This window comes from Vigna umbellata, chromosome 1 (assembly GCF_029865625.1).
Source record: "Vigna umbellata cultivar VRB3 chromosome 1, Vumbellata_1.0, whole genome shotgun sequence".
Classification (NCBI taxonomy): Eukaryota; Viridiplantae; Streptophyta; class Magnoliopsida; order Fabales; family Fabaceae; genus Vigna; species Vigna umbellata.
In genome coordinates this window covers 1,698,246-1,770,334 of record NC_142165.1, presented here as the reverse complement: position 1 = coordinate 1,770,334, position 72,089 = coordinate 1,698,246, and the positions used below count along the sequence as shown (strand labels likewise).

At 38.9% G+C, this 72,089-nt stretch overlaps 2 protein-coding genes and 1 long non-coding RNA gene across 5 annotated transcripts; 1 reads left to right on the top strand and 2 right to left on the bottom strand.

Moving 5' to 3' along the window:
* The first annotated feature begins 7,235 nt into the window (after positions 1 to 7,235).
* On the top strand, positions 7,236 to 11,702 carry LOC148204381 (uncharacterized). Of its 3 annotated transcripts, none has more exons than XR_015779727.1 (3): positions 7,236 to 8,503; positions 8,839 to 9,864; positions 9,990 to 11,702. It is a non-coding gene; the product is annotated as an uncharacterized LOC148204381 (long non-coding RNA). The 3 variants fall into 3 exon arrangements; XR_015779726.1 differs by having other exon boundaries at positions 8,826 to 9,864; XR_015779725.1 differs by having other exon boundaries at positions 8,812 to 9,864.
* Positions 11,703 to 46,354: 34,652 nt separating this feature from the next.
* Positions 46,355 to 50,467, bottom strand: LOC124832175 (uncharacterized). Its single transcript, XM_088105597.1, has 6 exons — positions 50,275 to 50,467; positions 49,744 to 50,178; positions 49,068 to 49,629; positions 48,052 to 48,977; positions 47,824 to 47,952; positions 46,355 to 46,920 (listed from the first exon to the last, which is right to left on the bottom strand). The coding sequence occupies exons 1-6, from the start codon at positions 50,465 to 50,467 to the stop codon at positions 46,355 to 46,357; spliced, it is 2,811 nt and encodes a 936-aa protein (XP_087961723.1).
* An 11,482-nt stretch (positions 50,468 to 61,949) lies between these two features.
* Positions 61,950 to 66,234, bottom strand: LOC148204380 (uncharacterized). Its single transcript, XM_088091446.1, has 5 exons — positions 65,787 to 66,234; positions 65,229 to 65,625; positions 64,432 to 64,523; positions 62,819 to 62,869; positions 61,950 to 62,344 (listed from the first exon to the last, which is right to left on the bottom strand). Exons 2-5 carry the CDS (start codon positions 65,341 to 65,343, stop codon positions 62,198 to 62,200), a joined length of 405 nt encoding a protein of 134 aa, XP_087947572.1. The 5' UTR covers positions 65,344 to 65,625; positions 65,787 to 66,234; the 3' UTR covers positions 61,950 to 62,197.
* Positions 66,235 to 72,089: the final 5,855 nt, after the last annotated feature.

The window sequence follows — 72,089 nt, the reverse complement described above, 5'->3', positions numbered from 1 at the left end:
ATGTGCAAAGAGTTGAAAATTAACTCATTAAACACACAATAAGCACACAGCAAAAACATAGTGTACTCATAACCTACAGTGTCCTTAAGAGAACAAAACTGCTCTGATACCACTAATGTAACATCCCAAAATACAGTAATTACCATAAATCAGAATTAATTACATTTAACAATAAACAATTGCAGTCTTTACACTAATAACACGAGGTTCAAAAGCCGAACGGCTTGAAGTACAGAATTTAAGTACACAATGCGGAAACAATGAAGCTTTAGAACGAACGGCTTTACAAAATAATTCACTGAACGTCAAAATAAAAGCTAACAACTAAACTAAACTTCTAATACGAACGAGCATTCTAAGGCTCGGCTTTAACTTCCACTTCAATCAGGTTTTCTTCTTCAATTACGTCCTCCAGAGTGGCCTCGCCTTCTGCTCACATCCACACGGATGATCATTGCAAGACAGGACGAACATACATAGACAATAGACAACACAAGGAAAACGAAAGGGTAAGCTTATGTAATTTAATTCATACATCAACATATACATTTAACAGTTCAATCCACACAACATGTAACTTAACATATAAATCATCATAAGAAATATATAACTAGACCGACCGTCCGGACTGTATGAATCTGCGTAGCTACAGGCATCCTTGCACCCGAGTGGTGTAGTAACTGGGATACACTCAACAGCTGCCACTCGAGGTTAGTCCTATCCAAAGCACCCCTAAGGAATAGAACCTCCTGCCGTTCCCACACATGACCTACCCCCTCTACGTGAGAATGAGTACTCACGGAACATCAGGATGGACCAGCCAGCATTAGCATAACCACAGTCACACTTTACCAAATCCAATATTCAATATACATGAGTCGTTCCTCCCTGGAACGCTCGTTCAAATTCCATAATCGTATAATTACTCAAAATAAGGTTCACACTTTAAAATCTTACACTTTATCATCAATTTCATCTTTAGTTTTAAGGGTATAAAATAACGAACGTTCAGCCCTCTAAAGAACGAGGACGAACGTTAAGAAGCCGAACTGAAAGAACTAAGAAATCTGTTACGGACGTTACTTTCTATGCGGTCAGTTGAATGAACTAACTCGTTTAGATGTACACTGGTACTTAAAGAAAATTTCATTATGAAGTCCTTAGAATGGATCCATTGTAAAGAGAAGAACCAAGAATATTTAGAACTATCTTTGGATTAATTCGCATACGAAAGTCTGTTGCTAGTAAATGAACGAACGTGAGTAAAAGAAAATATTATTATAATTGAACGAACGCTATTTTATCAAATGGGTTATACAATAATACGAGCGCTTGGTATAAGACCGAGCACTACTTAGGACAAAAGCTAGGTAGATGACCAAGCACTAATTAGGACGAACGCTTAGTATAAGACCGAGAGTTCATCAGGACGAACGCTTGGTATAAGACCGAGAGTTCATCAGGACGAACGCTTGGTATAAGACCGAGAGTTCATCAGGACGAACGCTTGGTATAAGACCGAGCGTTACTAATTTTAAGTATACGGGTATAAATTTTTAATTATTCCATTTTAGAGACTCGGATATCGCTAGGCTGAAACGAACGCTCAAACATAGCATTTCACAGGAGGACGCTCGTTCTCGATCAGATTTCTTTCTGAATGAAAGAATTCCATGTTTAAGCCATTTGCTAGGAAACCAAACGGTATAAGACCGTTCGATGACGAGCGTTCATTATCAAGGTAAAGAATATCAGATTCATATTTTTCATATATTCTAGCTCAACATTTCTCATATCTTATAATTTCATATCAATCATCAATACACATACTTTATAGAATTCATATTAACAATTCATACTCCACAATAATTATCCATATTCCCATTCATGCATATCAACCATAAACATACATTACAACCAACATATACTCTATTCATTCAGTACAACAGCGATCGTTCATGCATACTCAATCAGCATACATTTCATACATTCAGTTCTGCTTGCATACAACATACAAGTATCAATTAAATTAATAAGCTTCCCTTACCTGGATCAGTAGTGAAACGTCCTAATGCAAGGGTTTGGTTCGTCCTCTTACAGCGTTCTATCCTCAGATTCACTTAATAACTTCCACTTAATCTAAACACCAAAAATCAGCAACAACTCAGACATATAACCCAAACATGCAACCAGAACTTGGTTTCGCATGAACCTAATGGACGAACGGTCAGAGACGAGAACTTACCAGCTCAGATTCTCAATCTGTTCAGTCCAAAATGACGCTCACGTCTCAGGGAACGTTTCTACGGTTCTGAAACGTGATCGGAGAAGAGATGTGTGAGTTACAGTAGAGAGAAGTTGGAGGTTTTCTAGAGAGAAGGTGGAGAAAAATGGAGTCTGAGTTCGGGAGGGAGAAGGTGCATGCAAAGAGAGTGGAGGCAGATTTATCAGAAATCATTTTTGTCTGCCCCACGTCCACACGGCCGTGTGTCCTCTTGCTGCCACCTGCACTCCTCTGACTGACTTCCAATCTTCCCTGGTGACACTTGGCGTGAGTGGCAGAGTTATGGAAGTGCGTTTTAATTGCACTGAACAGGTTTTTAATTGTATTAATTTGATTTGACAGATGGCTTACGGTTTAATTTTCTGAGGCTTTACAGTATCAGGCCAAGTTGTTCTTCTGCCTTGAACACAAACGATTTCGAAAATTTAGTCCTCAAATGCTTTCCGAGTACACACTCTTCACAAAACTTCTCAAACTTTACGCTTGGTAATCTAAGTACCACATCCTTCTTTGACAGCTTGACCGGGCCTCTAAAGTTCAAGTGGCCAAACCAGAAATGTCACACCATGGCTTTGTCCTTCACATCCAGCTTCAAGCACTTCCTCTGCAGAATGTCAACTTCAATTTAAAGATTTAGTTTTTCTTCTTCTTTACTCACGCTACGACGATTGTGCTTGTCCTTAAAGTACAGTACTCAATCCTTCATCAAATGAGTTTCCCTTCTTCATCATCTAACCCATGCTCAAAATATTACTCTTCAGCTCGAGAACATAGAAAACATCCTTTATCTCTCCAATCCATCCATCCTTCTACATGTGAGATTGTTCCACGCCCTTTTACAACACAACCTTGAAATCATCTCAAAATGGCAAGAATCCAACCTCCATCTTGGCGAGTTCATTGAAGAAGCTCTCATCTCCAGACATATGATTGCTTGATTCAGTGTCTAAATACCATACCGAGTTGTTTAAGCAGCCTAGACTAAGCTCAACTTCTTATTTCACATTTGAGCCCAGCTCGACTACCACTCTCGCCACACAGCTCAAGTTGAGCTCGACATTTGATCTTTAAATCCTCCTAGAACATAGATCCAGCTTGACACCTGATCTCCTTTTCTCCATACAAATTGAATGCAGCTTGGCATCCGATCTATAGCTCGGCCTTCGTGCTCGAGCTCGACAACTCGATATTTGAGCTCATCGTCATCATTACAATCCCTATCTCTTGCTCATCTTCTTTTTTGAGAAGATTCTTCTCCTTCTTCTTCTCAATTTGGAAAAACTTCGCTATGTGACCAGCCTTGCCACAATTGTAGCAGCTTGTCAGTCTGTACTCGTTTGCATAGTGGTCGTGCTTGCCACACTTGAAGCATTTCACTGTTGACTTAGACCGACCTCCTCGATCCCTTCCTTGACCACAGCCACGCCAATTCTGTAGCTCGGTTTGATATGTGTTGGCTTCAACGTCACCTTGATCATGTCCACCTCGTCCTCTGCCTCCAGGACCTCGACCTTGAGTGCTCCAAGTTCCCTTCAAGTCAAGCTACGCTTGTAGTGCTTGGTCAAGAGGTTCCTTCTTCTTCATTCTCCTTTCTTCGTGGGCTTCAAGTGACCTAGTAAGCTCTTCAATTGAGAGTCCAGACAAGTCCTTCAACTCTTCGATGGTGCACATGATGCTTTCGAAATCATTTGTCAATAATATCAAGATTTCCTCCATAACCCGACTGGCTAACAATGGTTCTCCATTCCTGCCAAGTTGGTTGACCACCTTTTCTAGCCGAGTTATGTACTCGTTCAATCGTTCTTTGTCCTTCATCTTCAAGTTTCCAAACTCTCTTATGAGAGTCTGTAGTTGGACATGTCTGACACGATTGTCCCCTATGTATGCAATCTCCATACTCTCTTATGCATTTTTTGAAGATGCAACTTTTGCTATCTTCTCAAAGTCTGATTTGTAAACTACTTTGTACAATAGGGTACAAAGTGGATTTTTCTTTCACTCGCGTCTTTTTCAATGTAAAAATCTGGCCCCCGTCTGCTCTTCGTCCTATACGGGTTCTTGGTACCCACCTTTCGCTACGTCTCATACGTCTTAGGATCCAAGAAGGCTCTTCATTTACAAACTCCAATTATCATAATTTGCTTTCTTTGATAATTGTGGTAGAGACATATTGTTCATGAGGTTTGTCATCTCACTCACTCACTTTTTCCTCACAATGTTTCACTCTCTCTCTCCCTGTTTTTTTGCACCACTTGGCACTCAGAGCATAGAAGTTATTTTACAACTTTGATAAATAGAAATCGCACACAAACAAATTATATGACTCTAATAATTCAATGTATGTTGAATTCACTAAATGTCGGAGGTTCTACAAATAGTCCCGAAAAGTAATAGAACTTTACGAAATAGAAATAAAAAAAAAACTGAAATGAAAACAGGCTAAGCTCCATAACCTAGCTAGGCACAAAAACTGACACAATAACCAACCAAAATAAAAGCATATTGTGATAGTAACAACAATCATAATAAGAAATAAAATAAGACTTAAAACAAAATTACAAAACCACCCTCCTAATTTAAGTTTATCTAACAATCTTCAATGCAATTGTGATAACATGTCATCAATAAAAAGATAATTTATATTATATCAGAGATTATCTTCTAAGAATATAAATTGTCACCAATAACCTATGTATTAACTTTTCTTATCAAAGAGGAAACACTTCAATCCATTCTCACTATTAGTGTTTGATATTTACTTTTTGTTCACTTTGTGACTAGTACTAGAGCATCATTTGCAGGTGGATTTAGATTTGATTTTGCAAAATTTTCTCTACTAGAACAACTCTCACACTCAAGTGATCCATATTTGGCTTAGCTCTATGTCTTGAGCATATCTGGCTTGGTCTCACGTCTTCAACATCTCTAGCTTAACATAATTGAGTATGTTTAGCTTGACCTTAGACCCAAAGCATCTAAGACTCAATTCCACACATTTAGCAACTTTAAGTCTAGAGAAATTCTAGATTAGTTACACACATTGAATATCTCTAGCTCAAATTCATGCTTTGATTATCTTTGGTTTAGCTTCAAAATTTCAAGAAGTTTAGCTTGGCTTCATGCCTAGAGAATTTTCGTCTCGTGCCTTGAGCAAACTTTTTTATTGACAAACCACTATATAATATCAACTCAAATGGTAAACATTTTGTTTATCAGGTTCAAGCATCAAGTTTCACTAATAAAGACATTTAGTTAAACCATAAATTATTCACAATATAAATATCACATTATGCTATATTAATTTAAAACGTGAACATTATGTTTACAACTGCTAGCATCAAGCTTCATTAAATATAAGGGAATTAACTCAAAAATACACATTGTATCTATTTCTATGTGAGACTGGGATAGTCAAGACTTGTATCATAATATACTAAGAGTTGTTGCTAATTTTATATATGTATGTGATGTAAGTGTGATTATAAGGTGTATTGTATGATGATTCGTTGAAAGATTATTCAGACTTTACTAAATTGGATTTACATAATAAAAAATATTATGGTAATGAGAATTAACTATCGTTTTTAACTTTGGGAAAGATAATATGAAAAAAGATCATATATTATAGGCTTAATACCCCTCATGGTCCCTATTTTCATTAGGTGTGTTCGATTTGGTCCTAGTTTTTTTTTTCTCTTCAATGTTGTCCTAAAGAATGTAATTTTGTTCAATTTAGTCTTTTTTGCAAACAACGTTTAAATCGTTAATGAGATGACATTTAACTTCTGCCATGTCGTCATTTTCTTCAACCTTCAGCCCAAAATTAGGGTTCTGCATTTTGGGGAAACCTTCCTGCGCCTGCGCCGCGAGAAGAAGGAAAACGCTGCTCGTAGTTTTGCTTCAATGGAGGATGATTTCGCGAATTGTGCGGCTCATGGTAGCATGAAGAAGACAAACCTAGTTGTGTAAGAAAGCACTCATGGTGGCCGGTGGAGGCAAGCAGCGGCGCAATTCTAGGTTTCTTTGATTTGGGATTTTTCTGGATTTCGTTGTGGCTCTCTGTAGGTTGGAGAATATGATGGCCTTGGAGCTTTGTGTGACGGTGGCAAGGATTGTCGCGTTGACAATGAAGCTCTCGATTTGGATGATTCATGGCTGATGCGCGAGAATGAAGATTCGAATGGAGTTCGAGATTAGGGTGGCTTGCGACATTATTGACGGTGAAGACTTGGTGGTTCGTGATTTGGGGGAGATCGCGACTTTGATGGTAGTGACCATGGAAGTTGCGTGTGATGGCTGCCATGGTTCTCTACAGGAGCAGCTTCATGGCGACATGATGACTTTGGACAATCTCTACGGCGGTGGTGGCGTTAGGGTTCGATGGCGGCGCTAGGCTTAGGTGACTAGAGAGAAAGTAGGGTTTCAGTTTCTGTTTGGGCTGAAGGTTGAAGAAGATGGTGACGTGGCGGAAGTTAAATGTCATCTCATTAGTCTTGTGCACACTTGGACTGTCTATCGTTAATGATTTAAACGCCGTTTGCAAAAAGGACTAAATTGAACAAAATTACATTCTTTAGGAAACCATTGAACATAAAAAAAAACTGGGACCAAATCAAACACACCTAACTAAAATAGGGACCATAAGGGGTATTAAGCCTATATTATAAATGATAATTTAGTTTGTTATATGAGTATGACTTAATTTATGAAATTTAATAGAATTAGGACAAAAATGTAAAAAAGTTTCAAAAATAAATAATGATATATCATTAGACAATTTTTTTTCATTGTAAATTTGTTAATTTAAACCCTTGGATGATCCTCGTAGTGGAATCTAAAGTGGATACTCTTGTTGAAAATGAAATTGGATCCTAAATTTTGAAAAATTGAACCAATTAAACCATTTTTGTTAAGTGGTAGAAACCATGTTAAAATGTGATTATATGATGCATAATAAATATGTTGAGGTGTATTATTTTATTATTTGAAAATAATTAAATTATGACATGTAAATTAGTAAAATAAAAAAGAAAATAGGAAGATTCTGGAACCCTAACACCCTCATCCTCCCTCACCGCCTTCCCTCGTCATCGCTTCTCCGTTCAAGCCAAGATCAGCAAAATCTTCATACCCGCCCTCAGCTTCACCATGACCGAAGGCAAAATTGTCTCCTGGATCAAATCTAAGGGCGACAAGCTCTCGAAGGGTGAAAGTGTTGTCGTCCCTGAGTCCGACAAGGCTGACATGGACGTCGAGACCTTCTACGACGACATCCTCGCCGCCATCGTCAAATCCGACGGCGAAATCGCCTCAGTAGTCGTCGCTACTCCCTATGTCATTGCTCCGGAGACTACTGCATCACCTCCTCCTCCAGCAAAGTCTGTTTCCGATGGGCCAAGGAAGACCGTGGCCATGCCTCAGGCTAACAAGGTCGCAAAGGAACAGAAGGTGAACATTGCAACGGAATACCTCCTTCTTCTAGCTTAGTTTTCCTCTTCTTTTCTCTCTTTCCTATTCAATCTTCATTCCTTTCGTTTCCCTGAATTTCCTCTCCTTTTATTTTATTTCAAGAAAGGATTTTTTTCTCCATCTTTTTTTAATATCGAGAGATATGAGGATCGTGACCGAAATATCCTTGGTAGACGGTGAAAAGGAGAAGAATGTTATAGGATATCATTGAAGAGTCAACCGAACGGTGGAAGAAGTCTGAGACTACCGAACGGTCTGTTGAAGAAGGCTACCGAATGGTCTGTGGAAGAAGGCTACCGAACGGTGGAAGAAATCTGAAGCTAACGAGCAGTCGGTGGAAGAAGGCTACCGAAAGGTCTGTGGAAGAAGACTACCGAACGGTGGAAGAAATCTAAAGCTACCGAGCGATCGGTGGAAGAAGGCTATCGAACGGTCTATCGACGAAGACTACCAGAGGTGGAAGATTTATAGAATATACTAATAGTCAGTTAATTCTGTTAGTTTACAGAATTAACTACACTCTGTAATTTTCTGCTATAATTTTCTGCTATATAAACAATGGTATTCTGTAACGTGAAGTTTTAATGAATGAAATCGGAAATTCTCACTCTTTCAAACCTATACTCTTTTATTCGAATTCCTTTCTTCTTACCTGGATTCCCTACGTCCTGGGTTCTTGTTCGAGACATTCGTCTTCCTAGAAGAACCATATCAAAGAAGAAGAAGCGATGATCCAATCGTCGATCCAAGGTACTGTAATTTGATTAACTTTTTTAATTGTTGTTGGGTGTTGGGGATTTTTCTTTCTTGCCCGGAAGACAAAACTAAATATGTTTTACTGGGTTGATTATGGGTATTGTGAACTATAAGAACATGGTTTTGTGTGTGTCAAAGTTGCTCTTGTGTGCTTGTTCTCTATATATGACAAGTCAAAGCGAAGAAGAAAACGTGTGTCGATTTATATGTTCCTGACTGTAAATGCGAAAAAAAATTAGTGTTCAGGTTTTCTATTGTGTGATTTTTGGTGTTTTTTTTTTGTTATTTGATAACATCTGAAGTGAATGAGGCCCAGGGGATGTTTCCAGATTCAGCGAAGATTGAAAAACCTACTCATGCATCCACTTCCTTCGAATCTCTCATGTAAGATCTGAAGCAAAAGATGCAAGCCAGTACAATTATGGGTTCTCTACAACAATTTGTTTGGACCAAGGGGATGGGTTTCGCCGCAAAGGGGTATGGTAATAACTACGGGTTTGTATTTGAAGTGAAGTTCCGCAATATGAAGCCATGCAAAGCTTCCCCTGTTGAAAGGAGTTTAGTCATGGGAAGATGTCGTCTCTGTTCCTGAAATTGGAGGTGATGGAAGTAGCTTCCTGGACCATGGCTTCCAGTGAAAGACATTTCATGGCTTTAGACATCTGTTCATTTGATAAATTTCATCGTACAAAATTCAAATTTTTTTTTCCTTCTCTTCATATCTATCCACAAATCCCATACCACAATTATTTCATTCTGGGTAAAATTTACATTACATATTTTACTCTCTTCTTTACACTTTTTCTCTTAGACCTTATAGCTAACTTATATTCTAAAGATTGACCATCTCTGTAAGACCCTGGAAAATAATGTACGCTGGAGTACGCGTGGCAGTTGGAGAACGAGACACCTCAACAACGTACGTGGCAGCCGCAGGAAGAAGCATTTCAACAGCAGACGCCAGGTGTCGCACTGCATGGAGCCTGGAGTGTTGAGCGCTGTGCAGTCCGCGTGTCACTCGGAGAGCGCGACAGTTCACTAACGAACGCCAGGTGTCACGACGAGAGGAGTCTAGAAAGCGTTAGTGGAATGCACGTGGCTGACGAGGAGTGGACGTTCGTTCGGCGCTGGAAACAAAACATGCGTTCTCAGAAAAACTCTTCTCTCTCTCTACACGCACACTCCTCTCAGAATTCTGGAGAATTCTTTTCTCTCCTCCTTCTCTCTACGATTTCCCCACCTTCTCTCTAAGATCACCACCGTTTCATCTCCTCCGATCACGATTCCGACACCATAGAAAGACTCCTGGTGACAAGGGCTTCAAGAAGAACCGTTCGGTTTGTGAAGCTGGACTGGTAAGTTCTCCCCATTGTCCTCTGTCGTTCGTTTTCCAAAGCATGCAACTCAGTTCTGAGTTCGTGCGTTGATTCAATTCTTCAAAATTAGTAGATCTGATAGTGTCGGGTATCACCTTGTGTAGTTTGGTTTAACGAGCGAAGGAACTGTGGTAGAGAGGTTGTGTTTCTGCATTGAGAACGTCCGGTCACATTTTAGAGGTAAGGGAAGCTTATTGATTTAATTCGTACGTTGTTGTATGTTTGCTGAAAACGAATGCATGTTGATGAATGACTGAATGTATGTATGCAGTATGAGTATGAAATGCATGATGGATGATGGTTGAGATGTATGAATATGAACATGGATAATTATGGTGTATGAAATAAATCTGTATGATGATGTTGAATGTGAATTATTAAAATGAATGTTATAAAGTATATAAATTGATATTTGATATGAAGTATAAAGTATATACTGGTATGATGGAACTTAAATTGGAAAACTTGAAATATGCACTTATGAATATGATAATGTACGTTCGTTATCGAACGGTCCTCTATCGTTCGGTTTCTAGTAAATTTGTTAAAAATGGAATTCTTTCATTTGGAAAGAACTCTGATCGAGAACGAGCGTTCTCATGTGAAAATACTATTCTGGAGTGTTCGGTTCAGAATAGGTGTACCTTAGTCTTCAAAATAAAGTAAAATATATATATCTTGCACTTTAAAAATTTGTAGCGCTCGGTCTTATACCGTGCGTTCGTTAAAAGTAGCGCTCGGTCGTATACCTAGCATTCGTCCTAATGAACTCTCAGTCTTATACTAAGCGTTCGTCTGCTCGGTCATCTACCTAGCGTTCGTCCTAAGTAGTGTTCGGTCTTATACCGAACGCTCGTCCTTACCTTTGATTTCTTAACGGACGTAAATAGCGTTCGGCCAAATACTTAGTAAATGTATATTATCGCGTTCGGTCATTGACTGGCAGTCGATTCCTTTAAACGAAAGGTTCTCAGTGTAGTTAATAACTCGTCTTGTTGTATCTTCATCCAATTGGATTCGGCCTAACATCTTGGTACTTAAAATATTCTGAATATTGATTGTACCACTCTAGAGTCAGTTCATTCAACTGATTTGAGTAGCAATGACGTTCGTCAAATAATCATGCGTCGATTCATTCTGATTGGCAACGAGTCCTTCTAAGTCTCGCTTTTAACGTTCGTCCTCTTCCTTCAGAAGACTGAACGTTCGTTATTTTGAGTATTTGAAACTAAAGATGAAAATGATAATAAAGTATGAAGTTTTAAAAGGTGAACACTATACGGAATGATTATACTATATTGGATTTTGGACGAGCGTTCCAGGGAGGAACGACTCATATATGTTGAATATGGAATTTGGTAAAGTATGATTGTGGGCATGCTAATGCTGGCTTGGTCCATCCTGATATTCCGTGATACTCATCTTCACGTAGAGGAGAGTAGTTCATGTGTGGGAATGGCAGGAGGTCCTATTCCTTAGGGGCACTTTGGATAGGGCTAACCTCGAGTGGCAACTGTTGAGTGTATCCCAGTTACTACACCACTCGGGTGCAAGGACGCCTGTAGCTACACAGATTCATACAGTCCGGACGGTCTGTCTAGTATATATATATGTTAAAAGTATATGTTGATGTATGAATTAAATTATAGGTTTAATCCTTTTCGACATCCCTATTTATGTACGAATGTCTCAATTGGGTCCTCGTTTTTTAAAGTGTATCAAAATGGTCCTTAATTTTGAAAATTGATATCAATTGAGTCCTTTCCGTTAAGTTGGCTGGACGGCGTTAAAAAAATTGATGAGTGGATGCTGAGATGACGAACGAACGCTCGTCCACCAGCGAACGAACGCTCGTTCACCAGCGAACGAACGCTCGTCCACCAGAGAACGAACGCTCGTCGACCTCTTACTGCTGGACGACCGTTCGTTCCACACTGGACGACCGTTCGTTCGGTGGTCGACGAGCGTTCGTTCGCTGATGGACGAGCGTTCGTTCGCTGGTGGACGAGCGTTCGTTCGTCATCTCAGCATCTACTCATCAATTTTTTTAACGCCGTCCAGCCAACTTAACGGAAAGGACTCAATTGATATCAATTTTCAAAATTAAGGACCATTTTGATACACTTTAGAAAACGAGGACCCATCTGAGACATTCGTACATAAATAGGGATGTCGAAAAGGATTAGACCTAAATTATATAAGCTTACCCTTTCGTTTTTCCTTGTGTTGTCTATTGTCTATGTACGTTCGTCCTGTCCTTGCAATGATCATCTGTGTGGATGTGAGCAGAAGGCGAGGCCACTCTGGAAGACGTCATTGAAGAAGAGAATCTGGTTGAGGTGGAAGTCAAAGCCGAGCCTTAGAACGCTCGTTTATATTAGGAGTTTAGATGTTAGCTTTCATTCCTTCCACAACCGGTGCAGTGTTTTCCTCCCACTAACTGAGGACATGACGAACGGTAGTGTGGTCCTCCACACTGGAAACAAGTAACGTTTCCGTGCTGCCCAGACTGTCCGGCAGGAACCAATGCTTGAGACCCGCTTGCATTAGATGGTTGATTTGGACGAGCGTAAGGGATTCTCCTCTGATTAACGTTGCCTCTTGATACGATTGGCCCCCTAACTACCTGTTGTTGCTTCTTGTGTCGTTCTGCTTCTGCCATATTCTTCTCTAATACCTTGGCTCTCTCAACCATAGCAAGAAACGACCGGATGCATAAACTGGAAATCAAGACCTTCAGATCACTCCGCAGTCCGTTCTCAAACTTCCTACACTGCCACTCTTCACTGGTGGCCATCGTATTGAAACGGACGAGATGCTTGAACTTGTTGGTATACTCCGATACAGACATTCCACCTTGTACCAACTAAAGAAATTCTACGTCCTTTGCAAAACGGACGCTGTCAGGGAAGTATTCTTCATAAAATTTGCTCCGAAACACTTCCCACATGATGGGATTTTGGGCGTCCGTCAAAATGGCTCTCATGCTCGCCCACCAGTGGCTTGCTTCTCCGGTCAGCAAGTACTCAGTGAACGCCAACCTGTTTTCATCCGGGCATCTCTTGGCGTTGTAGATTCTCTCCATGTCCCTTAGCCACTGATCTGCCTCATCAGGGAGGCACTTCCCACTGAACTTGGCGGATGGTGTTGAAGGAAGCTATCCAAGCTCCATTCAGTCTGATGAGTAGCGTTGGAAGAGGACGCTCCTGGTGTGCCTGTGGTGGCAGCGATAACTTCCATCAACTGCCTCTGGGTCGCCTCAGAGTTGGCGCGAGCGGCCTCCAAACTCTGTAGAGCAGTTGCGTTCTGCTCCATTAATGTAGTGTTTTGTTGTTGTAGTCTATCAATTACTGATTCCAACAACCTAGTGTTGTTGGGCGCATCAGGTTCATTGGACTGTGGTGGAGGAGGGAGTCTAGGTGCCATTTGTTCTCTGGAAACAGAGAAAAACGAGCGTTAGTCATGTTCAAAGAGTTAAAAAAAATAACTCATTAAACACACATTAAGCACACAGCAAAAACATGGTGTACTCATAACCTAAAGTGTCCTTAAGAGAACAAAATTGTTCTGATACCACTAATGTAACATCCCAAAATACAGTAATCACCATATAATAGAATTAATTACATTAAACAGTTAAGCAATGCAGTCTTACACTAAAATTGAGGTTCAAAAGCCGAACGGCTTAAAGTACAGAACTAAATACATAATACGGACGTATTGAAAATTCAAAACGAACGGTTTTACAAAAATCAATAACCGAACGTCAAAACTAAAAACAACTAACTATCAACTAAACAGCCGGACGCTCTATGGCTCAGCTTTAACTTCCACGTCGACCAAGTTCTCCTCTTCAATAACGTCCTCCAAAGTAGCCTCGCCTTCTGCTCACATCCACACGGATGATCATTGCAACGACAGGTGATAACAGTTGAAAAACTGTTATTTTCATGCTTAAAATTGATACTAAAAGCAACCTTTATACTTAGAAACTAGCTTGAAATCATGCTTTTCTTCATATTTTCAAAAATAAGAGAGCTGGACAGGTTTATGCTTGATTTCAGTGTTTTTGTGCAGGTTTTAAGGTGAATTTGGTGAAAGAAGTGAAGAAGGAGAGATATGGAATCATAAAAGACATAAAAAAAGTGCAAAAGGAGAAGCCGAAGTCACCGCTCAGCGGCAGTTTACCGCTGAGCGGCACTCAGGAGCTCACGGGAGGACCGCTGAGGGGCAAAATGGCCGCTAAGGGGAAGAAACGTGACACGCACTTACCGCTGAGCGACACTTTAATGGGCTTGGACCTAATTTTCTGTAATTTACGAATAATATATAAGCTTTAGGGTTTCCTAGGGTTTGTATCTTTGGCTGGAACGAAGCAAACACTCTCTCTTCCACCCCTTTGAAGGAGGATCTTGGATGCTGAGGCTTCCTCTTCACCTTTTTAGGGTTTTATCTTTCATTCTTTCATTGTAATTCATCTAGGTTCACCATGAATATGGTGAACTAAACTCTGTATGTTTGTTGGGGAATCAATGTAATCTTTTGAAGCTCTCATATATGGAATCTGTTTTTACATCTTTTAATTAAGATCTATGCTTTCTTTCATCATTAGTTAGGGTTTTTCCTCTTTGCGTAATGCTTGCATTGTTTAACTCATTCGATGCATGATTATTGGTTTTATCGATACGGGCGCGTACGGGGAAGTCTAGATTCGGGGAATTTCTCCCAATATTATATTGGTTGTCGTTAAGCTCCTGTACTTATGAACTGATCATTAGGAATGCTAGGAATTGTATGAACTCGTGATTAGGGAGAAGCCTTCTTGAAAGGTACTTTAGAGAGTGGCATTAACAATGATGATTTGAATGTTGAATTCCTAAAATATATGAGAGTGGATAAGATGAAATTGACCCCCAACAACATATTCATACATATATTTCATTGAAAGTGTTTATCTTTTGCTTTTTGCCATTGATCAAAACTTCATGCATACATATTTAATTTTCGTCTTTTGCATATAAAATCCAAATATTTCGTCTTTAAGTTTTAGCTAATCAAGAAACCACACAACTAAACTAGGCCATGAGTCCTTTGGGAAGAACGATACTTGGTCTTACCAAGTTTATTACTTGAACGATTCGGTCACACTTGCCGATTGAAAAACAAGTTTGTGACATCATATTTTGGTGTTCATAAATTTGTCCATCAACAGGACGAACGTACAAGGACAACAGACAACACAAGGAAAACGAAGGGTAAGCTTATGTAATTTAATTCATACATCAACATATAAAATAAGCATTCCAATCCACACAAACACATCGTTCAATATATAGCATCATACGAAATCTATTACTAGACAGACCGTCCGGACTGTATGAATCTGTGTAGCTACAGGCGTTCTTGCACCCGAGTGATGTAGTAACTGGGATACACTCAACAGCTGCCACTCGAGGTTAGCCCTATCCAAAGTACCCCTAAGGACTAGGACCTCCTGCCGTTCCCACACATGACCTACCCCCTCTACGTGAGGACGAGTACTCACGGAACATCAGGATGAACTGCCAGCATTAGCATAACCACAGTCATACTTTACCAAATCCAATATTTAATATAAGAGTCGTTCCTCCCTGGAACGCTTGTTCAAACTCGATAATCGTATAATCATTCCACATACTATTCCCCATTCAAAATCTTGTACTTTATTATCATTATCATCTTTAGTTTCAAAAACATAAAATAACGAACGTTCAGCCCTCTGAAGAACGAGGACGAACGATAAGAAAATGGACTAAATGAACTAAGAAATCTGTAACGGACGTTACTTTCTACGCGGGTCAGTTAAGTGAACTGACTCGTTTGGGGTTTACACTGATACTTAAAAAATTTCATTATGGAGGTCTTAGACAGGATCCAATTTATGAAAAGAATCAAGAATATGAAAGAATCAACTTTGGAGTAATTTACATACGGAAATCCGATGCCAGGAAATGACCGAACGTGAGGAAAAGGGAAATAATATTATAATTGGACGAACGTTATTTTATCAAGGTTGATTATACAAAAATACGAGCGTTTGGTATGAGACCGAACACTACTGAGGACGGACGCTTGATATAAGACTGAGCGCTACTTATGACGAACGCTTGGTATAAGACCGAGCGTTACTAATTTTAAAGTATAAGGGTATAAATGTATTATTACTTTATTTTAGATATACGGGTACCACTAGGCTGAGCCGAACGCTCAAACATAGTATTTCACAGGACGTTCGTTTTCGATCATAATTCTTTCCAAATGAAAGCATTCCTTTTTAGGCACTTTACTAGAAAACCGAACGGTATAAGACCGTACGATGACGAACGTATATTATCATAGTGAGGATTTCATATTTCAGATTTTCATCTATTTCAAGTCTCAAGTTTCAACATATCATCTCATACTTTATAACTTCATCTCAATATCAATTTACAAACATTTATATGATTCACATTAATCATTCATACTTATCAACCATCAGCATACATATCAACCATCGCATACCATATTCATTTATTATAACAACGATCGTTCATACATAATCAATCAGCATTTATCTCATACATTCCGTCAATATCGGACATTCATAAAACATACAGTATCAATTAAATCAAATAAGCTTCCCTTACACGGATTTGAGACTGAATCATTCTATACGTAAGAAGTGTGGCTCGACCAGCTAACGTTTTCCCCCTTAACAGTCACTTAACTCTTCCAATCAAATCTATCCACAAGAAAGTTGAGGTACTTAGACTACACACTAGCATGCAACCAAAACTTAGTTTTTCAGGAAACCTAAGAACGAACTACTAAGGGAGAAACTTACCAGTTTCAGCTTCTGAAACTGTTTGGTCCAACTTGTAGCTCACAGCTCAGAGAACGCTCCTACGGTTTCTGAAAGTTGATCGGAGAAGAGGGTGGTGAGTTACAGTAGAGAGAAGATGGGATTGTTCTAGAGAGAAGAAGGAGAATTCGAAAGATCAGGGTCTTTGGAGAAGATGAGTGCATGCAGAGAGTGACGCGGACTTTAGAAAAATCAGTTTTGTTTAAAAACCAACGTCCGTTCTCCTACTGACACCTGCATCCCACTTACTGATTTTCGAACCTTCCATACCCGACACCTGGCGTTAGCGTAGAGGGGTTTGAATGCGTTTTAATTACTCTGAGCAAGTGACGTGGGGTGTATTAATTATGATTTGACAGATGGTTTGCAGTGTTAAATTTCCAAGGTCTTAAATGGTCTTCACCCGTAATGCCATGGAGAAACGCATGGATGGTCCTTTTTGGTTAGTCATTCTTTGTTTTACAATAATATTTATTATCGTTATAAATAAATAAAATGTTAATAATATACATATAGATACATGTACATGTACATATATATATATATATATATATATATATAGATACATATACATATAGATACATATAGATACATATACATATACATATACATACATATATATACATATAGATATATATACATATACATACATATATATATATACACATATATATACATATACATATACATATACATATACATACATACATATACATATACATACATATACATATACATATACATATACATACATACACATACATACATACACATACATACAGATACATACATATACATACATATACATACATATACATATACATATACATATACATATACATACATATACATACATATACATACATATACATACATATACATACATATACATACATATACATACATATACATACATATACATACATATACATATATATATATATATATATATATATATATATATATATATATATATATATATATATATATATATTTCAATGTTTTTAACTTCACGTGAGTTTTTATGATGACTATATTATTTGGAATAGGTTGTATTCCATCCATTCCTTATCTTTAGAAGGATAGGTGATCATTTCTTTATGGTTAAACTTCTTATATTTCAAATTTAAGATTTTATGTTAAAAATGGTGTTAGTCTCTTCTAATATTTCAGAAATAGTCAATTTACTTTGTCTATTCTAATAAAAGATTTCTGACACCATTAAGTAGGACAAAGTTGTTACGAGGACAATTAGATGAAATCTGAACAAAAGTCTAAAGTTACCTCAAGTTGCGGTATAATCACTATGCATGTAGTTTTATGCAACTCTTAACTATTGCATTCCATTACCCTTTAGTTCTCGCTAATATGTTTTTTTTTCGACATGGTTAATTTGGCATTAAAGTGAAGTAATTGACTTTGCTAGTTGGAATTACTTAATAGTGCAAAATCAACATTTCATTTAAACAACATATAAAGATTGTTAAAAAATATCTCTTGTTAAAAAAAGACTTAAAAAATATCTCTTGTTAAATCTCTAATTTATTTGAAAAATTCAAAAAGATACGTATTTCTTATTTAATGCAATCAAGTCTTCTAGTTTTTAAAAATGTTTCAATTAAGTTTATTTTATTAGATTGTCGTTAATGTCGTGTCTATAGATGCCACATATTAGGTCCTTTTATTTTCAATTTTTTTTTATTTTTTTTTAAAATTGTCATGTGTCCTCTCTTTGTTGTGTCATGTAACAATGACATACCCTATAAATTGAATATAAAATACTATCATATAACTCTGACATGTATAACACTACTATTTTTACGTTGCATGATCATGACTTGACATGTGACAAACTTTTTAAAAAAATAAAAATAAAAAATTGAAAAATACTATAATCTAATAAGTAATATATAAGAACATGTTATTATAATCTAATAGAAACGATTTAATTGAATTTTTTTTAAAAACTAAAAAAACTTAATTACACTAAAAATAGTTATAGGTTTTTAAAATTTTTTAAATAAGGATCAACCTTGTAATTAAACCTTAAAAAGATGTAGTGAAAAGATTATGAAGAAAAAAACCTTTTTGAAATGATATACGGATGTTAAAAGTGTTAGCAAGGAGAAATAACGACGGTTGAATAAGGGCCGTAGTGGAAAGTGAAAGCAGAAAAATACTTATTTAGCTAATTTAGAGTTTTCTGCTTTCTTCGTCTACATCATAATGGCTCATTTGGCTGTTCCCCCTTAGTATTTCTCTTGGCATGACATGATTGTATATTGCACAAAAATTGACTCATTTGTTTTGTTACAATAATTCTTTTCAACAAGTTTTGTAGTAAAAATAAGAATATATAGACAGTACGGGTATCATTAACCACATTTGTTTTAATATATTTAAAATGGATTAGAAGAAAAACTCATGCATGTTTAGTTATTGTTCAAACTTAAAAAGAAAATTTAAATTTATCCACTATTATCATAACCAAAGAGAAAGTTATGAATAAATTATATAAAAACTAAGATATTCCATTTAATTAAAATCTTTAAAATAATGAGTTTGGAAATTTTTTATATTCTTGATATAATGATTATATGGTTGATTCGATTTTCTCTTTAGGAGATTGTAACATCCCAAAATACAGTAATTACTATAAATCAGAATTAATTACATTTAACAGTAAAGTAATGCAGTCTTTACACTAATAAAACGAGGCTCAAAAGCCGAACGGCTTGAATATAGAACTAAAATACACAAAGCGGAAACAGGCAAGGTTTAGAACGAACGGTTTTACAAAATAATTAACCGAACGTCAAAATAAAATGAAAGCTAACATCTAAACTCCTAATATAAACGAGCGTTCTAAGGCTCGGCTTTGACTTCCACCTCAACCAGATTCTCTTCTTCAATGACGTCTTCCAGAGTGGCCTCGCCTTCTGCTCACATCCACACGGATGATCATTGCAAGGACAGGACGAACGTACATAGACAATAGACAACACAAGGAAAAACGAAAGGGTAAGCTTATATAATTTAATTCATACATCAACATATACTTTTAACATTTCAATTCACACAACAATTAACTTAACATATAACAACATAGAAATATATATATATATACTAGACAGACCGTCCGGACTGTATGAATCTGTGTAGCTACAGGCGTCCTTGCACCCGAGTGGTGTAGTAACTGGGATACACTCAACAGCTGCCACTCGAGGTTAGCCCTATCCAAAGTACCCCTAAGGAATAGGACCTCCTGCCATTCCCACACATGAACTACTCTCCTCTACGTGAAGATGAGTATCACGGAACATCAGGATGGACTGCCAGCATTAGCATAACCACAGTCATACTTTACCAAATCCAATATTCAATATATATAGGTTTAATCCTTTTCGACATCCCTATTTATGTACGAATGTCTCAATTGGGTCCTCGTTTTCTAAAGTGTATCAAAATGGTCCATAATTTTGAAAATTGATATCAATTGAGTCCTTTCCGTTAAGTTGGATGGACGGCGTTAAAAAAATTGATGAGTGGATGCTGAGATGACGAACGAACGCTCGTCCACCAGCGAACGAACGCTCGTCCATCAGCGAACGAACGCTCGTCGGCCACCGAACGAACGGTCGTCCAGTGTGGAACGAACGGTCGTCCAGCAGTAAGAGGTCGACGAGCGTTCGTTCTCTGGTGGACGAGCGTTCGTTCGCTGGTGTCGTTCGTCATCTCAGCATCCACTCATCAATTTTTTTAACGCCGTCCAGCCAACTTAACGGAAAGGACTCAATTGATATCAATTTTCAAAATTAAGGACCATTTTGATACACTTTAAAAAACGAGGACCCAATTGAGACATTCCTACATAAAAAGGGATGTCGAAAAGGATTAAACCATATATATATGAGTCGTTCCTCCCTGGAACGCTCGTCCAAAATTCATAATCGTATAATCAATCCATATCATGTTCACCCTTGAAAATCTTATATTCTATTATCATTTTCATCTTTAGTTTCACAGACATAAAATAACGAACGTTCAGCCCTCTGAAGAACGAGGACGAACGATAAGAAAATGGACTGAATGAACTAAGAAATTTGTAACGGACGTTACTTTCTACGTGGTCAGTTAAATGAACTAACTCGTTTGAATTTACACTGGTATTTAGAGAAAACTTTATTATGAAGACCTTAGACCGAATCCAATGTAAGAAGAAGAGCCAAACATTTAGAACTATCTTTGGAGTAATTCACATATACGGAAGTCCGATGCCAGTAATTACCGAACGTGAGGAAAAGAAATATTATTATAATTGAACGAACGCTATTTTATCAAGGTTGATTATATAATAATACGAGCGCTTGGTATAAGACCGAGCACTACTTAGGACGAACGCTAGGTATAGGACCGAGCGCTATTTCTTACGAACGCTAGGTGTAAGACCGAGCGTTACTCATTTTAAAGTACGAGGGTATAAATATTATTATTTTATTTCAGAGACTCGGATACCGCTAGGCTGAGCCGAACGCTCAAACATAGCATTTCACAGGAGGACGCTCGTTCTCGACCAGAGTTCTTTCCGAATGAAAGAATTCCATTTTAAACCGTTTACTAGAAAACCGAATGGTATAAGACCGTTCGATGACGAGCGTTCATTATCATAGTAAGAAATGTCATATTCAGATTTTTCATCTATTCTAACTCAACATTTATCACATAGTTCATATCTTATAATTTCATATCAATTATCAATTCATATACTTTATAGGATTCATATTAACAATTCATACCCCACAATAATTATCCATAGTCACATTCATACATATCAACCATCATCATACATATTCAATCAGCATATACTTCATACATTCAGTCAATAACGGACGCTCATACCACATACAAGTATCAATTAAATTAAATAAGCTTCCCTTACCTGGATAATGGTGTACGTCTAAGAGTATCACTTTGTCTCGTTCAATTATGGCTTTCTACCCTCAACGATTTTCTTAAATTCTTCACTAAATCTAACCAAAAGAAACGTAGAAGAATTTAGCTTATACCCTTGCATGCAGCCGAATCTTGGTTTGCATGTAACTCAGAAACGAGTGTCCAGAGTCGAGAGACTTACCGGTTTCAGAACTTGAATCTATTCGGTTCAGATTGAAGCTATCAACTCAGAGGATGTTCCTACGGTTTCTGAATATGAATCGGAGAAGAGAGTGGTGAGTTATGGTAGAGAGAAGATGTAAGCTTTCTAGAGAGAAGGAAGAGGAAAAATGGAAAGTCAGGTTTTAGGAAGGTGAAGGGTGCATGCAGAGAGAGTGGGAATAAGGTTTTTCAGAAAAACCAGTTTTCTTCCCAAGGTCAAACGGACGCACTCTCACATACGGACACCTGTCTTCCACTACTGAAATCAGAATGTTCCATTTTGACACTTGGCAGACGTGATCAGAGTGTGTGAGTGGGTTTTAAATGAAATCCGAACAGGGTTTAGGCACATTAAATGCGATTTAACAGGTGGAGGCTGGTTTACATTTCCAAGGTCTTACATCTTTCCCATTTGGGGAGGTTTAGGTTTTAGTTTCTTTCCTATTTTCATGTATTGAACCCAGTCTCTTTGAAATTTTCTAGTTGAATCTGTTTCTCCACTCAAGTTTCTTATTCATTTTACGCTTTAACTGTTCATTGTGCTGCAAGTTTTACTGTTCATTATCTCTTTCACGCTGCCATGGTAGGATTTTATTGTTCATGCTTGCTTTCAGTCGCTGGTTCCATTCAAGTTTGTGTTTCTGGGTTTGCGTTTTATGCTTAAGTTTAATTTGTGCATGAACGTTCGGTCATACTATGCGTTTTATGGTTCCATTCAAATTTTGATGTTTCAGTCTAAGCGTTCGGTTTTGATGTTTTAGACTGAGCGTTCGGTTTTGGTGTTTTAGTGATTTAAGCGTTCGATCTAAATTTGATATTCTTAGGTTTGAATCTGAAACGTTCGGTTTTGGGTGTATTAGTAAGCGTTCGGTTTTGGGTGTATTAGTAAGCGTTCGTCCTAGTTGTGTCAGAGAGCTTTAACGTTCGAACTTGGTTCTGTTTTAATGCTTGTGAGCGTTCGTTCTTAATTTCGATTCTTAGGTTTGAATTTGAAGCGTCCAGTTTTGTGTTCTCAGGTAACGAGCGTTAGCGTTCGATCTTGGCATGTGTTAGTGATTGTTTGCGTTCGACCTGGATCGGAGTGTACCTTTTGAACGTTCGGTCTGTGTGTTAGTGAGTGTTAGAGCATTTGGTCGTGTAATGTGAACGGTCGTTCGTTTTCGGTAGCTTTTCCCGTATTGCCCGACTGTCCAAAAAGTAGTGGTGTCTGAACACTAACCGCATTCGGTCGTGTAATGTGAACGGTCGTTCGTTTTCGATAGCGTTTCCCGTATTGCCCGAGCGTCCTCTAACAAAAACTCGTGTCCGATGAGGACGGACTCCGGCGGCATTCGTGGCTGGTCGGAGGAACACGAACTTCGGCAACACTCGTTTCTCGAAGTATACCATTAATGTTGACTATCGTTTTTGTATCGGACCAAACCCGCAAACGCAACTACAATTCAAATTCAAAATATAAACAATCAAAAAACTCAGTTTCAAACAAACAAATCAATTTTCAAAACATTTTATGTACTTACATTCTTATAACCTCCTTCTTTTGAGCAATCCATCTACACCAATTCAATCAAAGTACAATCGACGGGGAAAAAACCCTAACAAAAGGCCAAGGACCTTACACAGAAGACGGACTGGGTGGGTGGCTCCTCTTGGAACAGCGGCAGCCAAAAACTCGACGGTGAAGGAATCGGACAACACGGGAAGCCGGCGAAACTTCGGCGGAACTCCGGTAGCCAACAAACCGTGACGCTCGACGGAATCAAAGGAGTCAAAAGAAGACTCGATGGCGGGCTGGGGAGAGAGGTCGACGGACTCTGTCTACGGTTCGGAAATATTACCACAGCCGACGGTCCGGCGACTGTAACACCCCTTACGGAGTGCCACTAGAAAATAACAAAATCCAAAATTTTACGCCAATTTTTTTTTTTTAAATTAACATCGCGGAACTAAACCATCCAAAGTTTAAGCGTCTTACAACATAAGGTTAAAACCTTACAAATATCAAATTCATTATTCAAAGACATAAAATTACATTAAAATAAGATAAGTCCCCCATAGTCATTCCCATAACTCTCGTCGTGCTACTTCATCTCTGCCTCATCTGCAATGCCATCTACTCCCGTACAAGTACGATCATCGTAGGTGGAAACCACAACCACAACATTTCAGGGTGAGTAACGAAGAACCTAACATAGCATATAATTTAAATATCAAAAGATCATAACTTAGATTATCCTAGTCACAACCTTACAATACAGCATAATATTCAACTCGTAACTCAGATCATCACCACTCAGACTATCAAGGTCAAAATATTACAATACATCACAGTATTAAACTCACGACTCAATCATTTACTCAAGCTTCTGTTGTTTCCTTGAATTTTTGTCGTACCAAACCTGTTTCGCAAAACAGGGTGATTCGAGTCGTCTTCCATCGCAACTTCAGACCTATCTCCCCGACTCCTCAAGGAATTACGAGTAAAAACTTCGGTTAGGCGCACCCACCAAGAACTATACTCACACGAGCCGAAGTCATTGGGCGAGACATCCAACCCTCTCTAGTCCCCACGCATGAGGAAAGGGTGACACTCGAATCTCAGCCTCCGCAGAGACTCAACACACTGTCGTATCGCAATACGAACACCATCGATTCGACAAAAATTCTAAGGAAATGAAAAAACGCTTGCTCTCACAATTTTACCATCATAACCATCACACTCGAACCTCAGTATCCGCATAGACTCAACACACTATTTGGGCGATCACTACTTGGCCGAACACTATTTGGTCGAACACTATTTGCCGAACGCTATAACCGAACACTATATTGGATTCAACGCTATTAGGCCGAACGCTAAAACCGAGCACCATATTGAATTCAATACTAGGCCGAACGCCAAAAGCGAACACCATTTTGGATTAAATACTATTAGGCCGAACGCTAAAAATCCAAACCTAAAAATACCAACTTAAGGCCGAACGCTCACAATAACAATTAAACCAAGGCCGAACGCTCAAGATCCAAACCTAAAAATACCAACTTAAGGCCGAACGCTCACAATAACAATTAAACCAAGGCCGAACGCTCAAGATCCAAACCTAAAAATACCAACTTAAGGCCGAACGCTCACAATAACAATTAAACCCAGGACGAACGTTCAAACCTCAGAATACCAACTGAAAACCGAACGCTCAATATTGCTACACAAGAATACCAAGTTAAGAACGAATGCTTATACTCACTAATATAGCAAGACCGAACACTCAAAATCAAACACTATTAAACTTGACACGATCAGGACGAACGTTTTGAGTCTTGGTCTCACCACTAGGTCACTTTGCCAAACACATAAAGTACTGAACGATCGTCTAGAATCCTGCCCGAATGATCATAACTTAACACATGACTGACCAGTACCACATCAGCACTTCACCGAACCGTATTAAATCAAAGCCTGACCGAACGGTACTAAATCCAATTCTGACCGAACGGTACTAATTTAACACTTCACAGAACGGTATTAAACTCACACTTAACTGTAAGGTACCAATTAAACTCTAGAGCGAACGTTACTAAATTTGACTACCAAAACAACACCTACCCGAACGGTACCAAGTGAAGGCCTAACCGAACGATACTAAACATTCAAAACCGAATGGTAACAGATCAATACTTAACCGGACACTATCAAATCAGGTATCCACCGAACTGTATTAAAAATAAACTTTGATCGAACAACATAAATCAGCACCTAACCGAACGGTACCAAAATCAAGGCTTAACCAAACGGTAACAACTAACGACCGAACGCTACAATTACTTAATACAGGACCGAACGCGAATTGACCACAGGACGAACGCTAACGTTTGCTAGCTGAGAATATACGACCGAACGCTAATTGATCATAGGACGAACGCTAACGCTCGCTGAGAATTTAAGACCGAACGCTATCTTGGCCGACCACTATTTGGTCGAGCACTATTCGGACGAACGCGCGTTCTGCAGAATCGCATCAGATTTCCAGAAACCCCATTTTCATCCCCTTTTTCCCAGATTTGCATCAAACACAGATTATTTCAACAATCAAAGAAATAAATCTAACTCCCCTTACCTTCTACCCATCATACACTATGTTATATCCCAAGTTAAACCCCTTACCTCTTGAAGACTTCCTTTGCAAAACCTTGAATCTATTTTCACAAGACTTGCAGCACCTTGGCCTCCTTGCAACTCTAGAAGCTCTCAACTTCACCTCTCTCACGGACTTTGCAGCAACAACTTCACTCCCATAAGTGCAGAACCCATTTCCTCCTTTTTCCCATACTTGTAGATGTGCCCAAGAGACACCATGGTCCCTTAATCCACTAAGCAACACATAATAATTGGAAAGGAGGTCTGCCCACGCTCCTCTCTGGCCCAAGGGACGAACATTATGATTATGGAGCATATTCCCCAACTTTCCACGTGATTCCCACTTATTTGAGATCTGAAAACTGATACGCTCGCGCCCGGGCGCTCCACAGGAAAGGGCGCTGGGCGCAAGTCCCCCAACAGCACGCTTGTCGCAAATTTGATAGTCCGGTTGACCCCCTTCCTGAAGTCGAAAATACGCGTATGAGTACTCAAATCGAAGCTCTTTGAGTCTACTATCCAATAAAGAAAATATCAACTCAGTTGATATTTTCTACAAAAAGTTATAATTAAAATAGTGAACCATGTCAAGTTTGACAACACTTTATTTATTTTTTTTTTACATTATAACTTAAACTTTTTACAAGTAGGTAAGTTCATGAGGTTCTAGGGTCTTACAGCGACCACCGCAATGCTCCGGTACAGTCGAAGAACCGGTCACCAAAGCACCTCTGCACTCCAAGCAAGCAACCGCGTCGGCCGATTGCAGACGTCAAACGCCTCGAAGGGTGGTTGGGTGCGACGAAGACGAAGACGGAGTCTTTCTCACGGCGCTATCTCACTACCTTTCTGTTTCTCTCTCTACCAAACCCTAAAAATTCAAATTCTGAAAACCACAAATGACCCCCACAACTTCAAACTCGCGCTCTGAATCTTCATTTTCCACGTCAAATTAATTTTTGAAAACCAATTACACGTGCACCAATGGCATTTTGACACGTGGCCCGTGTCAAAATGTTGTCAAAACTGGTTGTCGAAGTATCATTTCCCTAAGTTAAACTCCCGCTTAGGTTTTAGGAAAAAGGAAAAAAATGGGGGAAATTTTTTGGAAAATATGATGTTAAATGGGAAGGTTTAAATTTTTAATTAAGGAGGTTATAAACCTCTTAAAAGAAAAACTAAAACCCCTACTGTAAGGACCGTGCGTCCTTTTAAAATAAGAAGGAGATGGAGGGGGCGGCTGCACGTTCGGTTGAAGTGGTGGGGGAGAGGCTTCAAGTGGGCAGCAACAGATGGTGGTGGGTCTCCCCATCTGGAAGTGCTCCAGCCATCATCAGGAACCTCCAATCATCTCCTTCGTTGGTGGGCATAGCACTGAGGAGTGGTTGTGGGGAACACCATTTTCTTCCTTCTTAAAGGTAAAAGCCATGGATTCAAGGGGTGCTGAGTTCTGAATTTCTGGAGGAGTGAAAGGCTTGCTGCAGATCTGGGAGAGGAGAAGTGGAGAGCTCGTGGGTTTGGAAGGAGATGCACACACTGCATTTCAAGATTCAAGGAAGTCTTCAAGAGGTAAGGGGAGTTAGATCTTTTGTTTGATTGTTGAAATATACTGTATTTGATGCAAATCTGGGTAGAAGGGGATGATAAATGGAGTTTCTAGGTTTTCTGGAAAATCTGGTTCGATTCTGCAGAACGCGCGTACGTTCAATTTTTGATGAATCAAAATGGGACGTTCGTCCCATTCGCTCGACCAAATAGTGGTAGGCCAAAGTGAGCGTTCGGTTTTGTATTCTCATGTAACGAGCGTTAACGTTCGTCCTTGAGTAAAAGTTAGTAATATATTAGACGTTCGTCCAAACAGTATTCGTCCTCATAGTGATCTGGTAGTGTTCGGCCTATTTAACGTGCGTCCAAACAGTATTCGTCCTCTTATTGATCTAATAGTGTTCGACCTATACGCGTTCGTCCAAATAATATTTTGGTCTATATGCGTTCGACCAAACAGTGTTCATCCTTATAGTATTCAGTTTTGTAGTATTTGATCTCTAGCGTTCGTTCAACAGTGTTTGAGCTCGTAATATTCGGTCTCATAATATTTGGCATACATGCGTTCGTCTAAACAGCGTTGACCTCATAGTATTTGGTCTCCTAATATTTGGTATATTTGCGTTCGTCTAAACAATGTTGATTTCATAGTATTCGGTCTCACAGTATTTGATGTATATGCGTTCGTCCAAACAGTTTTCAACCTAACAGTATTCGGTCTCGTAGTATTGATAAATCGCGTTCGTCAAAACAGTTTTTGAATTCATAGTATTCTATCTGATAACGTTCGGTCTTTAGTGTTCCTCTGAACAGTTTTAGACTTAATAGTAGTAGAGGTGATAGTGTTCGGTTTCTTAGTATTCGTCCCTACAGTATTCGATCTGATAGTGTTCATCCAAACAGTATTCGACCTGTTCAGTTTGATAATGTTCGACCTCACAGTGTTCGTCCAGACAGTGTTCCACTTTTGTGTTCAGTTGATAGCGTTCGGTCTTATCATGTGTTAATGATCGTTAGCGTTCGACCTGGATTAGGTATTCTGAGGTTTAGCTTATAAACGTTCGGTCTTGATGTCTTAGTGATGGTTAACGTTCGACCTGGATCAGGTATTCTGAGGCTTAGCTTGTAAGTGTTCGGTCTTGATGTCTTAATGATGGTTAACGTTCGGTCTTGATGATGTTTATTTTCAGTCATTGATCGTCCATATTGAACGTTCGGTCTTGATGAGGTTTATTCTCAGTGATCGTTCTCGATGATGTTTGTCCTCAGGTAGTACATGTCATAGATAGCGTTCGGTCTTGATCTTTGAGCGTTCGTCCAAACAGTACATGATCCAGTATGATGTTCGATTTTTGCGTTCGGCAAATTGTGTTCAATCTAATATGGTGTCCGAATTCTGGCATTTGGCCCAATAGTGCTTAATCTTTTAGCGTCCGGCCAAACAGTGGTTCTATTAGGTTTTGAGCGTTCGGCCTAGTAGTTTGATCTCACAGTATTCATTCTAATGGTGTTCGGTCAAAATGGTGTTCGGTGTTCTAGCGTTCGGCCTAGGGTCTCATAGTGTCCGTCCAAATAGTGTTCGGCCTAATAGTGTTTGGTTAATTGCGTTCGGCCAAATAGCGTTCGGCGAATAGTATTCGCCCAAACAGTGTTCTGCAAATGTTGGGTTCTAATATCCTTTACTCTTGAATTGAATTATATGTACAAATATTTGGAATATATGCTGTGATGTGATGTATGTGAAGATATGAGAATGTATGAAAGATGATAAATTACAATGATGATACGATTGTAAATGATGTATGTGAGTATGAAGTAGACATCTCAGGAAGAGATGACTACAAGTGGTTATGTGGTGTTGTGGTTGTTCGGTATAACTGTAGTGAACTTAGGATCGGTCTGTCTATCCCTACACTCAAAGCATTGTTCATGCTCACATAGAGAAGAACAATGTCAGTGGTGAGAGTAGAGGGAGGTCCTCGTCTATAGCCTTTAATGGCAGATATAGGCAGGTTGGGGATTTACCTTGCATAGTGTTGGGGAGTGCCAGCAGAACTATGCAAGTGCAAAGACGACTGTTAGTTCGACAGTTATACAAATTCGGATGAGTCGTGTGTGTGGATTTACCTTGCATAGTGTTGGGGAGTGCCAGCAGAACTATGCGAGCGTAAAGATGTGTGAGTTGTGGTTTAACGAGCATGTTTTAATTGTTCCTTTATATGTATTTATGTATAATGACATGAATTAACTGTATTACATGTATAACATGCTTTTTATATCTAGCTCACCCTTGCATTGTTTGTGTTGTGTGCTGTTTGGGTATGTTTCTTTGGCGATGATCATCCACTTGGATGGGAGCAGACGTTGTCGAGGAGATTTCTTTGGAGCAAGAGCTGGAGGACACTGAGGTTGCGGTGTAGTCTTCTTAGGAATTTCCCATATGAACACTTGTAGTGTTCGAATCATTAAACTTTTTAAGTTTAAATTTCCGCTTCTTTTATTTTTGGATGACTGTAATTTCACGTTTAATTACACGTCATACTCCGACTGTTCTCTTTATTTGTATGTTGACGTCTACATTATATAATATTAGTTATTATATAATCGGGATGTTACACCTACAATTACTTGCAATCAGACAACTCATTGTAATAATTTTAAATAATGTTTTATTTGTGGAGGAATTTTATAACCTCTACGTAATAACCTTCACTAAATAATATTTTTTGTAGTGAGTGTATTTCATATATGTGTCCAATGTTTAGTTGTTAGGTCACGTAAGATATGATGTTACAATTAGTTCTCTATTATGATTGGCATCTTTGAAGATATTAATCTTAAAATAGACCAAGAGGGAGATACTTCTATTCCATTTTTTTTCTTGAAATAGAGTTAAACAAATATAGAGCCCGCCAATAGTTCTTGCTTTATAGTGTGACATCCCAAAAATAAAGTAATAAACCATATATTAGAAAATCACATTTAATAATAATTCAGTACAGTTTTTGATGCACAAATTTATGATCACCAAAATATGATGTCACAAACTTGTTGAACAATCGACAAGTATGACCGAATCGTTTCAAGTAATAAACTCGGTAAGACCAAGTATCGTTCTCCCAAAGGACTCACGGCCTAGTTTAGTTGTGTGGTTTGTTGATTAGCTAAGACTTAAGAACGAAATATTTGGAGTTAATATGCAAGACAGAAAATAAACATGTATGCATGAGTTTTGATCAATGGCAAAAGCAAAAGACAAGCACTTTCAATGAAATATATATATGAATATGTTGTTGGGGGTCAATTTCATCTTATCCACTCTCATATATTTTAGGAATTCAACATTCAAGTCATCATTGTTAATGCCACTCTCTAAATTACCTTTCAAGAAGGCTTCTCCCTAATTATGAGTTCATACGATTCCTAGCATTCCTAATAATTAGTTTTCTTAGCACAGGAGCTTAACGACAACCAATATAATATTGGGAGTAATTCCCTGGATCTAGACTTCCCCGTACGTTCCCGTATCGACAAAATCAATAATCATGCATTGAATGAGTTAAACAAAGCAAGCATTAAGCAAAGAGGAAAAACCCTAACTAATGATGAAAGAAAGCATAAATCTTAGATTAAGATGCAAGCACAAATTCCATATATGAGAGCTTCAAAAGATTACATTGATTCCCCAACAAACGTACAAGGTTTAGTTCACCATATTCATGGTGAACCTAGATGAACAATAATGAAAGAATGAAAGAGATAGAAAAACCCGAGAAAGAGAAGAGGAGAGCTGTCACCATCTCCCAATCTACCCCCAAGGGGTGAAAAGAGAGTGTTTGCTTCGTCTTTGCCAAAGATACCAACCCTAAGACATCTAGGTCTTTAAATAGGACATAAAAATAATAGAAAACGGGTCCAGGCCCAAACAGATCATAAAATCGCAGAAAACTGGTCCAAAACTCGTATGGTTGACTTTTTCCGTATTTTGGTTGACTGTTGACTTTTCTGGTTGACTGGTTGACTTTTCTGGTTTCTGGTTGACTTTTCAGCACTCCAATCATTCGGTACTTCAATTCTTCTTTCAAATCATTCAATTAGCCTACAAAATCAAGGGAATCTTGCAAAAAACCATTAAATTCACTTTTAACTCTCTTATTCACAAAACTAAAGTAAAAATATGAGTTCAAGCTAGTTTCTAAGTCTTAAAGATTGCTTTTGGTATCAATAAGCATCATTCAGCATTACTTATCACACAATCACAGTTAATAGCAAACCATCACAAGAAACCAGGTTTCCAATAGAGTACATCAAACCCTAATCTAAAACAAAAAATAAATAAGTTTAGAAAACTTAAACCAACAAAAGCATAAGTCCTGCTCTAGTTATGATAGCATTCATCAGTAAATGCTATCTCAACTCCTCATCAATCTGAGCTGTCCTCTGTATCTTCCTCTTCTTGGATCTTATAGTCTTGATTCTTTTTGCCCGATGAGGAGGCCATCCCTGCATCAAACATAATTCACAAAACCAAAAGATACATTGTTAAGCATTAGTAAACCACAATGAAGAAATCAGCCCCTTCAATGATGCTCTCTCCCAACCCCAAACTTAGATGGAAAACTAGTGAGCAAGTGAGTGGAAGGGAGATTTTCTAAAGAGAGATGAGGGAAAAAGTTGTAGAGAACCTTTGAAAAGGTATGTAGGAGTGTGTGTGCAGAGAGGAGTCTGAAAGTATGAGCAAATGCGCAGCTTAGGGTATAAAAATACCCTAATGGGCTCGGGTCCCGCTAAGGGGAACTAAAGCCCATTTTGTGAGAGTATCGCTCAGCGGTAAGTTGCCGCTCAGCGGCACTTTCGTGAAGTGCTCTTCTCCTTCTTTTCTTAACCTACGTGCCTCCTAGACATGCCCCTCACTGGTTCCCTGCAATTCAATGTTTAAAATACTTATGCAAACCCTAACTAAAATAAAACAAACAAAAACAATCAATCAACTGGGTTGCCTCCCAGGTAGCGCTTGTTTAACGTCACGAGCCTAACCCAAAATCCACCAACACCCATCAGTAGGTGTTACAACTTACCAACACCCATCAGTAGGTGCTAAATTTTCTCACCAACACCCATCAGTAGGTGTTAGAACTTAGCATCCTTCAGTAGATGCTATGTCAAACTAGCATCCTTCAGTAGATGCTATCTCCAAAAATAATGACAAAGTAATGTTCAACAGATTAAAAATTTACAAACCAAAGAAAACTTAAAAAGTTCTTAAATCCACTGGGTTGCCTCCCAGCAAGCGCTCTTTTAACGTCATTAGCTTGACCTAGTAAAGCTCAAGTTCCTTCTTTATAGTTGATGTTGTCATCCCACCAACTCCTCAGTTGTTTCCTGTGAACTATTTTGGTCCTTCTAGAATGTGGAGACTCTATCTCTATCATCTCCTTCTCTTTAAAGCCCTTCACAACCCACAACTTGTTTTTGATTCTCACAGGTGTACCAAGTTGGGGTCTTCTTTTCTCCCAGTCATCAGGAATTTCTCCTCCTCTTCCAATCTTTTCTTCCTTGTGTACCTGAAACAACAAACAATGGTTACCTGCAACCTTGAGATTTTCATCTTTACGGCTAGTCATGGGTGCATCTTGAAATGCAGCTTTATAACTAGCTTCTTCCTCCTGTGTTTGCGTCTCATCTTTAAAGACGTCTATAACCACTCTCTCCTCCCTGTCCTGGAGCATCACTATACCTTCATTTACATCAATGATAGCTCTGGCCGTTTTCATAAACGGTCTTCCAAGTATGATAGGTATCTTCTCTGTCTCCATCTTCATCACCACAATGTCTGCCAAGAACTGAAGTTTGCCAACACAAACTATAATGTCCTCTGCAATCCCACATGGCTCCTTTGAAGATCCATCGGCCATTACTAGATTAACCTTTAGAGGTTTCACATTAACATTGTCGATTTGCTCCAGTAAAGAGTAAGGTATCAAGTTAACACTTGAACCTAAATCAAGAAGAGCTTTCTTCACCTTTTTCTTCCCTATGGTACAAGGGATAGAAAAACTGCCTGGATCTGTTGCTTTAGGAGGGAATGACTCTTTTTTAACAGTTATACACTCCTTTGCCTCATCATCTCTACGTCTTTTCTTTGTAGAGATTTCTTCATTAGATTTAGTGTAAACCGTAATCTGTTGTAGAATCTGTTCCCAAGGTGCATCATTATCCACCATTTTGAATAATTCTGTGAAGTCTAGTTGTTTCCCTTGATGGATTGGAAAAGGAAAAGTGCTTTTGCTCTCTATTTCTCTTCTCTCTTCTGTATCTAACTCAACTTTCTCATCATCAACACTCTCTACCACCTTGCACTCTTCTATGGGGTTAACCTTAGTATTAGCCCCAAAATTTCTATTTGGCCTTTCTTCCACCTGTTTGGTGATCTGCCCCATCTGAATCTCCAAATTTTTGATAGCAGCTTCAGTGCTCTTTTGGGTAGACTCAGTTTTCTGTATGAAATTGTTAAGAGTTTCCTCCATCCTCATGGACCTTTCATTAAGCATAGATAACTGTTGCCATAAGGTGGGTTGCTGCTGCTGCTTATTATATTGACCAGCTTGCCCAGTTTGCCCTTGACCAATACTTGGGTGTGGTTTCCACCCCTAATTGTAGCTTCCTTGACGGTACTGATTGGTCATGTAGTTTACATCCTCTACGGCTTCAACTGGAAAGGCACATTGACCATTGATATGGTCGCCTCCACACAATTCGCACAACTGGGTTTGTACCTGTTCAACAGTTTTCAACTCTTTGGGTAATTGTGCAAGAGTTTTGGTCAGAGTCTCCAGCTGTTGAGTTAGAATTTTGTTTTGAGCTAGCAGGGCATCATGTGTCTGTAATTGGAGGACTCCTTTTTGCATAGGAGCTCCTCTCTCATTGTGTAGCTCATTATCACTGGTAGCCATGTTTTCTATGATCTCTGTTGCTTCCTCTGGAGTTTTCCATTTAATATTGCCTCCTGCTGAGGCGTCCAGCATCATCTGGGTTTGTGAACCAAGCCCTCCAAGGAAAGTTAAGACTACTTCCTGATCTTCAAAGCCATGCGTGGGTGTTTTTCTTAGCAAGCTTTTGTATCTGTCCCATGCATGCCCCAGTGATTCTTCCATACCCTGCTTAAATGAAGAAATCTCTTGCTTGCCTTTTGTCACCTTAGATTGTGGGAAGTACTTGTTTAAAAATTTTGTGACCACTGCTTCCCACTCTGTGAAACTTTCTTCTGGGAAAGAATTCAACCAAAGCTTAGCATTGCCTCCCAATGAGAAAGGAAACAAGCTAAGTTTGATAGCTTCGTCTGGCACCCCATTAATTTTGACTGTGTTGCAAATCTCATTGAAGGTAGTGAGGTGCTCATATGGGCTTTCATGAGATAACCCATTAAATTGGTTGCTTTTCACCAGTTGAATCAGTGCTGGTTTGACCTCCATATTAGCTGCATTGACTCTAGGTCTAGCTATACTGTTAAAGTGCTGAGGTCCAGCTATATTGGTGTAGTCAGCAAGAGTTCTTCTAACATTGTTGTTCTCCAAATTTTCTGTGCTATGAACAAAACCTTGTGGTGGTGATTGTAAGAGAGTTTCTGGAGAAGGGAAAAGTTCTCTAGATGTTCGGATTCTTCTCCTTTGTCTACTCTCGTCTAGACCTTCAAGCAGAGGTTCTGTTGTTTTCTTGCTCCTTGTTCTAATTCCTTCCTGCATGCACAAGAAAACAAAATCCTAGAAAAGATTTGTTAGCACAAAAAGATATAGGAGAAGATATAGATTCAGAAGATAAAAGATTCAGAGGATAAGATAAAATAAAATAAAATAAAATAAAATAAAATCTAATCTAATCAAATCAAATCAAATAAAATAAAATCTAATCTAATCAAATCAAATCAAATCAAATCTAATCTAATCAAATAAAATAAAATAAAATAAAATCTAATATAATCAAATCAAATCAAATCTAATCTAATCAAATAAAATAAAATCAAATCAAATCAAATCAAATAAGATAAAATAAAATAAAATCAAATAAAATCAAATAAAATAAGATAAAATAAAATAAAATAAAATCAAATCAAATCAAATAAAACCAAATCAAATAAAAACCGAAAAAATAAAAACAGAAAATAAAAACAGAAATTCAAAATTAAAGTCAAAGATAATCAATAATCACACAAATTAACCAGTTAAAACAGAGTCCCCGGCAACGGCGCCAAAAACTTGATGCACAAATTTATGATCACCAAAATATGATGTCACAAACTTGTTGAACAATCGGCAAGTATGACCGAATCGTTTCAAGTAATAAACTCGGTAAGACCAAGTATCGTTCTCCCAAAGGACTCACGGCCTAGTTTAGTTGTGTGGTTTGTTGATTAGCTAAGACTTAAGAACGAAATATTTGGAGTTTAATATGCAAGACAGAAAATAAACATGTATGCATTAGTTTTGATCAACGGCAAAAGCAAAAGACAAGCACTTTCAATGAAATATATATATATATATATATGAATATGTTGTTGGGGGTCAATTTCATCTTATCCACTCTCATATATTTTAGGAATTCAACATTCAAGTCATCATTGTTAATGCCACTCTCTAAATTACCTTTCAAGAAGGCTTCTCCCTAATTATGAGTTCATACGATTCCTAGCATTCCTAATAATTAGTTTTCTTAGCACAGGAGCTTAACGACAACCAATATAATATTGGGAGTAATTCCCCGGATCTAGACTTCCCTGGACGTTCCCGTATCGACAAAATCAATAATCATGCATTGAATGAGTTAAACAAAGCAAGCATTAAGCAAAGAGGAAAAACCCTAACTAATGATGAAAGAAAGCATAAATCTTAGATTAAGATGCAAGCACAAATTCCATATATGAGAGCTTCAAAAGATTACATTGATTCCCCAACAAACATACAAGGTTTAGTTCACCATATTCATGGTGAACCTAGATGAACAATAATGAAAGAATGAAAGAGATAGAAAAACCCGAGAAAGAGAAGAGGAGAGCTGTGACCATCTCCCAATCTACCCCCAAGGGGTGAAAAGAGAGTGTTTGCTTCGTCTTTGCCAAAGATACCAACCCTAAGACATCTAGGTCTTTAAATAGGACATAAAAATAATAGAAAACGGGTCCAAGCCCAAACAGATCATAAAATCGCAGAAAACTGGCCCAAAACTCGTATGGTTGACTTTTTCCGTATTTTGGTTGATTGGTTGACTTTTTTGGTTGACTGGTTGACTTTTCTGGTTGACTGGTTGACTTTTCTGGTTTCTGGTTGACTTTTCAGCACTCCAATCATTTGGTACTTCAGTTCTTCTTTCAAATCATTCAATTAGCCTACAAAATGAAGGGAATCTTGCAAAAAACCATTAAATTCACTTTTAACTCTCTTATTCACAAAACTAAAGTAAAAATATGAGTTCAAGCTAGTTTCTAAGTATTAAAGATTGCTTTTGGTATCAATTTTAAGCATAAAGATAACGGTTTTTCAACCGTTATCACAACCCCAAACTTAAAACTTTGCTTGTCCTCAAGTAAATAAGATGTAACTCAATCTTCTGCCAATTCATATGATGGTTCACTCATTCAAAAATCTTCTTTTCAAGATAAGTAAAGACTTCAATCAAACTTATGACCAAGAGTTCAATCAAGATGTGCACATGCTTTAGTGTTCACAAAGTCATTTAAATTCCAACAAATGCTATTTTTAATGAATGATCAATCAATTAAGCACGGATGTTCATGTGTTCATGGAATATTTCCTCACTAGGTAAAGTGTTTCACTCAACACACAAGTGTATAAGAGGTAATCACTCATTCACTCTACTATCACAATGTCACATGAATCAACTTTGCCTTTCATTTTACCACAATCAAAAACATTCACAAGCATGCATCATCACAAGGACTTTTCAATGGCTTATAATGTGGCTGGGCTAACAAGAAAATTGGTTTTTCTGGATCACAAAATCCTTGAGTTAAGAGAATCATAACAACACAATTATTCTTATTCATTCCCAACTTTCTTTTGCATTTGCATTGAGCTTTGCTTCTTTTTCTTTTCTTTTCTTTTTTTTTTCTTTTCTTCTTCTTTGCATATTCTTACTTTTTAGCTCTTAGCTCAATGCTTTTCCTTTTTCGTGTTTTCCCAACAACCCCAAACTTGAACATTTAACAATACCACACAAGATCTTCTACTTAACTCAAGGTAAAGATTTTCAATCAAGGGTTTCAGTGTATGTTCAAGGCTAAGGGTTCAAAGGATAGAACACAAAGTGTTCTCTTTTAGTGGGCTAACTTTATGAATCTGGGCAATAAAAAGGGTTCCAACAAATGGCCTTGATCATATGATGCAATACAAGCAATTGATTCAATCATAGAAAACCTGGGCAAAATCATTCATGCTTTCAAAGTAATAGCATTCAAACATAACAACTTTGGAGCTCAAAACCTCACATATAAGCTCATTCACATTTGACATACACATCCTGCTTAATCTCACAACCACAATCATGATATCCTACATTTGTTCACAAAGCTTCTGAATCACCTGTATAAGCATTTTAATGTGCACATCATCTCAACATCAATCAATCAATAAGCATCATTCAGCATTACTTATCACACAATCACAGTTAATAGCAAACCATCACAAGAAACCAGGTTTCCAATAGAGTACATCAAACCCTAATCTAAAACAAAAAATAAATAAGTTTAGAAAACTTAAACCAACAAAAGCATAAGTCCTGCTCTAGTTATGATAGCATTCATCAGTAAATGCTATCTCAACTCCTCATCAATCTGAGCTGTCCTCTGTATCTTCCTCTTCTTGGATCTTATAGTCTTGATTCTTTTTGCCCGATGAGGAGGCCATCCCTGCATCAAACATAATTCACAAAACCAAAAGATACATTGTTAAGCATTAGTAAACCACAATGAAGAAATCAGCCCCTTCAATGATGCTCTCTCCCAACCCCAAACTTAGATGGAAAACTAGTGAGCAAGTGAGTGGAAGGGAGATTTTCTAAAGAGAGATGAGGGAAAAAGTTGTAGAGAACCTTTGAAAAGGTATGTAGGAGTGTGTGTGCAGAGAGGAGTCTGAAAGTATGAGCAAATGCGCAGCTTAGGGTATAAAAATACCCTAATGGGCTCGGGTCCCGCTAAGGGGAACTAAAGCCCATTTTGTGAGAGTATCGCTCAGCGGTAAGTTGCCGCTCAGCGGCACTTTCGTGAAGTGCTCTTCTCCTTCTTTTCTTAACCTACGTGCCTCCTAGACATGCCCCTCACTGGTTCCCTGCAATTCAATGTTTAAAATACTTATGCAAACCCTAACTAAAATAAAACAAACAAAAACAATCAATCAACTGGGTTGCCTCCCAGGTAGCGCTTGTTTAACGTCACGAGCCTAACCCAAAATCCACCAACACCCATCAGTAGGTGTTACAACTTACCAACACCCATCAGTAGGTGCTAAATTTTCTCACCAACACCCATCAGTAGGTGTTAGAACTTAGCATCCTTCAGTAGATGCTATGTCAAACTAGCATCCTTCAGTAGATGCTATCTCCAAAAATAATGACAAAGTAATGTTCAACAGATTAAAAATTTACAAACCAAAGAAAACTTAAAAAGTTCTTAAATCCACTGGGTTGCCTCCCAGCAAGCGCTCTTTTAACGTCATTAGCTTGACCTAGTAAAGCTCAAGTTCCTTCTTTATAGTTGATGTTGTCATCCCACCAACTCCTCAGTTGTTTCCTGTGAACTATTTTGGTCCTTCTAGAATGTGGAGACTCTATCTCTATCATCTCCTTCTCTTTAAAGCCCTTCACAACCCACAACTTGTTTTTGATTCTCACAGGTGTACCAAGTTGGGGTCTTCTTTTCTCCCAGTCATCAGGAATTTCTCCTCCTCTTCCAATCTTTTCTTCCTTGTGTACCTGAAACAACAAACAATGGTTACCTGCAACCTTGAGATTTTCATCTTTACGGCTAGTCATGGGTGCATCTTGAAATGCAGCTTTATAACTAGCTTCTTCCTCCTGTGTTTGCGTCTCATCTTTAAAGACGTCTATAACCACTCTCTCCTCCCTGTCCTGGAGCATCACTATACCTTCATTTACATCAATGATAGCTCTGGCCGTTTTCATAAACGGTCTTCCAAGTATGATAGGTATCTTCTCTGTCTCCATCTTCATCACCACAATGTCTGCCAAGAACTGAAGTTTGCCAACACAAACTATAATGTCCTCTGCAATCCCACATGGCTCCTTTGAAGATCCATCGGCCATTACTAGATTAACCTTTAGAGGTTTCACATTAACATTGTCGATTTGCTCCAGTAAAGAGTAAGGTATCAAGTTAACACTTGAACCTAAATCAAGAAGAGCTTTCTTCACCTTTTTCTTCCCTATGGTACAAGGGATAGAAAAACTGCCTGGATCTGTTGCTTTAGGAGGGAATGACTCTTTTTTAACAGTTATACACTCCTTTGCCTCATCATCTCTACGTCTTTTCTTTGTAGAGATTTCTTCATTAGATTTAGTGTAAACCGTAATCTGTTGTAGAATCTGTTCCCAAGGTGCATCATTATCCACCATTTTGAATAATTCTGTGAAGTCTAGTTGTTTCCCTTGATGGATTGGAAAAGGAAAAGTGCTTTTGCTCTCTATTTCTCTTCTCTCTTCTGTATCTAACTCAACTTTCTCATCATCAACACTCTCTACCACCTTGCACTCTTCTATGGGGTTAACCTTAGTATTAGCCCCAAAATTTCTATTTGGCCTTTCTTCCACCTGTTTGGTGATCTGCCCCATCTGAATCTCCAAATTTTTGATAGCAGCTTCAGTGCTCTTTTGGGTAGACTCAGTTTTCTGTATGAAATTGTTGAGAGTTTCCTCCATCCTCATGGACCTTTCATTAAGCATAGATAACTGTTGCCATAAGGTGGGTTGCTGCTGCTGCTTATTATATTGACCAGCTTGCCCAGTTTGCCCTTGACCAATACTTGGGTGTGGTTTCCACCCCTAATTGTAGCTTCCTTGACGGTACTGATTGGTCATGTAGTTTACATCCTCTACGGCTTCAACTGGAAAGGCACATTGACCATTGATATGGTCGCCTCCACACAATTCGCACAACTGGGTTTGTACCTGTTCAACAGTTTTCAACTCTTTGGGTAATTGTGCAAGAGTTTTGGTCAGAGTCTCCAGCTGTTGAGTTAGAATTTTGTTTTGAGCTAGCAGGGCATCATGTGTCTGTAATTGGAGGACTCCTTTTTGCATAGGAGCTCCTCTCTCATTGTGTAGCTCATTATCACTGGTAGCCATGTTTTCTATGATCTCTGTTGCTTCCTCTGGAGTTTTCCATTTAATATTGCCTCCTGCTGAGGCGTCCAGCATCATCTGGGTTTGTGAACCAAGCCCTCCAAGGAAAGTTAAGACTACTTCCTGATCTTCAAAGCCATGCGTGGGTGTTTTTCTTAGCAAGCTTTTGTATCTGTCCCATGCATGCCCCAGTGATTCTTCCATACCCTGCTTAAATGAAGAAATCTCTTGCTTGCCTTTTGTCACCTTAGATTGTGGGAAGTACTTGTTTAAAAATTTTGTGACCACTGCTTCCCACTCTGTGAAACTTTCTTCTGGGAAAGAATTCAACCAAAGCTTAGCATTGCCTCCCAATGAGAAAGGAAACAAGCTAAGTTTGATAGCTTCGTCTGGCACCCCATTAATTTTGACTGTGTTGCAAATCTCATTGAAGGTAGTGAGGTGCTCATATGGGCTTTCATGAGATAACCCATTAAATTGGTTGCTTTTCACCAGTTGAATCAGTGCTGGTTTGACCTCCATATTAGCTGCATTGACTCTAGGTCTAGCTATACTGTTAAAGTGCTGAGGTCCAGCTATATTGGTGTAGTCAGCAAGAGTTCTTCTAACATTGTTGTTCTCCAAATTTTCTGTGCTATGAACAAAACCTTGTGGTGGTGATTGTAAGAGAGTTTCTGGAGAAGGGAAAAGTTCTCTAGATGTTCGGATTCTTCTCCTTTGTCTACTCTCGTCTAGACCTTCAAGCAGAGGTTCTGTTGTTTTCTTGCTCCTTGTTCTAATTCCTTCCTGCATGCACAAGAAAACAAAATCCTAGAAAAGATTTGTTAGCACAAAAAGATATAGGAGAAGATATAGATTCAGAAGATAAAAGATTCAGAGGATAAGATAAAATAAAATAAAATAAAATAAAATAAAATCTAATCTAATCAAATCAAATCAAATAAAATAAAATCTAATCTAATCAAATCAAATCAAATCAAATCTAATCTAATCAAATAAAATAAAATAAAATAAAATCTAATATAATCAAATCAAATCAAATCTAATCTAATCAAATAAAATAAAATCAAATCAAATCAAATAAGATAAAATAAAATCAAATCAAATAAAATCAAATAAAATAAGATAAAATAAAATAAAATCAAATCAAATCAAATCAAATCAAATAAAACCAAATCAAATAAAAACCGAAAAAATAAAAACAGAAAATAAAAACAGAAATTCAAAATTAAAGTCAAAGATAATCAATAATCACACAAATTAACCAGTTAAAACAGAGTCCCCGGCAACGGCGCCAAAAACTTGATGCACAAATTTATGATCACCAAAATATGATGTCACAAACTTGTTGAACAATCGGCAAGTATGACCGAATCGTTTCAAGTAATAAACTCGGTAAGACCAAGTATCGTTCTCCCAAAGGACTCACGGCCTAGTTTAGTTGTGTGGTTTGTTGATTAGCTAAGACTTAAGAACGAAATATTTGGAGTTTAATATGCAAGACAGAAAATAAACATGTATGCATTAGTTTTGATCAACGGCAAAAGCAAAAGACAAGCACTTTCAATGAAATATATATATATATATATATATATATATATATATATATATATATATATATATATATATATATATATATATATATATATATATATATATATATATATATGAATATGTTGTTGGGGGTCAATTTCATCTTATCCACTCTCATATATTTTAGGAATTCAACATTCAAGTCATCATTGTTAATGCCACTCTCTAAATTACCTTTCAAGAAGGCTTCTCCCTAATTATGAGTTCATACGATTCCTAGCATTCCTAATAATTAGTTTTCTTAGCACAGGAGCTTAACGACAACCAATATAATATTGGGAGTAATTCCCCGGATCTAGACTTCCCTGTACGTTCCCGTATCGACAAAATCAATAATCATGCATTGAATGAGTTAAACAAAGCAAGCATTAAGCAAAGAGGAAAAACCCTAACTAATGATGAAAGAAAGCATAAATCTTAGATTAAGATGCAAGCACAAATTCCATATATGAGAGCTTCAAAAGATTACATTGATTCCCCAACAAACATACAAGGTTTAGTTCACCATATTCATGGTGAACCTAGATGAACAATAATGAAAGAATGAAAGAGATAGAAAAACCCGAGAAAGAGAAGAGGAGAGTTGTGACCATCTCCCAATCTACCCCCAAGGGGTGAAAAGAGAGTGTTTGCTTCGTCTTTGCCAAAGATACCAACCCTAAGACATCTAGGTCTTTAAATAGGACATAAAAATAATAGAAAACGGGTCCAAGCCCAAACAGATCATAAAATCACAGAAAACTGGCCCAAAACTCGTATGGTTGACTTTTTCCGTATTTTGGTTGATTGGTTGACTTTTCTGGTTGACTGGTTGACTTTTCTGGTTTCTGGTTGACTTTTCAGCACTCCAATCATTTGGTACTTCAGTTCTTCTTTCAAATCATTCAATTAGCCTACAAAATGAAGGGAATCTTGCAAAAAACCATTAAATTCACTTTTAACTCTCTTATTCACAAAACTAAAGTAAAAATATGAGTTCAAGCTAGTTTCTAAGTCTTAAAGATTGCTTTTGGTATCAATTTTAAGTTTAAAAATAACGGTTTTTCAACCGTTATCAGTTTTTCACTAAAATGAACGAACGCGCAAGGACGAACATCCTTACAATAGGGTTACAAAATTAAAGCCGAACACCAGCGGAAACTGACCGAACGGTTTACATATGAAAATACCGAACGGTAAAACATGTTCAAAATAAAAGCATAAGGTGGTCGAACGACCACTCTGTCAAACACCTACACTACTAGCCGAACGTTCTACTGTTCGGTGTTCACTTCAACTTCAACCAGATTCTCTTTGTTCAGCGCATCTTCCAGTCGCTCGCCTCTTCCTGCTCCCATCCACACGGATAATCATTGCAACGACAGGACGGACGTACAAAATGAGACAACACAAGGAAAAACGCAGGGTAAGCTTATGTAATTTAATTCATGCATTCACATACAAATTCATGTAAACAATTCATCACACATGCACATTTCAACGTACGTAATATATAAAGCCTAACACTAGACCGACCGTCCGGATTGTATGAATTGTGTAGCTACGACGTTCGTGCACCCGGGTGGTGTGGTAACTGGCATTCTCATCAGCTGCCACCCGAGGTTAGTCCATTCCGTCCTAAGTACAGTTAAGGACTAGGACCTCCTGCCGTTCCCACACATGATGTACCCCCTCTATGTGAGGAAGAGCACTCACGGAACATCAGGATGAACCGCCGGCTAAGCTTTCTACATTCATACTTTACAATTCTCATAACCATTCAAGAGTCGTTCCTCCCCGGAATGCTCGTTCAAAAGTCACAACTTTCTTTTCATCTCATATACTATTCATCAATTGTCATTCATCATTTCTCATTCATTTTTGTCATCAATTTGAAGACCATAAAATAACAAACGTTCTGTCCCCAATACAACGAGGACGGACGCTGTGGACGGAACCAAAAGACGCTCGTTCTAGATCAAAGTACAAACGACAGAGGTACTATCAGATTTGAGTAATGTCAAGTTCCAAAGTGACGAACGTTATTTACCATGTGAATCAGTTTAATGAACTGACTCTCGTGAGTTCAAACCAATACTCTAAGGAATAATTTAAGTGTGGAGGCACTAGGCCGAATACATCAAACGTGGACATCTCAAGACGTTAACGAACCATATTTAGAATAGTTCTCATACTGAAATCCACTGCCAGTCAATGACCGAACGTGGTAAAGGAAAGTCTTGCTGAAATTGGACGTACGCTATTTCAATAAGACTAATTTATAAGAATGAGAACGAACGCTCAGTGGGAGACCGAGCACCTATTGGAGCGAGCGCTAGGTGTAAGACCGAGCACTTATCCATACGAGCGCTTGGTATAAGACCGAGCACTATTCAGTACGAGCGCTTGGTATAAGACCGAGCACCAATTAGAGCGAACGCTAGGTGTAAGACCGAGCGCCAATAATCTTAAAATAACGAATGCTGAGGTAACGTTTACGAACGGTAAAGTATACTATTACAGATAGAAAGAATAGAGTTCATCAACGAATATCAGATAGAACTGTGCTTGGCCGAACGCTCAAGCATAGTATTTTAACACTAGGACTCTCGTCCTCAACTAGGGTTCTACTCGAATGAAAGAATCAACATTTCAACTATATTACAAGGGACAAACCGAACGGTCAATGACCGTTCAGTGACGAACGTACAACAAGTTCTTATGTTTATATTCCAGTTCATTTCTTATCATACATATTCATAGATTTCATTCGTTCATATCAAAATCAACTTCCACAGTTCACACGATTCATAACATGTAAATTCATATATTTCATTTCACCAAGATCAACGAACGTTCATGCCATTCAATCACATCAAATATCATGCATTATACTCATGCAGTCAAATACGATCGTTCATACAAACACATCATACATAATTAAATTAAATAAGCTTCCCTTACCTCAAAGATTGACCGAGCGTTCTCAAACGTAGACAACTTCTAAATCACAGATTCTCCTACCGTCAACGCTCGTTAATGCAGACTACAACAAATGAATCCCGACACTATCAAATCTACTCATTTTCAAGAATGGTGAATAACGTACGATCCCAAAACTGGGTTTGCATGCTTGGAAAACGAACGACAGAAAGGAAGGACGGACTTACCAGTCCAGTTTCTCCAAAACGAACGGTTCCTCTGGAAGCCCTTGACGTTGTGAGTCCTTCTATAGCGCCGGAACACTGGTTAGAGGAGATGAAACGGTGGTTTTCCTTAGAGAGAAAGTGCAGAGAATGTAGAGAGAAGGAGGAGAGAATTGAATTCTCAGAGATGAAGCAGGAAGGTGCGGCCAGAGGGAGGAGTATACTTCAGAAGTTCTCAGTTTTGCTTTCCATTCCGCCAGCGCACGTCCCCACTCCGCCAGCGCACGTTAGACTCTGGCAGACACATGCTCTGCATTTCTGGTTTCTGACAGCCCATACCGAACGGTCGTCCACTCCCAGCCGGACACGTGCAATCCACTACCGGTTTCTGACAGTCCATGATGAACGAACGTCCACTCAGCGGTCGCCACGTGTTTTCCACTACCGCCGAGCGCACGTTCACACCCTGGCAGTCATGCTCTCCACTAACGTTTTTGACTCACCTTCACGTGCGACACCTGGCGTCCGTTAGTAGAGCGTCAGACTCGGCTGTCGCCACGTACGTTGCTGAGGTGGCGCGCTCTCTTGCTGCCACGTGGACTCCACCAACGCTCGCCATTTTCGAGGCCTGACATTCCCCCCAACTACAAAAATTTTCGTCCTCGAAAATTAAGACTGAGGCTCGAACATATGGGGATACAAATCTTTCATGGCATCCTCCACTTCCCATGTAGAGTCGTCCGTCTTCTCGTCCCAGACGACTTTCACCAATCGGATTGCTTTCCTCTTGTAATATTTGGTGCGGCTATCTTCCACACGTACAGGTTGCATTTCCAGCGTTCGGTCTTGACGAAGACGAACGTCTTCTAACTCCAGTATGTGTGAAGGGTCGGCTACGTACTTCCGGAGTTGAGAAACGTGAAAAACTGGATGCAGGTTGGATAGCTGAGGCGACAAGGATAACTCGTACGCGACTGGCCCGATCTTCCTCAAGATTTGATAAGGTCCGATAAACTTGGGAGACAACTTCTTGGGTCGAACGACTCTCCCAACTCCAGTGGTCGGATGTAGTATAAGGAAGACGTGATCTCCGGCATTGAACTCTAACGGCCTTCTTCTTTTATCAGCGTAGGACTTTTGTCTGCTCCGAGATGCTATCAGTCCTTCTTGGATCAATTTCACCTTCTCGGTCGTCTGCTGAATAAGCTCTGGTCCAGTTAAGACCTTTTCTCCTTCTTGAAATCAACATAAGGGCGTTCGGCACTTTCTTCCGTACAGAGCTTCAAAGGGAGCCATTCCTATGCTGGCTTGAAAGTTGTTGTTGTAGGTGAACTCCACTAAAGGCAAGACTTCATCCTAGACGCCCATGTGATTTAGGACGTACGTCCTCAGTAAGTCTTCAAGCGTCTGGATGGTTCTCTCGGACTGACCGTCCGTTTGAGGATGATAAGCCGAACTCATTTGGAGTTTACTACCGAGCTCGCTTTGTAACGACTACAAAAACCGAGAAGTAAACCTTGTGTCTCGGTCTGAAACGATGCTGGATGGAACTCCATGTAAACGAACAATTTCTTTGATGTAGAGTTTAGCCAGGTTCGTCATTGACATCTTCAGATTGACTGCTAGGAAGTGGGCGCTCTTCGTCAGTCGATCCACTTTCACCCATATGGAATCGTGATTCCTGACCGTTCGTGGTAAGTGGGTTACGAAGTCCATTGAAATGTCGTCCCACTTCCATTCTGGAATCTCCAACTGCTGAAGAAGACCGCCCGGCCTCTGATGCTCAGCCTTGGCTCGTTGACACGTTAAGCATGATGCCACAAAACGTACGACATCACTCTTCATTCCCGGCCACCAGAACGACTTCCTGAGGTCTTGATACATCTTAGTCATACCAGGGTGTATGCTAAGACGACTGTGATGTCCTTCCTCAAGGATAATTCTCTTCAGCTCGCCATCATTTGGAACGCACGTTCTAGCCATGTAGCGTAAGAGACCGTCCGTTCCAATGTTGAAATGCTTGGCTTGGTCTGTACCGAGCGCGCTCAAGATCTTCGCCAGCTCTTCATCCGTTGATTACTTTTCTCGGATTCGGTCGACAAGGACACTGGATATCTTAAGGTTGCAACATCTGATACCGTTCGTTCCTAGGTCGAACGTCAACCTTAGATCTCTAAAACTTTCTACCAAGCTTAACTCTCGGACCATCATGGAAGAGACGTGAACTACTTTTCTGCTTAAAGCGTCCGCTACAACGTTCGCTTTTCCTGGATGGTAGAGTAGTTCAAAGTCATAGTCCTTCAAGAACTCCAGCCAACGTCTCTGCCTCATATTTAATTCTTTTTGATCAAAGAGGTACTTGAGACTCTTGTGATCACTGAACACTTGAAAAGTTGATCCATACAAGTAATGTCTCCACATCTTCAAAGCAAAGACGACCGCTGCTAATTCCAGGTCGTGCGTCGGATAGTTCCTCTCTTGAATCTTTAGTTGCCGAGAAGCGTACGCAACCGCCCGCTTCTCTTGCATGAGCACACAACCCAAACCCTGATGAGAAGCGTCACAAAACACTTCGAATGGTTTGGACGTGTCAGGAATAACCAATACTGGGGCGCTCGTCAACTTTTCCTTCAACGCTTGAAAACAAGCTTCACACCGATCGGTCCAAGCGAACGGTTGATCCTTTCTAGTCAGCTGAGTCAGCGGGGCTACTATCTTGGAAAATCCTTCAATGAACCGTCTATAGTAACCCGCGAGTCCCACAAAGCTGCGAACCTCAGTAACCGAACGTGGACTCTCCCATTCCAGTACCGCTCGTACTTTGGCTGGATCCACTGAGATTCCTCCAGCTGAAACCACGTGCCCCAAGAATTTCACTTCCTTCATCCAAAATTCACATTTAGAGAACTTGGCGTACAACTCTTTTTTTCTTAATACGCCTAGAACGACCCTCAAGTGATCCTCGCGCTCGTCATAGCTCTTAGAGTAGATAAGAATGTCATCAATGAAGACGACCACGAACTTGTCTAGATACGGCCTGAAGATACGATTCATGTAGTCCATGAATATTGTCGGGACGTTCGTCACACCGAACGGCATAACTACGTACTCGTAGTGTCCGTAATGAGACCTGAAAGCAGTCTTCTGGATGTCTTCTTCCTTTACCCGAATTTGATGGTATCCCGATCGTAAATCAATCTTTGAAAATACGGTCGCACCATGTAGTTGATCCAGTAGGTCGTCAATCCTAGGTAGCGGATACTTGTTCTTGATGGTTAGCTTGTTCAGCTGCCTGTAATCAATGCAAAGACGAGAGCTGCCATCCTTCTTTTTCACTAGGAGTACAGGCGCTCCCCAAGGTGATGCGTTTGGCCTGATAAACTTCTTATCCATCAACTCGTCAATCTGCTGTTTGAGTTCAGCTAACTCTGCTGGCGACATACGGTAGGGCGCAATAGAGATGGGTCTAGCGGTCAACACCAAGTCGATCGTAAATTCTACCTTGCGTGGAGGAGGTAGTCCAGGCACTTCATCCGGAAATACGTCCGAGAATTCATCCACGACCGATCGTCCTCCATTCAGTTTACTGGACAATCGCTCATGACTTAAACCTTCAAACCGTTCGTCCGAATGCGTCATGATAAAAAAACAACTGGCGCCATCCACGATGTCCTCCTTTAGCTGACCGAGCGTCACAGATAGCTCTACTTCATATTCTTCCGGAAACACCAGTTCCTTTGCACCACAGTCAATAAGAATGCGATTGGCGGCCACCCAATCCATTCCTAAGATCACTTCTAAATCCTTTAAGGGTAAACATATGAGGTTTACCTTATATCTACGCCCCTCAACCTCTATAGGACATCTGACGCACATAGTGGATGTCCTAACCTCACCAGCCGCTGGGGTTGACACCACTAAGTCGAACTGCATCTCGCGTTCGGCTATACCCAATTTCTCAACGCACGCCTTCGAAGTGAAGGAGTGTGTCGCCCCCGAATCATACAACACACAACAGGGCATTCCAAATAATAAGCATGTACTGGTGACGAGCGTACCTGAACTGGCAGCTTCAGCGCCCGTTATCGCATAGACTCGACCAACAGCCTGCACTCGTCCACCCCTTCCTTGTTGCATTCTTCCAGCGTTTGGTGGCCTCATTGCCGCTCGTCCACCCATATTGCACTCGCTCTCCATGTGACCGTTTCTTCTACAGCGATTGCAGTATTTCCCTCCAACTAACTGAGGACAGACTGACTTGAAATGGGGTCCTCCACATTGAAAGAACCTGACTGTCCCATGCTGTCCAGACTGTCCGACAACAACCAAAGCTTGAGGCCCACTTGAGTTTGATGGCTGTGTTGGACGAGCGTACGACATCCTGCCCCGATTCAGATTAGGTCTGGACATGACCGGCCCCCTAGCTGCTTGCTGTTGCTTCTTCTGTTCCTCAGCTTCGACCACATTCTTTTCGAATACCTTGGCCCTCTCAACTATTGCAGGAAACGACCTAATGCATAGGCTGGATAGCAGCACTTTCAGATTACTCCTCAGCCCGTTCTCAAATTTTCTACACTGCTATTCCTCACTGGTAGCCATAGTATTGAAACGAACCAGATGCTTGAACTTGTTGGTGTACTCAGAAACGGACATACCACCTTGCACCAACTGAAGAAACTCTACTTCCTTGGCAAAACGAACGCTGTCAGGAAAATACTCCTCATAAAACTTAGCCCTGAAGACTTCCCAGGAAATGGGACTTTGAGCGTCCGTTAGTAACATCTTAACGCTCGCCCACTAGTGACTGGCCTCTCCAGTTAACAAATACTCAGTGTATGCCAACCTGCGATCGTCCGGACATCCCTTGGCGTTGTAGATCCGTTCCATGTCACGTAGCCACTGGTCTGCCTCGTCAGGAAGGCACTTCCCATCAAACTTGGCCGGACGATGCTGTAGGAAATTCTCCAAACTCCACTCGTTCTGAGGGATAGCGTTTGAAGCAGATGCCCCGGGCGTGACCCTAGTGGCCGCAATGATTTCCATCAATTGTCTCTGGGTCGCCTCAGAGTTTGCGCGAGCGTCTTCCAAACTCTGTAAAGCAGCTGCGTTCTGCTGCATCAAAACAGTGTTCTGCTGCTGTAACCTTTCAATCACTGATTCCAACAACCTGGTGTTGTCGAACACCTCACGTTCGTTGGGTTGTGGTGCAGGAGGAGGTCTTGGTGCCATTAGTTCTCTGAGAAGCAGAGAAAACGATCGTTAGTTAAGTTCAAAGAGTTGAAAAACACTCATCAAACGGACGTTCAAGTACACAGCAAAAACATAGTGCACTCATAACCTACAGTGTCCTTTAAAAGAACAAAACTGCTCTGATACCACTAATGTGACATCCCAAAAATACAATAATAAACCATATATTAGAAAATCACATTTAATAATAATTCAGTACAATTTTTCAGGAAAATGAACGAACGCGCAAGGACGAACGTCCTTATAGTAGGGTTACAAAATTAAAGTCGAACACCAGCGGAAACTGACCGAACGGTTTACATATGAAAATACCGAACGGTAAAACATGTTCAAAATAAAAGCATAAGGTGGTCGAATGACCACTCTGTCAAACACCTACACTACTAGCCGAACGTTCTACTGTTCGGTGTTCACTTCAACTTCAATCAGATTCTCTTCGTTCAGCGCATCTTCCAGTCGCTCGCCTCTTCCTGCTTACATCAACACGGATGATCATTGCAACGACAGGACGGACGTACAAAACGAGACAACACAAGGGAAAACGCAGGGTAAGCTTATGTAATTTAATTCATGCATTCACATACAAATTCATGTAAACAATTCATCACACATGCACATTTCAACGTACGTAATATATAAAGCCTAACACTAGACCGACCGTCCGGACTGTATGAATTGTGTAGCTACGACGTTCGTGCACCCGGGTGGTGTGGTAACTGGCATTCTCATCAGCTGCCACCCGAGGTTAGTCCATTCCGTCCTAAGTACAGTTAAGGACTAGGACCTCCTACCGTTCCCACACATGATGTACCCCCTCTATGTGAGGAAGATCACTCACGGAACATCAGGATGAACCGCCAGCTAAGCTTTCTACATTCATACTTTACAATTCTCATAACGATTCAAGAGTCGTTCCTCCCCGGAACGCTCGTTCAAAAGTCACAACTTTCTTTTCATCTCATATACTATTCATCAATTGTCATTCATCATTTCTCATTCATTTTTGTCATCAATTTGAAGACCATAAAATAACGAACGTTCTGTCCCCAATACAACGAGGACGGACGCTGTGGACGGAACCAAAAGACGCTCGTTCTAGATCAAAGTACGAACGACAGAGGTACTATCAGATTTGAGTAATGTCAAGTTCCAAAGTGACGAACGTTATTTACCATGTGAATCAGTTTAATGAACTGACTCTCGTGAGTTCAAACCAATACTCCAAGGAATAATTTAAGTGTGGAGGCACTAGGCCGAATACATCAAACGTGGACATCTCAAGACGTTAACGAACCATATTTAGAATAGTTCTCATACTGAAATCCACTGCCAGTCAATGACCGAACGTGGTAAAGGAAAGTCTTGCTGAAATTGGACGTACGCTATTTCAATAAGATTAATTTATAAGAATGAGAACGAACGCTCAGTGGGAGACCGAGCACCTATTGGAGCGAGCGCTAGGTGTAAGACCGAGCACTTATCCATACGAGCGCTTGGTATAAGACCGAGCACTATTCAGTACGAGCGCTTGGTATAAGACCGAGCACCAATTAGAGCGAACGCTAGGTGTAAGACCGAGCGCCAATAATCTTAAAATAACGAATGCTGAGGTAACGTTTACGAACGGTAAAGTATACTATTACAGATAGAAAGAATAGAGTTCATCAACGAATATCAGATAGAATTGTGCTTGGCCGAACGCTCAAGCATAGTATTTTAACACTAGGACGCTCGTCCTCAACTAGGGTTCTACTCGAATGAAAGAATCAACATTTCAACTATATTACAAGGGACAAACCGAACGGTCAATGACCGTTCAGTGACGAACGTACAGCAAGTTCTTATGTTTATATTCCAGTTCATTTCTTATCATACATATTCATAGATTTCATTCGTTCATATCAAAATCAACTTCCACAGTTGACACGATTCATAACATGTAAATTCATATATTTCATTTCACCAAGATCAACGAACGTTCATGCCATTCAATCACATCAAATATCATGCATTATACTCATGCAGTCAAATACGATCGTTCATACAAACACATCATACATAATTAAATTAAATAAGCTTCCCTTACCTCAAAGATTGACCGAGCGTTCTCAAACGTAGACAACTTCTAAATCACAGATTCTCCTACCGTCAACGCTCGTTAATGCAGACTACAACAAATGAATCCCGACACTATCAGATCTACTCATTTTCAAGAATGGTGAATAACGTACGATCCCAAAACTGGGTTTGCATGCTTGGAAAATGAACGACAGAAAGGAAGGACGGACTTACTAGTCCAGTTTCTCCAAAACGAACGGTTCCTCTGGAAGCCCTTGACGCTGTGAGTCCTTCTATAGCGCCGGAACACTGGTTGGAGGAGATGAAACGGTGGTTTTCCTTAGAGAGAAGGTGCAGAGAATGTAGAGAGAAGGAGGAGAGAATTGAATTCTCAGAGATGAAGCAGGAAGGTGCGGCCAGAGGGAGGAGTATACTTCAGAAGTTCTCAGTTTTGCTTTCCACTTCGCCAGCGCACGTCCCCACTCCGCCAGCACACGTTAGACTCTGGCAGACACATGCTCTGCATTTCTGGTTTCTGACAGCCCATACCGAACGGTCGTCCACTCCCAGCCGGACACGTGCAATCCACTACCGGTTTCTGACAGTCCATGATGAACGAACGTCCACTCAACGGTCGCCACGTGTTTTCCACTACCGCCGAGCGCACGTTCACACCCTGGCAGTCATGCTCTCCACTAACGTTTCTGACTCACCTTCACGTGCGACACCTGGCGTCCGTTAGTGGAGCGTCAGACTCTGCTGTCGCCACGTACGTTGCTGAGGTGGCGCGCTCTCCGGCTGCCACGTGGACTCCACCAACGCTCGCCATTTTCGAGGCCTGACATATAGCATAAGAAAATGAATATGTAAATGAAATATATGTATGTGATATATGCAATATCAATAATCATAACCATTTTGATATACTTTCTAAGTTATCATATTTAAATAATTTACTTTGTCACTTTCTTGATAAAGTTGTCACCTTAGATCTCTATGTACGTGTATGTGTTTTGATTAAACTTTGTTTTCATTTTTTATTTGTATAATTGTGATGTGTAGGATATTGTCCAATAAATTGTAAAAGAGAGGCATATGGAAAACCTTACTCTAGTCCATTATTAATGTTCACCGGAAGTTATTCAGAAAAAAGAAAAGAGAAGTCGCTCTTTGCTCCATTGTCATCAAATTATAGTGAAGATTCTAACTTATTTATTACAATATTTTATTTCATCTTTCACCCTCGAAAGAAGTTGACTTTTTTTAAACATATATTACACTTAATAATATAAGTTAATTATATTAGTTATTTGACATTCTTCTAAGTATTTGTAATAGTTTGACATCTTCATTGAACCTGTTAAAAATTTTTGTTTTTAATTTTTGGTTATTTAATTTGTTAGTTTATGTAACATCCCAAAATACAGTAATCACCATATAATAGAATTAATTACATTTCATAATCAAACAGTGCAGTCTTACACTAATATTAACATTCAAAAGCCGAACGGCATTAATTATAGAGTTAAATACATTAACACAGAAGTAACGAGAGTTCGGGACGAACGGTTTTACAAAACCAAATAACCGAACGTTCAAAAACAAAAATTTACTAGCCATCATCTATGAATAACCGGACGCTCTAAGGCTCGGCCTTGACTTCCACATCTACCAGATTCTCCTCTTCAATCATATCTTCCAACAAGGCATCTCCTTCTGCTCACATCCACACAGATGATCATTGCAATTGACAGGACGGACGTACAAAGACGAGACAACACAAGGAAAACACAGGGTAAGCTTACGTAATTTAATTCATACATCAACATTTAAAGTAACATTCCAAACAACACAAGACTATAGTTCAACATATGTATAACCATACAAAATATCTCTAGACGGACCGTCCGGACTGTATGAATCTGTGTAGCTACAGGCGTTCTTGCACCTGGGTGATGTAGTAACTGGGATACACTCAACAGCTGCCACCCGAGGTTAGCCCTATCCAAAGTACCCCTAAGGACTAGGACCTCCTGCCGTTCCCACACATGACCTACCCTCCTCTACGTGAGGATGAGTACTCACGGAACATCAGGATGAACTGCCAGCATTAGCATGCCCACAGTCATACTTTACCAATTTCGAATATTCAATACATGGGTCGTTCCTCCCCAGAACGCTCGTTCAAATTCCAATCTCGTTATTTCATCTCATATACTATTCATTCCTTATAAATCTTCACTTTAATCTCATTTTCGTCTTCCATTTCAATTTCATAAAATAATGAGCGTTCAGCCCTTTTCATAATGAGCACGAACGTCAAAAACGAGACCGAGAGATCCTCGTTTCAGAAAAGAATAAAACCGACATTTAATATTTAACGAACGTCTTTTACCACTTGAATCAGTTAAATGAACTGACTCTAAGAAGATCCGATCAATAGTCAGTAATAATTTAGGTACAAAGGCTCTAGGCCGAATCCAAATGGATAGAGATACCTCAAGACGATTAAATGACCATACCGAGAATAATTCAATTATAGAAACCGACTGCCAGTCAATGACCGAACGTGGTACACAGAGTTACTGAAATTTGGACGAACGCTATTTCCACCCTTTTTGAAATTTTAATACTAGGACGAGCGTTCAGTATAAGACCGAGCGCCACTCATAACGAACGCTTTGGGTCGAGATCCATCGCAGATGTGTACTCATAATAGAATTAGAAATAAAGGTAATACGAGATGGTGAAGATAGAATTTAGAAATGAATAAGTGTCCAAAGGTATAGTTATAAGCTTCTCAACTCCTCACATAACACTCGGGGCATCTACGTTCGGCCGAACGCTCAACCGTAGCACTAATACAAGAGGGCGTTCGTCCTCAACTAGAATTCTTTCCAAATGAAAGAATTCCAATTTTAACAGTTTACTAGGGAAATCGAATCAGTAAAGGATCGTTCGATGACGTACGTACATTTTCATAGAGAGAATTTTTATCTTAAATTTTTCATCTGTTTCTAACTCAACATTTATCATATAGTTCAGATCTTATAATTTCATATCAATTATCAATTCACATGCTTTATATGATTCATATTAACAATTCATGCTCCACAATAATTATCCATACTCACATTCATACATATCAATCATCATCATACATAACAACCAGCATGTACCACATACATTTAGTCAATAACGAACGCTCATACAGAAAACAACATACGAATATCAATTAAATTAAATAAGCTTCCCTTACCTGGATCAGTGAGTGAAATGTCCTAAACGTAGGATTTTGGGTTCGCCCGTCTACAGCTCTCTACCCTCACGGATCACTTAATTCTTCCAACTAAATCTAACCATAAAAATCAATAATAACTTAGGCTATACCCTTTCATGCAACAAGGATTGGCTTTGCATGTAACCAAAGAACGCTCGACGAAGAAGAGAAACTTACCAGTTTCAGAATTCTGGAACTGTTCGGTCCAGAATGAAGCTCACGACGCCGGGACTTCTTCTATGGTTTCTGAAATGGAATCGGAGAATGGAAGGATGAGTTAGAGTAGAGAGAAGAAAAGGTTTTCTAGAGAGAAGGTGGAGGAAATGGAAAGTCAGAGTTGGGAGAGGAGAAGGTGCATGCAGGAAGAGAGTGGGCAGGGCTTTCAGAAATCATTTTTGTCTACCCCACGTCCAAACGGACGTGCGCTCCCTGGTAGACACCTGTCTTCCACTACTGATTTTCGAACCTGCCATTCTTGACACTTGGCGTCAGTGTGCAAAGTTTTGAGTGAATTTTTAAATGAATCTGAACAGGGTTTTGCGCGCATTAAATGAGATTAAACAGGTGGGGTTTGGGTTAAATTTCCGAGGTCTGACAGTTTATATTTTCAAATTTGTTAAATGTGATTGATATATATTTTCTTCTTAATTATAAAAAATTAAGAGAATAATTTAAATTACAAAAGAAAAATATAAAAATAAAATAGTCATTTAAATAATTTTTTAATGTATAAATTGTGAGAGCAAATAAAAAACGATATCTGATTTTTTAATTTTTTGATAAATATATATATCACAAATTTTTTTCGTGAAAAATAGATATGGGTATTCAACATTTGTGAAAAATATATCGGGAAAGTTATGATGTTTTAAAAAGAAATAAGTGAAAAATTTATTCATTGAAATGTCATACTTTTTTTCACAGAAAATATATTGTGAAAATTATTCACGGAAATTAAAATTTGCAAGAAACATTTTCTATGAGCATATTATTCACAGATTTGATTAGTGAGAAATTCGTTGGAAAACTCTATTATCCATAAATTTTGATTATGGAAAATTTTGATTTTTCTTAGTGTAACGTCCCAAAATACAATAATAACCATAAATTAGAATTAATTACATTTAACAGTAAAGCAATGCAGTCTTTACACTAAGATTAAAGTTCAAAAACCAAAAGGCTTAAGTACAGAATTTTACTACAGTACTACAGAAATAAGAGTCAGGGACGAACGGTTTTACAAAACCAAATAACCGAACGTTCAAAGATCAAAACTAATAAACTAACATCTAAACAAACGAACGCTCTAGGGCTCGGCCTTGACTTCCACGTCTACCAGATTCTCCTCTTCAATAACATCTTCTAGCAATGCCTCGCCTTCTGCTCACATCCACACGGATGATCATTGCATTGACAGGACGGACGTACAGGGACGAGAGACAACACAAGGAAAAACACAGGGTAAGCTTATGTAATTTAATTCATACATCAACATATAGATTTAACATTCCAAACAACACAAGAGTAGTTCAACATGTATAGTCATTCAAAAACTACCACTAGACGGACCGTCCGGACTGTATGAATCTGTGTAGCTACATGCGTTCCTTGCACCCGGGTGATGTAGTAACTGGAATAATCACATCAGCTGCCACCCGAGGTTAGCCCTATCCAAAGTACCCCTAAGGACTAGGACCTCCTGCCGTTCCCACACATGACCTACCCTCCTCTACGTGAGGACGAGTACCCACGGAACATCAGGATGACCAACCAGCACTAGCATGCCCACAGTCATACTTTACAAAATTCCATATTCTTTCATACAAGAGTCGTTCCTTCTTGGAACGCTCGTTCAAATTCCACCATCATTTGAAGACTTTCTTTGCAAAACCTTGAAAATCTATTTTCACAAGACTTGCAGCACCTTGGCCTCCTTGAAACTCTAGAAGCTCTCAACTTCACCTCTCTCACGGATTTTGCAGCAACAACTTCACTCCCACAAGTGCAGAACCCATTCCCTCCTTTTTCCCATACTTGTAGATGTGCCCAAGAGACACCATGGTCCCTTAATCCACTAAGCAGCACATAATAATTGGAAAGGAGGTCTGCCCACGCTCCTCTCTGGCCCAAGGGACGAACATTATGATTATGGAGCATATTCCCCAACTTTCCACGTAATTCCCACTTATTTGAGATCTAAAAACTGATACGCTCGCGCCCGGGCGCCCCACAGGAAAGGGCGCTGGGCGCAAGTCCCCCAACAGCACGATTGTCGCAACTTTGATAGTCCGGTTGACCCCCTTCCCGAAGTCGAAAATACGCGTATGAATACTCAAATCGAAGCTCTTTGATTCTACTATCCAATAAAGAAAATATCAACTCAATTGATGTTTTCCACAAAATGTTATAATTAAAATAGTGAACCATGTCAAGTTTGACAACACTTTATTTTTTTTTTTTTTACATTATAACTTAAACTTTTTACAACTAGGTAAGTTCATGAGGTTCTAGGGTCTTACATCCCGCACCTTTTCAGGTTCAAGCTAGTGCTAAAGGGAATTTGAAACCCTAGTTACGTTCTCTTCCTTTCGTCAAAGAACCCACTGCTTCTTGACATTATTTTGATTGAATGCATTTCGAACGTACATCGCGTTTGACGTCAACATTGACAACAGATTCCAAGCATAGAATTTTCAAAAAAAAAAAAAGAAAAAAAAAGAGAGAAAAAAAAGGTGTAAGAAAGAGAAAGCGAGAGCAAAGGAAGGGAACGAAACCAATGGCTCATATGCATTCATGCACCATCATAACATAACATCATTTCATAGAAAGCAAAGAAAATTGTTCAAAAATCCGTAAGGGGAAAATGAAGTGGTGAAAAAGGTTAGCAGACCTTTATATCTAAATCTCTCTAATGTTTTGCTCAGTATTTACCAATGTTTCTTCAAAAAAGATCTGAATCCAAGAGTTTCTTCTACGATAGCACACCTCAAGGCACTCGTCGAGCCTATTGATCCTCACATCATTCATCCACAGGGTTTGTACACCCTCCACGAGGATAGTACACCTCATATCATTCATCCATAGGGTTTGTACACCCTCCACGAGGTTAGTACACCTCACATCATTCATCCACAGGGTTTGTACACCCTCTACGAGGTTAGTACACCTCATATCATTCATCCATAGGGTTAGTACACCTCATATCATTCATCCATAGGGTTTGTACACCCTCCACGAGGTTAGTACACCTCATATCATTCGTCCATAGGGTTTGTGCACCATCCACAGGGTTTGTACACCCTCCACGAGGTTAGTACACTTCATATCATTCATCCATAGGGTTTGTACACCCTCCACGAGGTTAGTACACCTCACATCATTCATCCACAGGGTTTGTACACCCTCCACGAGGTTAGTACACCTCATATCATTCATCCATAGGGTTAGTACACCTCATATCATTCATCCATAGGGTTTGTACACCCTCCACGAGGTTAGTACACCTCATATCATTCGTCCATAGGGTTTGTGCACCATCCACAGGGTTTGTACACCCTCCACGAGGTTAGTACACCTCATATCATTCATCCATAGGGTTAGTACACCTCACATCATTCATCCAGAGGGTTTGTACACCCTCCACGAGGTTAGTACACCTCACATCTTTCATCCACAGGGTTTGTACACCCTCCACGAGGATAGTACACCTCATATCATTCATCCATAGGGTTAGTACATCTCATATCATTCATCCATAGGGTTTGTACACCCTCCACGAGGTTAGCACACCTCACATCACTCGTTTAGGGTTTGTACACCCTCCACGAGGTTTGTACACCTCGTTCCCCTCAAGTACGGTTTTGGTTCAGCGTTTCAAGCCCAGTCTTGTCTGGCGCCTCTAGTTTTTCTGTGATTTTGGGCCCTCTGCTCGGCAATGGTCGAATCCAGGTTTTCATTTCGTGTTGTTGACCCTCTGCTCGGCAACGGTCAATTCCAATTTGTTGTTCTGCAATTTCGGCCCTCCGCTCGGCAATGGTCGAATCCAGGTTTTCGTTTCATGTTGTTGACCCTCTGCTCGGCAACGGTCAAATCCAGCTTGTTGTTTTATGTTTTGACTCCCTACTGGGCAAGGGTTGCCTTCTTTTATTGCAATCTCACATTTTGCATGGATTTGGCTAATCTTAGGTCTCGTATTCATTTTCCTTCATTTCGCCTCCTTAGAAATCCAAACGAAATTAGTATTTCTATCTTTACTTATCTTTTACAATATAATATGAAAACATCACTTTGTCATATTATCTAGTAAAATCTAAGTAACGAGGGGCAGTTGTCAATACCAAATTCCGTCCGGATCGTTTTTGACTTTACTGTAGTCTATTTTCCTATTTTTATTTTTATTTCTATTTTTACTGTTTTACTTTATTTTTGCTTTTTATCCTTTTATTTCATTTTATTTTGGTTTAATCCTTTTCGACATCCCTATTTATGTACGAATGTCTCAATTGGGTCCTCGTTTTCTAAAGTGTATCAAAATGGTCCTTAATTTTGAAAATTGATATCAATTGAGTCCTTTCCGTTAAGTTGGCTGGACGGCGTTAAAAAAATTGATGAGTGGATGCTGAGATGACGAACGAACGCTCGTCCACCAACGAACGAACGCTCGTCCATCAGCGAACGAACGCTCGTCGACCACCGAACGAACGGTCGTCCAGTGTGGAACGAACGGTCGTCCAGCAGTAAGAGGTCGACGAGCGTTTGTTCTCTGGTGGACGAGCATTCGTTCGCTGGTGGACGAGCGTTCGTTCGCTGGTGGACGAGCGTTCGTTCGTCATCTCAGCATCCACTCATCAATTTTTTTAACGCCGTCCAGCCAACTTAACGGAAAGGACTCAATTGATATCAATTTTCAAAATTAAGGACCATTTTGATACACTTTAGAAAACGAGGACCCAATTGAGACATTCGTACATAAATAGGGATGTCGAAAAGGATTAAACCTTTTATTTTTATTGATTTATTTATTTTATGACTTTTTTTTAGTATTTATTTATTATGCTTTATTTTATAATTATATTATTTTTATCTTTATTTTTATTTTTATTTCTCACTTTACTTATTCTTTTTCCACTACAAGAAAAAATTGAATTACATACAACCAAAATCCGTATATAAGGCCCAAAATCCGTATATAACACTTGATTACATACGACTTACATACGGACAAAAATCCGTATATAAAACTGTCGTAGCTACTTTATATACGGATATATCCGTATATAACTTATATATGGTTATATCCGTATGTAAATTATATACGGAAAAATCCGTATATAAAATCTGTATATAAATTACATACGGATAAATCCGTATATAAATTACATACGGATAAATCCGTATATAAAATTCGTATGTAAATTACATACGGATAAATCCGTATATAACTAATTTTATAAAAAAAAATTAAATGATCTCACATCTATATCCAATAACTAATAGTTTCATATACTGATAAAAATAAAATAAAACTGCCAAATTGTAAAAAAATAATACCAAATATCTGTCAGTTTTTATTAAAATGTGATGTTTGTTTAATCCATTATAGTATTACACCATTCATTCAGTCAAAGATCATATTACACAAGTCTTTCACATTTAAAAGTCAAATATATTATAATATTACAAAATCATGACTGTGAATTAAATTTATAAAATGTATAATAGTCATAAATAAATAGTACAATTCATAATATGGCAAATGTAATAGTAAATTAAACTACTTATACAATTAGTTATATGTGAAAAACTATCTAAGAATTGTTCCACCAGTGTTTGAAACACCACTAACTAGTCATTTATCATCAAGGCAATGGCTCTAAACCCCAAATAGAGAAAATCTTCAATTCTTGTATTGTTGAGTACAAGATTTACCAAGTGTATAGAAAAGTCTTGATGATGATGCATTTGATTGTAAAGGCCTTGTGGCAATGCCTGCCATTGTTGCAAAAATGTGAAGCCAAGTTCGAAAACTTTTGCTGAGGAACACTTCTCATTCTTTCCACCATGCTCTTCTCCTGAGAGTAACACATCATTTAACACTATTAGAAATGTTTACACTACTCATTAATAATAAAAGTTTATCTAGTTATTGTACTTGGTAGACTTAGTAAGAGTTTTTAAACTTATAGGAAAAAAAATATAACCGTTAATCTTATCTATGCTTTGCTCATACCTTAAAAAAATTGTGTTTATCAGAACAACTAGAATTAATTATATATATTGATAGATATAGATTGAAAAACCTTGGCCCTGTTACAAAGCAGGTTTAACCACAAGCTTGATTAACACAAACTATTAACCATATAATTAGTCTACCAACTTTGTTTAAAAGAAGATGATGTTGTGACAAAGAATTCAATGTACCAGTTAAACATTAATCAAATTACACAAGCAAGATTTGAGAATGTATACAAATTAGAGAAACATGTAAGCTTTTGTATCCATGCTCATAATATATTATCATAGGATAAAAAAAAGAAATAACTTACCAAAAGATTATGCACTAGGACACTTTTAAGATCTTGCATATTCAATTCTGCCTGTGAAATGTCAAGAAAACGTATTATTTCTAATTCCATGTTGCCCAGCATGTCTATTCATTCCCGCAACATTCTTACCCTTGCTAGCAATCCTATCTTGTCAAAATATTTAAAGAATGACAATACAATATATGTTTTGGCAAATTTTTTATGGCCCTGGTTCATCTTTTCTTTTGTAGATAGTAAATAAAACCACAAATTAGTAACCTGACTTGATACCGATAAGACTGGAATACTCAATAAAAACTTTTAATTAACAAACACAAATGGACTAGAAATATATAGAATCATAGATAATCAAGGTACATAAATAGAAATAACACTTTTAAATGGAAATTAGTAAACATTTAATGAGGTTATGCACAGGGGTGGAGTTATTGAAGTCATTTTTGCCTATATGCCATGACTTGTAAATTTATTAAAAACAATAATAGATAAAAGTGGGAGCCATGGAATGCCTAGAAAAATCGAATGAGATGGGGATTGATAAAGTAAAACCGTGTGTAGAAAATATCTTGACAAGGAATCCTTTCACTTGTAAGGACACTAATTAACATTATCAAAGTATTAGCCAAGCATCCTTCCAAATGGTGAAATCATTACTGTAAAAAAGTAATTGAATAAAATTATTATTCTTTACTGAACGTTCTATTGGAATGGCCCACATGAAAATGGTTTAGAAACTAGTAATTACTACCTAGTATGCAATTCATGTCTTGAATGACTATTAGTATAAATTATTATTTATTTTTTGCTAGTAATGAATTATATCCTGTCACACCATAAGAGAAAATAAATTTTCAAATTAAGTATTTATAAGTCACAATTTTATAATATAGTAATGCGTGATATAATAACAAAAATAGCAAAAATTTATAAAGTAGTTAAAGTTATTAACATCAGAATCAATTTAGTATTTATCAGAGGAGCAAATTGTCATTTTAATATTCATTAAAATAAAAATTGCAAGAGTTTATTAACACCAGAACCCCATTCATTTATCCTTCTATTAGACCAAAAATAAATACAATCATACCTTATCCAATTATACCAGATATACAATCATACCTTATCCAATTATACCAGATATACAATCATACCTTATCCAATTATACCAGATATACAATCATACTAACCTTGTTTCACTTTGAGGCACTACTGTTAAATTCAGGTTTACTTTAAATGTCTGAACTATTTGTGTTGTTTACAAATAAAAAGTTTTATACCCATAACTGCAAGCAGACAAAGTTAAGTATCAAGTGCTATAGATCACTAAACTATAACTTGTTTCAGGATGTTTGGACCATCTGCCTAATTAGAAAATTAACGTGTCCATTCCCACCTATCTTATGAGTGCAGATATAAGTTGCATCTTCGCACCACTTCATACATCTCCAACCTCATGTGGAAATGTTGTTTATTATTATCACATATAATGATCACATTAAATAGTAACGCTAGTGATATAAAAATGGAAGCAGAGACAACAAATATACAAGATGAGAACAAAACTAAAGGGATACAATTTGGTAAGAGAAGAATAAGATTCCATGGTTGTGTACCTTAACAAATAGAGAGGAAGGAGAACACAAAAAGAGACTAAGCACGGAGGAAGGAGAACCCGAAAGGTCCATGCCATGTTCGGTGCAGCTACCTATTCCCATGCCAAGCAGAGTGTTGAAAGAACCAACATCAGAGTGAAGTTATACAAGCCATAAAGTTCTCTTATGAGGATGTCTTAGAACTAATAATGTAATGTATACAAAAAACTTAAACATGATAAGCAAGATGAAATTAAAAAATGATCTGTTTTACATAAAAGTTTATCTGAACCATGTAATACTCCTATTAAAAAGAACAAGATTGTTGAAATGCATCACATAACCATGCGTACTGATTATGTAGAAATATAACAAGAATGATTTAGAGACAGTGGCAGTGATTGTAAACATCCAAGAACTAAATTAAATGTCGACTAGATGGCATATGTTATAGTCAAAGTTTTCTCTCAAGCATACTACACCTACACTTACAAATGAATCTTAATCCTCAAAAAGAAGAAAATTGAGGGAACTCAATTACCCAAGTTATCAAGGAAACTCTGTAATTCCTTCAAACCATAAGTAGAGAAGCTCCGGTGCACTCTAGAGCGAGGGGCCACTAAGTTGCAAGGAAGTTGCTGCTGGAAGCAAATCACAACTGCAAACAAATTGTCTCCACTCTTTCTCTTTAAAGCCTCATTAACCTAATCCTTACATCACAAGGTTCAGTCATTATGGTCCTGAAGCCTATGCTGGGCGATATAAAGAAAGAGAGATTTAAAAACTATATAAAGGAGATAATAGGACAAGTTTTGTACCACATTCAATGAGACTAGTCAAAATCTGTCTTGCAAATTCACTATCGAAATCCATGTGAACTCCTCTGTAAAATTCTTTAAGCTCATTCTGCCTCTTAAACATCAAATGTTTCATCTTACTGACTTTGCAACATTTAATCGCTGGACCTCACCTTCAACCTGCAAATATATATATGATCAAACCACAAATACTTAAGTATTGAAGTGAACATCTGTATTCTAAGTTCAAATCAACAAAAGGGGTTTGGAGCTCCAAGAGGGGTTTGGTCTTGGCATCAACGGCGACCCACTCTCCGGTCTCTCTCTTCTTCTTTTGCACTCTCACTTCCATGGTTTGGCCTAGGAATAATTCCATCACCGTCTTTCACATTTCAGAAGCTCTATGCATCAAAATCAACTACATATTCAAGAACAAAAGAATATATTCGGTGAATCTTTGCGCAAACCCCACAACGGACCATTTTGCATCAATCTCAACAGAGAAGATAGGGATTTATGGACTTGGATTTAGGGATTTAGGGGACGAGCAAAGAAGAAGGTTTGAACGAAGAAACTTACCGATTGAAAGAATAACTCTCCGGAGAAGGTGAGTGAACACGAGAAGAATGGACGAACTTCTTCTCTTTGAGTGAGCGTGAGCGAGACTTCGACGCTACCATTCCAGTCGTCTCCACGTGAGTCTAAGAATGAGTTAGGGTTCCAAGGGGAGAGCCAACGAGGAGGCATGACTGGTGGAGCGGTCTCTAGTCCCCTCAACCTTGTAATGGAGCACGGGGTAGCGGCTAGGGTTCGAGGAGAGGGTAACACGAAAGAGGCGTTTGCAGTGGAGGTTAGGATTTCAATGGAGGCTAGAAAAGAAGGGATGGATAAAAATGGTTCGATGAGAGGGAAGAACAAGAGCTCGTGAGGAAGAAGAGGGGCTCGATGGCTCGACGAGAGGGAAGAAGGAGTCGAAGAGAAATTTGGAGTATTGATTCTGACTCTTACGTTTTCTAGGTTTAGTTTTTTAATTTTTTTTATTATTTATTATAAAATCCGTATATAACTAGAGAACCTAATTACGTACTGAATTTATACATGGATTTATTTTGGTAAAATTTTCGCCAAAAAACGTTATCATTACATACCAATTTTATATACAAAAAATTCGTATATAAATATTTTTATTATTATATACGGAAAAATCCATATTTAATTTATCCATATATAAAATTCGTATATAATAAAATTTTTATCTACGGATCAAAATCCGTATATAATAATCCGTATGTAAATAACATTTTTCTTGTAGTGTTCTTTTCTTCTTTTTTTTATTTTTATTATTATTTTTATTTTTATCTTATTTTATTATTTTTTTATCCCTTCATATTTTATTTTGTTCTAATATTATATATATATATATATATATATATATATATATATATATATATATATATAAAGAAGAAAAAGGCATTTTTGTCTTTTAGTAAAAAATGATGAAAAAGGAAAAAGAAGGAGGTTTCTGATTAGGGGGACAAGGTCGTGGTGTTGGAATGAAGGGGAGCAGAAAACCGTTTCTGCAGGACGCGGGGTGATGGCAGAGGCGACTTGGGGTGTGTACGAAATCAGTACAAGAATTTGGCACAGGGAGGGGCATAAAAACACAGAGAAAACGGAGAGGAGAGGAGGATTCTGGTGGTGGGGAGAGAAAAGCAAAAAGGGTTTTGACACAGCTTTGGGCGTTCCTCTTGGGATCCATTGCTGAGGAGTTATTCACTATTTTCATCTGCAGAGAAAGACAGACGCCAGCCAAAGGAGAGGGAATAGCAAACGGATCTTCGAGAGGTAAGTAATATCTTACACTCCACGTTCTACTGAGTTGGTTACTTGCCCATGAACATATCTCTGTTACGATTGTTGTTAAATTTGTATATGAATGTTGTTGAATACTCTGGATATTTGTGTACATCAATTACGTTACTGAACATCATCGTCACCCTTCTCACACCCACTCCTATCCACTTCTCTGGTCCTGTTTCTCTCCTCCAAGCGAGTCCTTCTGTCTATCTTCAATCACCAACATGGAAGTTGAATCACTAAACTGGATGCTCGCCAAAAAAAGGGAAACCCAACAGAGAGAAAGATAATAAAAGAGTATCTTCATGTTTATTGAACTCACGCATAACACCATCCCCATCCTCAACCTGCATTGCACAAAGCCACAGCCAAGAACAGTGACCAATCTCCGACACCCATCATCCATATTCACCCACTGCCACAAGCCATACTGACGCCCACGGCCAACACCTATCATCTTCATCCCTTCCCTCTTCGTTTTCGCCTCTAACACTTGATCTCAAGCACACTGACACAGGTCCTTTTTGCTCGCCACCCCATCTTCATCCTTACCTCCCAGCCAACATCCATCTCGTCTTCCCCACAAGATACCACCTCTAGCATCATCATCTTCACCCATAACCATCTTCAACACGGCCACCATTCATCATCAACCCCAACAAACATAACCCGTGTCACTCCCCCTCACCGGCAATCAACCCAAACACAAACGAAAAATAGATAAAGGAGAATAGGAGAGCCCAGCGGTGGCTGCCTCCAGGGTTGACGGCGCCGCGGTTGGAAACGGATCCGGTGGCACTTCGGTTTGCCGCCGACGCCAAGATAGAAAGAGGTAGTGGCATGGTGGCCGGGTCGCGGTTGTGAGCCTGTTGAGTGTCTAGTAGAAATTGTGGTATGATGGTATATGAGGATGTCTGACATAAATATTATATGATATTTATATCAAAGCAATTATGCATGTTTTATAAATGATGTGTTGCATGTTAGCTCACCCTTACTTATTTGTGCATGTATCGGAAAAATCATATTTTTGCGATGATCGTATAACGTATTTGTTATACGGGAGCAGATAAAGGATTGTCGCATGATCTTGTGCAGATGAAGGAAGAGATGAAAGAACGAATTTGAAGGATTCAATGTTATCTTTGCAGTTAACTCTGAGCTTAAAACTTATGTATATATTTAAGCATGAGGTTACGGGGTGTTACCGTAAATGTATTATTACAATATTTAAATTTTGAATTTTTAAGGGTAAATTTTTGGGATGTTACATTAATGGTATCAGAGCAGTTCATCCTTAGAATGACCTCTGTGTTGTGGGTTTGCCGTGTCTTCTTTGTGAAGAATTGAGTGTAAGTCGATCAGTGTCTGGAGGCAAGACCTCCTGGAAGATGATAGTTACTTCTTAGTGTTATCACCTATGGAAGCGACTCAAGTTTCCGGATCTTGCGGCGCAGGAGAATCGGAGTGCAAACCTCGCGGTTGTGAATGACTTCTTAGATGTTTTCCTGAAGAAGTTTCTGGTTTACCTCCTCCACGTGAGCATGAAGATCACCTAAGGTCAGTGTTTGATGTTGAGAGTGTGCAAGCCAGAAAAGATTTGCCAATTGAAGTGCAACCAGTAAGGATTGAGGACGAACTGTCAAACGAGTCAAGGTCATCTGGGATGGTATAACAGGCAACTCTACCTGGAAGTTAGAGGATGAGATGAGAGAGACTTACCTCGACTTGTTCCGGTAGGCTTAATTTTCGAGGACGAAAATTTTTGTTGTTGGGGAGAATGTAAGGACCTATATTTTAGAGAAGTGGTGGGGACACGGTAGTCACCCACCTCTTGCATTATTAGAATGCAATTATTGGAAGGGGAAGAAGGGAGAAGGGTCTCATTTTGGGCATCAGGGGAGAGCAGCGAGAGGAAGGGAATCCTTCCTTCCATTTTCAACCGTTCAAAGAGCACTCAAGGAAGCAATACTACCCTTGTATATGCGGAGAGGAGGTTTGGGGTTGGGCATCTTGTGAGAGTGGAGTTATTGCAGCAAGATCTGGGAGAGGAAGTGGAGAACTGCTGAAGTTGCAAGGAGATCTTGATTTGCACGTCCGGGGGGAGATAGATCCCAAATTTTACAAAGGAAGTCTTCAAGAGGTAAGGGGAGTTGGATTTATTTTCTTGATTGTTGAGAAATTATGTGTTTGCTGCAAATCTGGAATGAAAGGGGATGAAAAAAAAAATGGGGTTTCTGGGTTTCTGGAAAATCTGGTGCGATTCTACAGATTTCTGCAGAACGCGCGTACGTCCAATTTTGGTGAGTCAAAATTGGACGTTCGTCCAATTTGCTCGACCGCGGTCGGCCAAAATATACGAGCGTTCGGTCTTGTGGCCTAAGGTAGCGAGCGTTCGCGTTCGTCCTCAGGTTAGTCATGTACTAGACGTTTGTCCAAACAGTATACAGTGAATTAGTAATTGTAGTCGTTCGTCCTTAATTTGGGATTCTTAAGTTTGAATCGTAAGCGTTCGGTTTTGGGTATTATTGATTGTGAGCGTTCGGCTTTAATTTGATATTCTAAGTTTGAATCTTAAACGTTCGGCCTTAATGTACTAGTGAGTATAAACACTCGTTCTTAACTTGGTATTCTCGGGTAACAATCTTGAGCGTTCGGTCTTAATTTGATAGTTTTAAGTTTGAATCTTGAGCGTTCGGTATTATTATGTGATTAGTGATTGATAGCGTTCGACCTGGATCATGTATTCTGAGGTTTAGTATGTAAGCGTTCGGTCTTGGAGTTTTAGTTATTGTAGCGTTCGGCCTTTACCTACTATTCTTAAGTTTGAATCTTAATCGTTCTGTCTTGATGTTCCTTATTCTTAAATAGCGAACGTCCACAGGTGGTAACGAGCGTTCGGCCTTGATGTTCCTTGTACTCTGATAGCGAACGTCCTTAGGCAGAAGTGAGCGTTCGGTCTTGAAAACGTTTGTTCTCAGGTAGCTAGTGTTTGGTCTTAATCTGGTACCCTGAGGTTTAGTTTAAACACGTTCGGCCAGTACTTTAGGTGTTCGGAAAAGTGCTCTAGGCGTTCAAGTAAGACTCAAAACGTTCGTCCTTATAGTGTGAGGTTAAATGGATTTCAAGATTAACGTTCGTCCTTATAGTGTGAGGTTAAATGAATTTCAAGATTTAGCGTTCGTCCTTATAGTGTTAGGTTAAATGGATTTCAATATTAGCGTTCGTCCTTATAGTGTTAGGTTAAATGGATTTCAAGATTAGCGTTCGTCCTTATAGTGTTATGTTAAGTGGGCTTCGACCTTAACGTTCGGTCTTATAGTGTTCTGTCTCACAGCGAGCGTTATAGGGAATGATCTTTATTGTTGATGTTTTTATGAGGTGGCGATGTTTATGGGGAGTGATCGGCCTTGACATTTGTTCCTAGGTAGCGATCGATTAATAAGTATTGATCAGTCGTGATGATCCATGATTCAGGTAGTGATCATTCATAGGTAGCGCTCGGTTTGGATGATGCTTGTCTCAAGTATGGATCGTTAATAGTTAGGGGTCGTTCGTAGGGAACGTCCGGTCTCGATAATGTTGCTCTCAGATAGTGTTCGTCAGAGGCAGTGTTCGGTGCGATTTGATCTTTGAACGTTCGTTCCAATAGGGATCGATCTGGCGTTCGGTTTTGAGCGTTCGGCCTAGTGTTTGATCTATGTGTTCGTTCTAAGAGTGTTCGGTCAATATAGGGTTCAGAGTTTTAGTGTTCGGTTCCATAGTACATGAACCCCTAGTGTTCGTTCAAATAGGATTCAATCAAATAGTGTTCAGTAGAGAGCGTTCGGCCAGATTGTGTGGAATCTCAGCGTCCGTCCAAATAGTGTTCGTTCTTATAGTGTTTGGGGAATAACGGTGTCCAGTAGCATTCGTTCATTAGAGTTCGGTGAATAGTGCTCGTTCAAATAGTATTCTACAAATGGTGTTGGATTCTGAGTTTGAATTGAATTATGTGTACAAATGTTTGGAATATGTGCTGTAATGTGAATGCATGAGATATGATAAATTTCTATGATGTATGTATTTTATGATGTTGATATGGGATTATGCATTTGCTCATGATATGAGTATTATGGGGAGATTTTGTAATGGTATAATATGAGTTAAGGAATATGAGCATGTTATGAGTCTCCTAGAGAGATTCTGTAATGATATGGTATTTGTGTATATATTGATGTTGAGGGTCCTGTAGTTGGATGTCCTGGTCTATGTGCTGGTTTTGGACATAGTGAGGGGACTAATCCTGTGAATGATATGGAAGGTCAGATGTCCTGGTCTATGTGCCGGTTTTGGACATAGTGAGGGGACTAACCTTGTGAATGATATGGAGGGTCGGATGTCCTAGTCTATGTGTCGGTTTTGGACATAGTGAGGGGACTAACCTTGTGAATGATATGGAGGGTCGGATGTCCTGGTCTATGTGCCAGTTTTGGACATAGTGAGGGGACTAAGAATGGAATCTCAAGTAGAGAACCTTTCGTTGAATTGTTCATCAATGTATCATCCGGATGAGTGTCTAGTAGAAATTGTGGTATGATGGTATATGAGGATGTCTGACATAAATATTATATGATGTTTATATCAAAGCAATTATGCATGTTTTATAAATGATGTGTTGCATGTTAGCTCACCCTTACTTATTTGTGCATGTATCGGAAAAATCATATTTTTGCGATGATCGTATAACGTATTTGTTATACGGGAGCAGATAAAGGATTGTCGCGTGATCTTGTGCAGATGAAGGAAGAGATGAAAGAACGAATTTGAAGGATTCAATGTTATCTTTGCAGTTAACTCTGAGCTTAAAACTTATGTATAGATTTAAGCATGAGGTTACGGGGTGTTACCGTAAATGTATTATTACAATATTTAAATTTTGAATTTTTAAGGGTAAATTTTTGGGATGTTACATTAATGGTATCAGAGCAGTTCATCCTTAGAATGACCTCTGTGTTGTGGGTTTGCCGTGTCTTCTTTGTGAAG

Coding starts and splice junctions, on each gene's coding strand:
- LOC124832175 (XM_088105597.1), bottom strand. CDS start 50,467: ATGTTACTAACGGACGCTCAAAGTCCCATTTCCTGGGAAGTCTTCAGG. Junction 47,953..48,051: donor AGTGTTCAGTGATCACAAGA/GTCTCAAGTACC, acceptor TCTACCATCCAG/GAAAAGCGAACGTTGTAGCG. Junction 46,921..47,823: donor GTTCGACCTAGGAACGAACG/GTATCAGATGTT, acceptor GTTGATTTCAAG/AAGGAGAAAAGGTCTTAACT.
- LOC148204380 (XM_088091446.1), bottom strand. CDS start 65,343: ATGAAACATTTGATGTTTAAGAGGCAGAATGAGCTTAAAGAATTTTAC. Junction 62,870..64,431: donor CTTCCTCTCTATTTGTTAAG/GTACACAACCAT, acceptor GACATTTCACAG/GCAGAATTGAATATGCAAGA. Junction 62,345..62,818: donor TCCTAGTGCATAATCTTTTG/GTAAGTTATTTC, acceptor TGTTACTCTCAG/GAGAAGAGCATGGTGGAAAG.